The following is a 69,344-nucleotide window of genomic DNA, read 5'->3' as shown; positions in this document are numbered from 1 at the left end:
AAAGGCAATTATTATTGTAAGGGATATGGACATTATAAGAGAGAGAACTTAACGCTGCTAAATTCAAGGGGAAATCCTCAAATTACTCGGACTTTCAAAAATGCGTCTGCCCAAATGACCTGATGGTGCTTAATTATAGGACTTAATTGATCAACTTTCTTAAAAGATACTGGTAGTGTCTGTTTCTATCTTAGATTCCCTTAGTTCCTCCAACTTGTAAAAGAGTTGATAAAATGATCTATTTTACATATATGAAAAAATTTTGAGCAAGCCAATTGGTACAGTTTATTCACTTCTAGAAGAAGTTACTAGATCCGATTACGGTGTAAGATCTTTTAAAATCTAATGGAGTAAGCACCTATTCCAAATGTCTTATTTCTAAAAGAAATATTACCATATCAAGCACTCACATAAATGTGAAGAATCCATAGATTTCTAAAATATTTTTCTACTTTCATGCTTTAAAGCTGTTGACTTTTTGAGAATTTTTTTTCTTTGCTAAAACTATAATTTAGGGATAAAGAGGGGGGAAAAAAACCCATAGTTTAGTTAACGACCTTTTTTACTAGGTTATAAAATAAGCAAAAGCATTACTGTTAAAACATCTTAAAAGTTATAATATATTCTATAATTGTGTAAGCAGAAAATTTGTATAATATTCTAATCAAGATGATTCTTTGGAAAAATTAAACCGATTTAATCATTTTGGTTCATAAACAGCTCTATGCTTTCTCCCTGATTCTACCACCATCATAAAACCAATGTGAGGGGCGCCTGGGTGGCTCAGTCGGTTGAGCGTCCAACTTCAGCTCAGGTCATGATCTCATGGTTTGTGGGTTCGAGCCCCGTGTCGGGGTCTATGCTGACAGCCAGCTCAGAGCATGGAGACTGTTTCAGATTCTGTATCTCCCTCTCTCTCTGATCCTCCCCTGCTCACGCTGTCTCTCTCTCAGAAATAAGTAAAACATTAAAACAAATTTAAAAAATAAAAAATAAAAAATAAATGAAACCAATGTAAATGCAATATTCTAGTCTGTACAACGTGGTTTTATTTACTTGTGTAAAGTGCAACTATTTTTAATTGACTAACTTTTCTCTACCATTTTTCCTGGTCATAAACTAAATCAATTTATTTAAGATTATAAAATTGCATAGTAAAGAGTTCAGCTAAATTAATAATAAAGAGTAGTATCTTTATAGAAAGAGATTATATTGTATAATGCTAAAAGAACACAGTGTTAATGTGTCAAATTATAACTTCTAGAGCCTTAGTTAACTTTAACTAATAACTTTAACTTTAACTTTAAACTAATATTTTTTAAAAAATTTTTAATGTTTATTTATTTTTGAGAGAGACAGAGCATAAGGCGGGGAGGGGCAGAGAAAGAGGGAGACACAGAATCCAGAACAGGCTCCAGGCTCTGAGCTGTTGGCGCAGAGCCTGACACGGGGCTCGAACCCACCAACCATAAGATCATGACCTGAGCCAAAGCCGGATGCTTAACTGACTGAGCCACCCAGGCACCCCATGACCTTAAACTAATATTAATTTGAGTTAATAATAAATAATATTTGGATACTCGAACAGCATAATTTTAAAATACCCCTGCTGTTATTTAATACGGCATTGCATAGCCAGCAGTAACAGGTTGAAAGCTTGTGTAAATGCCTTTGGGTTATGTTAATGTACATACAGATTTTTTTTAAAGGTTTAAAAACTATTTTTTATAATAAGATGTGTATGCAAGATAACAGATATGTTTTTATCAAGAGAGAAAAAAAGAAAAACTTTATTATAAACTAAAAATGTCCTTGTGCCAAAACATGAAAGAAGATAGTAAGAGACAAATTTGAAGTTGTACAAGCTTAGATGGTCCAAGGGGGAAGTAAAATCCATTTTCTTGTGTATAAAATAGCTATAAATAATGAGTTTAAAAGGAGAAATGATGTGTTGTTTTAATGGGTTGGCTTGATGTTAATTAAATTACTCACCAGTATTGTATTCTTTACTGTAAATTGTTACACTCATGATTTATGCAAAGGACACACCTAGAATTGAAATTAGCTGCCGTTTTTCTAACTAATATAAGCTACTTCCCAACAATGCAAGTCCCTTTTTGTAAACACATTCTGTTAATTCTCTGTTCTTTTGGTATATTTTTTTTACATTTTAACATAAAGTCCTTCTTTTTTAAAACCTTAATGTTCCTAAATTATTACTACCTATTTCTGTGATTTTTTTTTTTTAAATATTGTTGGGGCACCTGGGTGGCTCAGTCGGTTAAGTGTTCAACTCTTGGTTTCTGCTCAGGTCATGATCTCACGGTTTGTGAGTTTGAGCCCCACATCATGCTCTGTGCTGATGGCACAGAGCCTGCTTGGGATTGTCTCTCTTTCTCTCTCTCTGCCCCTCCCCCGCTCACTCTCTCTGTCTCTCCCTCAGAATAAAGAAACTTACAAAAAAATTAAAAATATATTGTTAAAACATTTTTTATAATTAGCTTTTGCCTTCAAATACTTAAGTTCATATCTCGTACTTAAGTTCATAACTCTTTCAAATTTGACCTTGCCCAAATTCAGGCCCCTCTTGCCCAGGCAGAATAGTGAAACTGTGAAGACATCTTTCACACCAAACTATTGATAGATTTTTTTAGACGGCCACATGGACTTATTTTTTTCACTTTATGAAATGGGATATATGAAACACAATGAGTTCTGTTTGCCATTCTCCAGATGGTTGATTAGCTGGACACCATTGTCAGAGCCATCCTATTTATTCCTGCTTATCAAAAAGAAACATTCAACTTTACTAAGTGTTTATAAGTAAAACACATTGATTTAAACATTTTCATAGTTCTATTGAAAACAATCATGCTCTCATTTCATTTTGAAAAGAAACATTCTGATATTCATGTACAGAAACTGACACAATAATTGTCAACACATTCATTCACTTTAAATTTCATCCCTTGGTTTAATTATCCCTGTCAATTGCTAACATTCTTACTTTATGGAATAAAATAAAGGCTCTAGAGATTTTCTAATGCCCTCAGTCTCACAAATTGATTGCATATTGTATCTTAATAAAAGACTCCAATTCCTCCATTCTTGTTGATTAACTAGAACCATTTAATCCCATTATTACAGATGATAATTAATTAATCTTGTAATTACAGATATTTCCTTTTTTCCTGCATCTAATAAAGGCCCCTGCTACAAACTCAAGATCAGGACTTGAATCTTTTTGAAGAAATAATAGAAAAATGTCAATAAAGAACTGAATGCTTGACTTTTAATATCACAGGACATATACCCATAGGTACAGGTTTCCCTGTGTAAGCTGACATCTTTCCCATGGGCCTGTTAGACTAAACTAACTGATCAAGTCAGAATCTGTAGAATGGTTTTGGCCTAAATTCAAACATGGGTCAGCAATCTATGGCCCTCAGTACAAACCCAGCTAGTTGTCTCTTTTTGTAAATAAAGTTTTATTGGAACACCGTCATGCTCATTGGGTTATTATCATCTCTGGCTGCTTTCTCACTACAACAGTGGAGCTGAATGGTTACATATGTAATCAATTTAAAAGCATAAAACTTTGTAGATGTAGACTACCTAACCCAAGAGCAGCAAAACAAATATTAGTTACCTAGGACGACATGAACTGACTTCATTATGATTAATATTTACATGAACTGACATAAGGGAATTCTAGAGGGAATCGATACTTACGATCATGTAGGTTATTTCCATAGGTTCCTTAGGAATCTGTGCTTTTTCTAGCCAGAATATAATTGGGATATTGACTAGGCCAAAAATTCCACTTGATTAGGTGTGACAAACCCATAATTAAAGAACAAACACTACGATTTGCATGTGGGAATGACATCTATGAAGTCCTTCTAGGGAAACTGCTCTTGGACAATCCTTATGACTCAAGAAATTCCAGCCTACGGGTAGTAATAATGTTCACTTCCTGGCAGTCCAGAAATATTAACAAATATGGGAGTTTTAGAGAAAATCATGGTAAAAATCCTTCTGACATGTGAAAGTAATTTATAGCCCTAGGAGCTTTACAAAGCTTCCAGACAGAAGTTCACCATAAAGCATCCATATCACACGGCTCGAGTTTTGTTAGCCATTCAAAAAGAAAGTTTATTCATTAATCAATGCCTCTTGGTATGCCTATGAGAATAAATTTTCATCAGGTAAAATAAAATATTATTTTAATGACGTTGAGTTAATCAACTTAAAATTTACTCAACGGCAAAGACTTGCCCACAAGGAAACAAAAACTGTAGAAGCAAAAACTGACCCTGCTCCATTTATGACTGAAGACCGCTGGGGGAGGGGTTTGGGGTGGTGGTGAGGACACTACGCATCTGGAGATAAACCAAAAACAATAATTTATCCTGACTGGTTCAGGGCTCCAAAATAATAAGCCTTGACTTGTTTTCATAAGTATGGATGCTCTGACAAAAACAATTTTATCCCTAATTTTGATGAGGCTAAGTGAAGATATGCTGCAAATATGATGAACTTATAAGAAAGCAGCTCATTTCCACCATGAATATGGTGGCCTTGGTCATCTTTTTTTCCCTTTAAATACTTGTGTTTTGTACTTGACAGACCAATCTTTCTTTCTGAAGCCTGACTCCTTTTTCCACTTTCCCAAGTAATTGTTTTCCTGTCTAAATGTTTCTGAATCTTTGGTAGCATATGCTACGTGCCAACAGCACCACAGAGCTGGAGCTGAGGTTTTGGAAACGAATTTGAACTCCTACCTGGCAGAAGTTCCTATCTGGAGGGAAAAGAGAACTCTGCCAAAAGAGAACTTTCCCTTCAAATATTTGGTGGGAAGTTCACACCACATCTGTTTGCTCTGAAACCGTATGCAAAAGGAAAGGATGCTCAAAACAGCTATGCCCAAGAGGCCACCCAAGGGGTCCAGGAACTTGTCTTCAGAGAGGTAGTTCTGTCCACACTCGGGGTCCTGACCCAGCCTCATCTGTGCCTCCCTCATTCCCTTCTCTGCCTCAACTACTCGTGTTCTTCTAGTTCATGGAACACGGCCACCTCTTCCTACATTGGCTTTTTCTGCTTCTTCTGCCTCACATGCTCTTTAGGCAAGCCAGCACCTACCTTTCTCTCCTACCCCAGTTTACATATCACTTCCTACAGAAGCTTTCCCTGACCACCCATATCACCACCTCAACCCCATTATTAAGTCTCCCAACCCTCCAAATTGTTTTGGTAAACTTCTCGCAACTGTAATAAATTTCTTATGTGATTCTTTGTTTAATGTCCATCTTCTTTGCCAGACCGTATACTTCAAGAGGATGGGGACTGACTGTGTTTTTACTCATCTTTCTGTCTTTGCCACCTCCCACAGTGCAGCTAAAGTGCTCAATAAGCATTGGTTGAATGAATAAATGGTAACCAGTGTAGCATGAGGGCCTATTCAGAGTGACAAGAGCTATTGCGTGAGATGAAATTTTACAAACGTCAGTTCCCAACTCAAAATAGAAGAGTTTGGACTTATTTACCATCTTGAGATCACTCATTCATTCGTTTATCCAGTCATTTGGTGAGTACTTTACTAAGCATCTACTATGTATGAAGCACTGCAGACAGATACAATGGTGAATAAAATTGACCCAATCCTGGCTAATACTCAAAATATATAAAAAAAACTTAGACAATTCAACATCAAAAAAAAAAACAACCCCAAATAACACAAATAAAAATGGGCAGACGACATCAACAGACATTACTCCAAAGAAGACATACAGATGGCCAACAGACACATGAAAAAATGCTCAACATCACTCCTCATCACGGAAACGCAAATCAGAACTACAGTGAGATGTCACTGCATCCCTGTCAGAATAGTTTAAAGTCAAAAATCCAAGAAATAACAAGGGTTGGTGAGGATGTTGAGAAAAAGGACAGCACTGTTGGCGGGAAGGCAAACTGGGTGCAGCCACTGTGGAAAACAGTATGGAGGTTCCTCAAAAAATCCAAAATAGAATTACCCTATGACCTAATAATTCCTAGTAATGTGTATTTACTGAAAGAAAACAAAATCACTAATTTGAAAAGATACATGTACCCCTATGTTTATTGCAGCATTATTTACAATAGCCAAGATATGGAAGCAACCCAAGTGTCCATCCATAGATGAATGGATAAAATGGATACATATATAATACATACATACACGACGGAATATTACTCAGCCATAAAGAAGGAAGAAATCTTGCCATTTGCAACAATCTGGATGAATCTAGAGGGTATAATGCTAAGTGAAATAAGTCAGAGAAAGACAAATACCACTTGACTTTCACATATATGTGGTATATAAGAAGCAAAACAAAGGAAAAAAAGAGAATCAAAAAACAGACTCTTAAATACAGAGAACAAACTGATGGTTACCAGAAAGAAGTGGGCCGGGGGATGTGTGAAACAGGTGAGGGTGATAAAGAGTACATTGACCGTGATGAGCACTAAGTAATGTAGAGAGTTGTTAATATAACACTGTATGTTAATTGTACTTCAACTAAAAAATAATAATAAAAATAAAATGTAAAAATAATTGGTCTGGTCCTTGCCTTTACTGAATTTGTTGCCTAGTGAGGGAGGCAGACATTAATAAGGCATCACATCCACACACAAGACGTAAACTTACAACTAAGTCAGGTACTAGGAAAAGGGGTACAAAGTACTCTGATAGCCCCCATAGGTCAGTCTCCCTCCCCAGGGCATCTCCCTTCTCTGAAGGTGCTTGCGGAGACTCAATCTGAAGGATGAGTAGGAGTAATCTGGTCACAGAAGGGCTGTGTTGGGAGACAACTCGCCCCAGGACTCTTGCACTTTTGCACATCCTGTAAACAGAGAACAGGCCTTCTTTGTTCCAGGCTACCTTTTGGATCCTGTTTATATAGCAAACAGCCTCCGAAGATAGAAGCAGTGTTTTCCCCTGGAGCAAAAGGCAGCTTTGCTTACTGGCCAGTGTAATAAAGATAATGTCTCCCCCTCAGAGCCAAGGAGAGTCAGGCTTACTGCTCACTGTAAAATATTCGGGTCTTCCAAGCTCAGTTCCTCTGCTGTGACACAAGATGTTGCACACACAGGATCCACCTGAGCTGTTGTGATGTCACCGCTGGAACTTGGGGTCAAGGGAAGGGTATTGGGGGCCCCAGAGCTGGTGTGTTATATTAAAAATATGCATATTGGGGCACCTGTGTGGCTCAGTCAGTTAAGCATCCAACTCTCGATTTCAGCTCAGGGCATGATCTCATGGTTTGAGATCAAGCCCCATATTGGGCTCTGTGCTGGGCATGGAACCTGCTTGAGATTCAATCTCTCTCTCTCTCTCTCTCTCTCTCTCAAAAATGAATAAATAAACATTTTTTAAAAAACAATATGCAGATTATATGTAAGTAATGAATCACTGAATCCTACTCTTGAAACCAGCACTGCACTGTATGTTAACTAAATAAAATTCAAATTAACAAAAAGGAATATGTGGGGGCGGCCTGGACGGCTCAGTCCACTAAGCATCCAACTTGTGATTTCGGCTCAAGTCATGATCTTGCAGTTCATAGGATTGAGCCCTGTGCTAACAGCTCAGAGCCTACTTAGGATTCTCTCCCTCTCTCTCTACCCCTCCCCAGCTTACACGTGTGCATGTGCGGGCTCTCTCTCTCTCTCTCTCTCTCACACACACACACACACAAAATAAATAAATAAATTTAGAAAAAATTAAAAAATTAAAAATTAAAAATAAAGAGAATTAAAAAGAATATGCAGATTATGACCTGCTGAATGAAGAGGCACAGGCCATCCACACGGGTAGTGCCCTCGGTATCAGAGCTCCCCCTTGGGGAAGTGAGTACCCGGGCCTTTTTTTTTTTTTTTTGAAACTCAGTAAATATTTATTTTTTATTTTTTTAATATAATTTATTGTCAAATTGGCTAACATACAGTGTGGTTTTGGGGGGTAGATTCCCATGGTTCATCATTTACACACAACACCCAGTGCTCATCCCAACAAGTGCCCTCCTCAGTGCCCATCATCCATTTCCCCTCTCCCCCAATCCCTATCAACCCTCAGTTTGTTCTCTGAATTTAAGAGTCTTTATGGTTCGCCTCCCTCCTTCTCTGTAATTATTTTTCCCCTCCCCCTCCCCCATGGTCTTCTGTGAAGTTTCTCAATACCCATATATGAGTGAAAACATATGATATCTGTCTTTCTTCGACTGACTTATTTCGCTCAGCATAATACCCTCCAGCTCCATTCACGTCATTGCAAATGGCAGGATTTCATTCTTTCTCATCGCCAAGTAGTTGTCCATTGTAGAGATAAACCACATCTTCTTTATCCATTTGTTGGTTGATGGACAGTTAGGCTCTTTCCATAATTTGGCTATTTTTGAAAGCACCGCTCTGAACACTGGGGTACATGTGCCCCTAGGCATCAGCACTCCTGTATCCTTTGGATAAATTCCTAGCAGTGCGATTGCTGGGTCGTAGGGGAGGTCTATTTTTATTTTTTTGAGGAACCTCCACACAGTTTCAATATGGTCACACAAGAGAAGTAAAGCCACAAGATTTCTCACTTATAATTCTCAGAAATGAGGATAAATGGCAATCAGCAAGGAGAAGGATGGTCCTCTGTCTCAGGTCACGAGCAGGCAAGAGATAAAGAGCAAGCACCTATTGACTGTAAGGTGCTTGGGGGCAGAGGTCAGTAACTTTTCACTGGTTCAGCTCTAAGCGGTTATTTTAAAAGGTGTATCAAGAAAAACGAAGCAGGGACTCATGACAGGAATTCTAAGCTTGGGCCTCTATCTGAATGTTCAGACTCTGCGGGTGAGCAGAGTTATACTATAAAATGCAGAGGCAGCAATTCAAAATAGCTGTTTTCTCATCACAGGAAATGACACACAAGCATGAACTCCATGCTTCTTGCCCTGCCATGAATAATAAGTCTTTTGCCTCTGACCTAGGATTCTCATGTTTTCTGCAGGGATCCTCGAAACTGTGGCTGTCTGGGGCACCCGGGTGGCTTAGTCGGTTAAGCGTCCGACTTTCGCTCAGGTCATGATCTCGTGGTTCGTGGGTTCGAGCCCCCCGTCGAGCTCTGTGCTGACTGCCAGCGCAGAGCCTGGAGCCTGTTTCGGAGTCTGTGTCTCCCTCTCTCTCTGACCCTCCCCTGCTCACGCTGTCTCTCTCTCTCTCTCCTAGAAATAAATAAAACATTTAAAAAAGAAAAGAAAAGAAAAGAAACTGTGGCTGTCTATCTCATTAGCTGGCAAGCAGCATGAAACCTCAGACCCTTCAGTTACTGACAGGCTAGTAGATGGCATGTGCAAAAGCCCTGTGGTGGGAGAGAGTAGAGCAAATATACGGATACAAAAGGAGGGTGGAGCGTAGGGATGCAGGGGGCAGGGGATGAGATGAGGCTGGGAGGCGCTGAGCCAGGGAACACTTAGCAACTGCTGCTGAGGCGGGCCGGCACCGGCCATCTGTTGTGACCCTGCCACACTCATGCAGAACATGTAGAATTAATAAACTGGTTTGGAGAAGGGCACAGGACCACAGGGCTTAGGCAAATCTGAGCCTATGAGATAACTCTTAGCAAAGGAAGAGTGAAAATTGGAAGTGTTTTCTTAACGTACTGCACCGGGTAATGAAACTTTCTCTTGCGTGCTACTTTGTAGTAGTTCTGCTAAGGATTGGAAGTTCACTTCTCAAGGCCCAAATGAATGAGGAAAAGTTATCACTGACTGGCGTTACCGTTTTCATCCAGGGTCTGAAAGGAGGCAGTGGCCTTAAAAGGGAGAAGCAGTGACGCTTTTAGTATGCACAGAGGGACTCTGGACAAATTCCTTTTTGTCCACTCCTCATACAATAGAGGGGACTTGTTCCAGTTTTACGAAGGAGAGGAAGGGTGGGGAGGGGGGAAAGGGAGAGAGGGAGAGACCTCACTCACCGAGAGAGGGCTGTAAAACATAGTGGCTAACAGTGGACTATTACCTAATTTTGTGGTAAAAATAAAAGGACTTTGTTAAGAAGCCCTCTGACCTGCTCTGGTTCTTGGAATTTGGAACTTTTCACTCACTGCCTGTTAATTAATTTACAGTCTGCAAAGAATGGACTTGCCCTGGATCTTTGGCCAAAAGAAAAAAAGTATCCCCACAAAGCGGGCAAACCATGCAGAGTCTCCTTAAGAAGTTTTGTTCTGGGGCGCCTGGGAGGCTCAGTCAGTTAAGAATTGAACTTCAGCTCAGGTCGTGATCTCACAGTTCGTGAGTTCAGGGCCCGCATTAGGCTCTGAGCCTGGAGTCTGCTTCCAATTCTGTCTCCTTCTCCCTCTCTGCCCTGCTTGTGCTCTGTCTCTTTCTCAAAAGTAAATAAACTTAAAAATAATTTTTTTAAAGCTTTGTTCTTACCCTGAGAATAATAAGGAATCATTGGAGGACTTGCGGGTGACATGGTGAGGTGTGGGTTTCAGAAGCATCACTGAGAGAGATTATGGAGGTTATCAGTCTTCTGGAATGATCTGCTCCTGGGGGAAATCTGGAGCTGAGGGACTTAACTCCTTGGCACTTCCCTGCAGCCCCAGGCTTGCAACAAATCCTACTGACTGGAATTTCAAAAAGAAGCAAACCATCAGCAGACCTGAGAGCAGTCTGGGGAATTGCCCACTCCTCTCCAGCTTTCCCTTAGAAAGTAATCAGCACATTGTCGGGCTCCATGCTGCGAATCCCCTCTGCGTCTCTCCCTTGCTCGCCAACTTTCTCTTTCTCTTCTAAAATTAAAATGAAAATAGCACATCAATCGCTAAAAGGCTGTCTGACCCTCCTGTGGGAACCAGGCTTGGGAAGAGAAAGCCTGAGTGGGGAGCAGGTCAGGCAGGATGCGGCTGGCCTGAGGAGAAAAGAAGTAACAGCCTTGTTCGGGGAGCTGCAGATCCCAGAACCCACTGTACCCAGTTTCCACCTGGCCAGGGGCCTGGACGGGGCGATGCAAAGGGAGAGGCTGCCAGAAGAGCAGGGAAGCTGCAGGCAGGAACGTGGGGGCGGGGGTGGGGTGCGCAGCAGGCCAGGGCGGAAGGTCTCTGGGAATCAGGCTGGGTCACTCCCCCAGGAGCCACCAGATCATCACCCCGGTGGGTGGCCCGGGCCTCCTGAAGACCTGGCTCAAGTTTTCAAAACTCTCCAAGGTTTCTCAATCTTCCTCTGGAGGCCCGCAGTGCTCCTCCCCTGCGTGTCCCAGCCCGGGAGTTCCTTCCTCTCCGCAGCTCGGTTCCCATAAATGCGATGTTTTTGGAGCTCGTGGGAGTGGAGTGGGACAGGTATAAAAAGGAAGAGTGGGGCGTGGGGACGAAGCCCTATCTAGGCAGCTGGACACCAGGAGCCGAGGGCACCGCAACTGGCCACACCGTGCCCCCCTCTGCCGCAGCCAGGATGGTCCTGAGGGCGGCTCAGACAGGTCTCTGGGCTGGTCAGGGCTGCTCCGGGAGTGGGTTTTCAGGCTGAGAGGTCCAGACAGCACACAGAGACGCTGCACAGGAGGCTGGCCTCCTACCTGCTGGGGGTGGGGGGCAAGGAAGGGACGGAGGAAGAGGGGGAGGAGGGGGAGGAGGAGCAGGTGGAAGGGGAGGAGCAGGTGGAAGGGGAGGAGGAGGAAGGGGAGGGGGAGGACGAGGAGGAGCAGGTGGAAGGGGAGGAGGAGGAGGTGGAGGAGGGGCAGGAGGAGGAGGGGGAGGGGGAGGAGGAGGTGAGGGGAAAAAGGAGGTGGAGGGGGAGGAGGAGCAGGTGGAAGGGGAGGAGGAGCAGGTGGAAGGGGAGGAGGGGCAGGAGGAGGGGGAGGAGGAGGCAGGGTAAATGGTGTTAACCCCTAGATGGCCTGGGAGGGGGCTGAGCAGAAAGCAAGGGCAGGATGTGCTCACAGGGGTCTGACTCTGGATCTCCCTTCAGGCCTTGTGGTCCTGGTGCTGCTCCAGAGCTGTAAGTACCCCTCTTTCAAGTCACGGGAGACGGGGGTGTGATGAGGGTGATGCAGATGAAGTCTTGGCAGAGGGGAGTCCTTTCTAGTTTCTTCCACGATTCAGATGGCTCAGAAATAGGATTTGTTAACCCAAGGTGATAAGCATAGGGATGTTTATTTTACTTTTCTCTATTTTCCTGTATATTTGAAAATTTTCAAAATAAAAACCCTTCAAAGGCTCAGATCTGGTGAAGGCCTGGACTCACAGTCCAAGTGCTGCCTGCAGTTCTTCCTCCATAACCAGGAGGGCGGAAAAGGTTACTCTGCAGCAGGACTTAGAATGAGGAGAACTTCAGAACTTCCTGGCCCATTGTGATTGGGTCCCAGCTTGGGGGATGGGCTGAGGGGAGTCTGGGGACCACCATGGTGGGGGGGGGTTACAAGTTAGGGACACTCCCAAAGGAGGGCAGAGAAGAAACGTGGAGCCGCCCAGATCAAAGCCCCTGTAGCATCTGCAAGGTTCCACCCTGAGGGCCAGAGTCTTGAGCTGGGTCCCTCCTCTTCTTCAAAGCCACTGCCTCCAGGAAGCCTTCTTTATTTGCACCAGGTCCCATTTTACCTTTATTCACCAGCCCCTACCCTCAGGGCACACAGCGCCAGGCCCTAAGTCTACAAGATATTCATCCACTGCATTTAATCTGTTCCAAGCATTGTCAGGATCGCCCTGATTTTCATCAGAGGCAGAGGGAACTGAGGCAGCCCCTCGCATTTAGAATTCTAAGTTTGCTCACATCTCAGCCCGGGTGCCCAGTACCCCATCGGCACTCAGCACGGGGCTCAATCAGAGCCCCCCACCCCCAGCTCAGTCCTGGCGCCTCACCCCGGACTTCATCTTCAGGTTCTGCATACAAACTGGTCTGCTACTATACCAGCTGGTCCCAGTACCGGGAGGGTGAGGGGAGCTGCCTCCCAGATGCCATCGACCCCTTCCTCTGCACCCACATCATCTACAGCTTTGCCAACATAAGCAACGATGAGATTGACACCTGGGAGTGGAACGATGTCACACTCTACGATACGCTCAACACGCTCAAGAACAGGTTGGGCCACAGGCTGCCGGGACAGAAGGGAGACGGAGGGCTAGGCTGGCTGGTCCCAGGGCAGGGTGCCTCCGCTCCGGAGGCTGGGTGAGGGCCCCCAGAACCCAGGGTGGGGGGTGGGAGGGCTTCGGCTTCAGCGGGAGGAAGCAATGAGGGCACGTGTTGGGCCAGACGACACGTCTGGGTGACGACAGAGGCAGCCTCTAGAAGGCCAGCTGAGCTCTCCCTCAGGCAGAGGAGCCCTCCCCCTCCCCCCACCCACTGGGGGTGCTTCTCCAGGAAGCATGGAAAATACTCATGACTCTGTTTTGCTAGATCCTGGCTTCCCCACTCAGGGGAGCAAAAACGGGCAGAGTTACTCAGAGTAACTGCCGCGAAGTCTATGTGTCTTAGAATCCTGACTCTCAGGATTGGGAGGACATCCCGCCTAAGCTAGAAGCCTGGGACAGCCTCCCAAACAGGGGCCAGCCTGTGTCACGGTAGCCTCACTCCAGCCCGGCCCTCCTGCCTCCCTGCTCCCCACAGGAACCCCAACCTGAAGACCCTTCTGTCCGTGGGAGGATGGAGCTTTGGGTCTCAAAGGTAAGACCCATTCCCCAAAGGATGATGGAATGGGGATGAGGAGGCATAGGTCTCCCCCTGCCCCTACTCTATGGGGTCAATGGGGACCCCAGACTGGTTAGGCCTAAATGGTTGTCAGGTGCCCACCCCGCATACAGCCAAGAAACCAGAGCCCAGAGAGGGAGAGGGCCTTGCAGAGAGAGTCACACAGCACGTTGCCAGTGGATCTTAGGACTCCCTGGCTGCGCTCCACTTACTGGCCCTCAGACCTGAAAGCACAGAGCTTCTGGGAGATACCACCCTAAGGGCTGGAAGGAGAGGGATAGAAAGAATGGAAGATTTCAAACTGTCAAGAGCCTGGGAGGACTTCCTGGAGTGGGTAGGATTGGATCAGAGCTTAGAAAGGGGGCGAGACGTGGCCCTAATAGCTCGCACTTAGCGAGTGGTCACTACGTGTCAGGTACCCCATCCAGCCACAATCACAGGTGATCCCCACAGCAACACTGTGAAACACGGTCATTATCCCCACTTCACAGACGAAACGGAGATGCAGGTTATGACCTTTCCAAAGTAGCTTGGTTCGTTTTGACAATTTTTTCGAGAATGAAACCACAAAAGCTCTCTCTGAGATGCCTGGACCTGGGTCCTGTCCCAGCCCTGCCCTTCTAGAGCTGTGGGGCTCGGGCCCCCGGCTGCACGTGCCTCAGAAATCCCACCAGACAGCCAAGTCTCCCAGCATGTCAGCACTGAGCCCTCTGCCGGGGTGATTTGGGTCCTAGATTTTCCAAAATAGCCTCCAAGACCCAGAGTCGTAGGACTTTCATCAAGTCGGTGCCGCCATTTCTGCGAACCCATGGCTTTGATGGGCTGGACCTGGCCTGGATCCACCCTGGGAGGAGAGACAAGCGCTACTTCACCACCCTGGTCAAGGTGCTGGGGGGTCGGGGAGAGCGGTGGAGACGGTGGGGACGTGATCCGGCACCAGGGAGCCGGGTGGGCAGGAGCGGTCTTCAGCTGCTGGCCTCCCAGGGGTGGGCAGAGAGGGCCTGAGACCTCCTGGCTGCGGGGTCCTGGGCCCTGGGCGGAGGAGAGACGAGCCGGCCTGTGCCCTAAGGTCTCACACAACAAGGAAGACATATTACCACGGTGGGAGGTGGGGTGGGGGGTCTCCGAGGCAGAAGGTCACTAACCGGGGCTCCCACTCATCCCTGTCCATTCAATGGGGCGGCATCATCATCCACTGTTTGGTCCCAAACTGATGCTGCCCACTCCCCACCGGTGCTGGGGACACTCGGCCACATCTGACAGCAGCCCAAGCATCTCCATGACCCCAGGGACAGAGAGATTCCCTAAATAAGTTGCCCACAGTACCGATACAACGTTAATTTTAAAGAGTGCTAAATGTAAATTTAAAGACCACTTTAATTTCGTTGTCTCACGTACTGGCTTGAACAAAACAGACCGCAAAGCAGATTTCTCCAACACGATGTGAGCCAACTAGGATCACCGCCTGTCCTCCTGTCCCTCTGGGACAGGGAGCAACTGTCGATGGGTGTGTGTGGGGGTGGGGACGTGATTGGTCCAAACAGGCTTTTTAGGAGAAGGATGGGGGAGCCCACCAGTCAGTTGCTTTATCATTCCCACCAAAGCCCTGTCAGGTTGGGGATCCCAGCAGATGGGGAAGGTCAATGACACGCCCAGGGACCTCAGCCTCTCTCACAAGTCTCTCTGTCACACAGCCAGGGCCCCATTCACTCCCCTGCATCTCTCCCAACCAGGAAATGAAGGCTGAGTTTGCAAGGGAAGCCCAGACGGGAACAGAGCAGCTCCTGCTAAGCGCGGCCGTGTCTGCAGGGAAGGTAGCCATCGACAATGGCTATGATATCGCCCAGATATCCCAGTGAGTCCCCCGCCCCACCCTGCCCCAGTGCTCCATGTAAAGTTGCAAGACTGGATTTCTAGTCCCTGTTCTTCCAAAAACTTGACAGTGTGTTCTTGAGCAAGTCACTTCCACATGCTGTGCCTCAGTCTTCCCATCTGTCGAATGGGACATAGCAATCCCTGCCCTTCCTTTTTCACACGGGGGGATTGTGCTAACCAGTCGAGAGAGTTTCTATGAATGTATTTGTGGAAAAGGAAGTAGGAAATGATATACAAACTGGCCAGTCACTGAGGGGCACTGTCCACACCAGGCTTTTCTCCGCACACAGACTGCTAGTGACTAGAGAGAGGCAGGCCAGTGGCAATAAAACTGTGCATTTCTACGCCGCCTCCAGGCGCTTGCACACACACAGGCGGCCCCCTCTCTGTGCATCCCTCATCCTCCCCCGCCCCCTGATGCATGTGAGAATGAGCAGTTCATTCCCCAGAGGGGCTGGTGCCTCCATGAAATAAAGATGCAGGTCTTAGGAAACCTAGGAATAAAGAACAAAGGTTCTTTACTCTTGACTTTTTTTTTTCTAGGAGAGAGAGAGACAGTGTGAGCAGGGGAGGGTCAGAGAGAGAGGGAGACACAGACTCCGAAATAGGCTCCAGGCTCTGAGCTGGCAGTCAACACAGAGCCCGACGGGGGGCTCGAACCCACGAACCGCGAGATCATGACCTAAGCGAAAGTTGGACGCTTAACCGACTAAGCCACCCAGCCACCCCTACTCTGACTTTTTAGAATCTCTACAATTTGGGGAGGTGTAGATTCAGTGTTTAAGTTGATGGTTTAGGAGGTAGGAACTAGGTGGCTCTCAACCATTTGCCCCCGACATCTGAAGCTCACAGTCACGCAGCCTATCTGTGGTCCCTCTCCCCCACGTGTGTGTAAACCTCCCTCCCCAGCCCAGTGAGTCCTAGGTACAGGCCTTCCTTCAGTCCAGCTCCATCCCCACCAGGCTGCCTGTTGATGCCACTTTTAATCTGCTGTCACTAAGATGAACATGGCAGATGTGGAGGGCGGAAGGCAAGATAGAGCCAGTTCCCAAACGTGTGCCGGAGTCATCACAGAAGAGTTCCATTCTTGCCTTAAATGCACCGGTGGAGTTCTGAGCCCACTCCTGGGTGCGGCGCAGGGGAAGTGGTGGGGTGGCCCGGATAGCGGATCACAGGTTTCGGATGGGCCTTTGGGTTAATGGCCTGTCTCCTGACTACGCTGTTCACCACATGCTGGGCTGATGGATGTGAGACGTTTCTAATCTCCTGCCTCGCCCTCTGACCTCCCTTCCCCAGACACCTGGACTTCATCAACGTTATGAGCTATGACTTTCACGGAGCCTGGCGTCAGACCACAGGGCATCACAGCCCCCTGTTCCGAGGCCAGGAGGACGCAAGCGCTGACAGATTCAACAATGCCGTGAGTGCCTGGAAGGAGGGTGGCCAAGGAACGGGCCACAGGGACCTGTCACCTGCCGGTGCTCACACACCAACCCCATGCACCCCAGGAATTCTTGCAAGGGAGGGGTTATGGCCCCCATCCTGCAGATGAGGACACTAAGGTGCAGTCTGTGAGTTCCCCATGGCTCCAGAACAGAGGAGGCAGGAGTCTAGTCTAGACCAGCCTTTCACTTGCTCTGTGATTGGCTGCCAATAGTATTGACTGCCAAATAGTAATAATCCCTTCCTATACCCAAGACAATATTTTTGAGAATGAAACCACAGAATGCATTTTTTAATGTTTATTTATATATAGTGTGTGTGTGTGTGTGTGAGAGAGAGAGAGAGAGAATGAGCAGGGGAGAGGAAGAGAGAGTGAGAGAGAGTCCCAAGGAGGCTCCATGATGTCAGCGCAGAGCTGACACAGGACTTCCAGGAGCCATGAGATCATGACCTAAGCCGAAACCAAGAATTGGGTGCTCAGCCGACTGAGCTACCCAGGGGTCCCTACAAAATGCATTTGAGACTGATATTATCAGTTCCCGGAAGGAAGGGGCTCCCAGATGCACGGCAGACCTAGAGCTCAGCCCATCGAGGCAGCACTGGCAATTGTACAGTCTTGCTCATCCTGCACCGCCAGCCCCGCTAGCTGCTCATGCCCTCCCCTCCTTCCCTCTGCCAGGACTACGCCGTGGGCTACATGCTGAGACTGAGGGCCCCAGCCAATAAGCTGGTGATGGGCATCCCCACCTTTGGGAGGACTTTCACTCTGGCCTCCTCCAAGACGGGTGTGGGTGCCCCCATCTCCGGGCCCGGATTACCAGGCCGGTTCACCAAGGAGGAGGGGATCCTGGCCTACTATGAGGTATGAACGAGGGAGGGGGTAAGATCCTCACACTCCCAGAGGCCCTGGGGAAGGTGAGCTGCCCACCTCACCCCCATGTGCTCCCTTGGGAATAAAAAAATGTTCTAGTGAACATAGCACCCTGAGGAGGAAGAAGGGGGAGGTCAGGCCTCTTGCTACAAAGTCGACGAAGCCTCCTGCAGGCCCCCCAGGTCTGCTCTGCTAAGCTCCCAAATACTCCTCTGGCCACCGAGTTGAAGTTTCCCTTCCAGCCCAAAAAAGAGCAATGGCTAAAAGGCAGGCTCTTTGTTCTGCCCCCGCCTCTGCTGCTCTGTACAGCCGCAGGCCAGTCCTTAGTGTCAAGCCATCATCTCCCACATCCCTGTTCAAAATACCGGAAGCAAGTTCCACATAGGAGTGAAAACATACGATATCTGTCTTTCTCTGCCTGACTTACTTCACTCAGCTTAATACCCTCCAGCTCCATCCACGTTGCTGCAAATGGCAGGATTTCATTCTTTCTCATTGCCAAGAAGTATTCCATTGTATATATAAACCACATCTTCTTTATCCACTCGTCAGTTGATGGACATTTGGCCTCTTTCCATAATTTGGTTATTGTTGAAAGCGCCGCTATAAACATTGGGGTACATGTGCCCCTATGCATCAGCACTCCTGTATTTATCCTGAATTTATTCTTTGGATAAAATAGTAGCAGTGCTATTGCTGGGTCGTAGGGTAGTTCTGTTTTTAATTTTTTGAGGAACCTCCACACTGTTTTCCAGAGCGGCTGGCTGCGCCAGTTTGAATTCCTTGGGAGAAGGAAAAGGGGGAAAAATAGTTACAAACAGAGAGGGAGGGAAAATAGTTACAAACCATAAGAGACTCTTAAATACAGAGAACAAACTAAGGGTTGATGGGGGTGTGGGGGAGAGGGGGAAATGGGTGATGGGCAGGGAGGAGGGCCCTTGTTGGGATGAGCACTGGGTGTATGTAGGTAAGCGATGAATCCTGGGAATCTACCCCCAAAACCACGAGCACACTATACACACTGTATGTTAGCCAATTTGACAATAAATTATATTTTTAAAAAATACCAGAAGCGAACCAGAGTCCCTCTAATGCCCTCAGGCCACAGCACCCAGAGAACCCTGGGGTATTTGCATCTGCTTTACACAAATTTGCATGAAGACTGCAGGCTGGGGACAAATGTAGTCAGCAGGATGAAGCAAGGGGCTGAAAGAGATTGGGAGAGTGGCATCTCCTTGGTGACCAGTGAAGTCTCACACAGCTCCCCATGCCACCCATGCCCTGTTCTCTGCCAGATCTGTGACTTCCTCAACGGAGCCACGGTCCAGAGACTCTCCGGCCAGAAGGTCCCCTATGCCACCAAGGGCAACCAGTGGGTGGGGTACGATGACCAGGAGAGCGTCAAAAACAAGGTAGGTCCTCAAGGCCGTGCCCCGGGATGAAGAGGGAGAGGGAGCCCCTTCTTTAAGCAGTCAGATTCCGGTCACCTGCACGGAGGGCAGAGCGCAGTTACTGAGGTGGGGGGCAGTCAGATCTGAGGCATCTGTTTCCTTCCCCGGGGAGGGGTCTAGGTGGCACATCCCTCCCCACCCCACCCCCACACATGCTGGCCCAGGGAACCCAGCTCTGCCCGCCCTGGCTCTTCCCTTCCAGGTGCAGTACCTGAGGAGCAGGCAGCTGGCTGGTGCCATGGTGTGGGCTGTGGATCTGGATGACTTCCGGGGAAGCTTCTGTGGCAAGGGTCTGCACTTCCCTCTCACCACTGCCATCAGGGATGCACTTGCTGCGGCTTAGCCCTTGCCCTGCACATGCTGGGCAGGGGGGCCCCTCCCCCTTACTCCAGCTGGCCAGGAGCCTGCTCGCCCACCCTGCTGAGTCCCCAACTAAGCCTCAGTCTCCCTCCCTTGAACCCCATGCAGAGGGCCACCGTAGAGCCATCTGGGCTCAGCTTTAGTGGACAAGCAGGTAGAGGCAGGGCCGTGGGCAGGTAAGGCCTGGGGGCCACACGTGGGGCAGCACACACCTGCTGACTTATGAAAATGCTCAACGACCCCAGCCCCATACAAGGGGATTTCTTCAACTCCCTTACCCCCAGGCCTCCTCACCAAAGGACCCCATTTTGGCCCACTCTCCAACTGAGGAGCCAAACATCACTCTCAGAGCAGCGGCCACACTGATTACACCCTCTGTGAAGCCCAACTTGAACCCTGCACCCAGGAATGTTACCACGTCTCCCCTCCTACTTCCCTTTCCCAATTGCCCAGCAGCTGCTCAATAAAGCACCAGAGGTTAGCAGTATGTTGAGACTCCTTCAGTCTCTCCTTGTGGCCCCACGGGACCCCCTGGGCTCCCCTCCCCCACCTCTTCTGGATTCCTTTCTTTCAGACTTGGGGCTCTGAGCTTACAGAAGGTGAGGCTACGGTGGCCTCCACTGGACCCCAGAGGGTCGCAAAAGGAGGCCAGCCTCCTCAGATCTATCTGCTGGGGACTTAACCCAAGAGAGCTGATGGCCATCCAGGTATCGTCTTCCCTTCTTGGGACACACTCGGCCCCCAACCCAAGGCTCCTCTGCTCAGGCTGGCCAGGGACAGGACGTGGCAGGCAGATGAGATGTGATGGGCTCCGAAGACAAGCCCGTCTTCCGGCCTTTATGAGGTAGAAATGCTCGCATCAGCATTCCCAGGGCCCCAGGCACGACTTCTACCCAAGAGTCCAGATGCACCATCCGAAGTCAAAGAGAATTGTGTGTGGATTCCCCCGGGTTCGGATTGTTTGTGACTTGACCTAGTGGTTTGTGACACTGGTTAGAGGTGTAGGAAGGAAGTACCTATTGGCTACCCTGAAATCTGAACCAGCTGGAGCTGGGCAGATGCAACTGATCCCAAGGTCACAGGCCTGCTAACGGCAAAGAAAACGAGAACTTGGCCGGAGCTGGGAGGTGGGGGAGTTACCTGGCATTTCATTGCAGGAGAGTGGGGCCAGGCACCCTCAATCCCTGCTCCTCGCCACCCCCTCCCATACACACAAGGGTCTTTGAAACCCCTCCAGGGCAGCCAACCCCCCTCCTTCTCCCGGGAGCCACCCTTCCCCCAGCCTCGGACAAGCTCGGCAGGGCTGACTCAGGGGCTTGCAGGGTTAGTCACATTCACTTATAGCTGCGGAGTCAGAGGCCAGGGATGGGGATCGGGTCTCCAGGGCCCGCCCCCTGCCTGGCAGGACACTGAGTCACCTGGCAGAGGACACAGGCACCCAGGCAGGGCCGGACCCCAAGGCTCCTCAGGCCCTCCACGGCCACTTCCCAGAGAGGACAGCCAGCTGCAAAAGGCGGCCCCACTCCTGTGTGGCCAGCCCTGGGGAAAGGGGAGAGCGTGCGTGTGGCCGAGGGCCCTAAATAAATGACATGCATTTTTATTTTTAAGTTACAGTATATATTGTACATGCTAAAGAGTGCATAAAGGGGCACCTGGGTGGCTCGGTCAGTTAAGTCTGACTTCATCTCAGATCATGATCTCATAGTCTGTGAGTTCGGGTCCTGCGTCAGGCTCTGTGCCGACACCTCAGAGCCTGGAGCCTGCTTCAGATTCTGTGTCTCCCTCTCTCTGCCCCTCCCCTGCTCACGTTCTGCCTCGCTTTCTCTCTCTCTCTCTCTCAAAAATAAACATTAAAAAAGATTTTTTTAAAGAGTGCATAAAATGTATTTGTTTAATTTAAAGAATCACTAACTAGTGAAAACCTGTGTAAACACCACCCAGGACAGGAAGTGAGGCCTTAGTAGTGCTTCTGAAACTCCGCCATCACCTGCATCCGTGGCCCTCTGTCTCCAGGCAGCCCCTGTCCTGACCGCCCCTGTTTTCCTTTGCGGTCTCACCATGTACAGAAGCCCCTGGAAGAAGAGAGCAGGGGGTTGCCTGCGTTTGAACTGAACGTGGATGGGATCTCCCTGTTCTATGAATCTGCCTTCTTTCGTTCACCATTATGTCTGTGAGATCGTCCATGTAGCTGAGCTTTGTTCATTTCACTCCGTGTTTTGGATTCGAGGTTTATACCTGCGCCACAGTGAGCCCTGCATTCCGCCATCGAGGGACAGCTGTTTTCGTCCGGCTCTTAAAAATAAGATTGCTGTGAATGTTTTCGCGTGTGTCTCTGGGGTACATGCGTGAGGGTTTCTAGGGGTGTCACTACTGGGCCCCAGATATGCCCACTTTCTACTTTTACTAGATACTGTCTCACTTTTTCCGAAGGGATTTCTTTGATATCTGCTCCCACAACCAGTGACAGCTCCTGTTGCTTCCCCTCCTCCCTGACACGTGGTTTTTGCAGGCTTTTTCAATGATTAACGATCTTAGTGTTTTATTGGATGAATGAATCAACGACTAGACGTTTGATTGCACCTGCCTCATTGCCCCCACTGTAGATGCCTGTGCCCATGCCCTGCTGCAAAGAGTCTAGAAGTTTCCGAGTGCTGTCCTCCTCCAGAGTCTCTTCCAGCTCTGCTTCATGACTTTATCTCATTTCCAAGGGCTAAGGGACTGTCACAGGGCTCTCTGTAATACATGGAGAAAGTGAGGCCCAAGCAGGGAATGGGGAGACTGGCTCCTCTCCAGCCTCCCTAGCAGAAGCAGTAACCAGGGGCCTTCAACCCCCTTCCCAGGGTCCCATTTCTGGAAGACTTTCCTCCAGCTAGCCACACCTTGGGCATCTCAGTTCTTTCCCTCTCTAGAACCTCAACCTCACACAGCACAACTGAGAACGCCCAGGGAATGTGAATCCACGAGGAGTGTGGAATCCCAGAGCAAAGCTGGCAGTGCTCCCCAGGGAACGCCGTTCCGGGCTGTCTGGGTCCCAGCACCCAACCTGACAAGCCCTGGGTACAAGTGGCTCCACAGAGGCCAAACACAGAGGCTGATCCGGGTCCCTTCTCCAGATGGAAGCTCTTGTTCCCACTGCCCTGATCCCTGGCACAGGCTCCCGGCAGTGTCCCATCTCACCCATCTGTGCCTTTCTGCCATCCAGGCACCAGCACCCTGGCCCCTGAGGTCCAATTGGAGTGATGGACGACGTGGTGCGCTCCTCAGGGGACCCTGCCGTTCCTCCCCCAGAGCTATTCCTGGCCTAAGCGTCTCCCCACCCCCCAGCCCTCCCGCCTGACCTGACCCCACAGCTGGGAATCATCATTTGGCTGGGGGTGGGGCAGCCCCTGACTATATAAGCCTGGGCCTAGGTGTCCCAGGCACCCTGGAGGCCCAGACCTACCCCTGCTGACCCCTGCGCACTCCAGCCTGAACCCCCCCCCCCAGCCCCCAGCCAGCCCAGCAATGACCGACAAAGCCACCTCGGAGGTCCCCACCTGTGGTCCGGAGGAGATCGCCTCTGAGTCCTCCAAGGCACCCAGCACAGAACCCTCTGGAGAAGTGGCAGCAGTGGAGAGTCCTGGGGAAGCGCAGGCTCCCACACCACAGGAGCCTGCCCCTCAGGCACCTGTCCCCGCAGCCCCTGCAGCCTCTAAACCTGCACCTCCAAGTGAAGGTGACAAAAGATGGGGCAGGTGGAAGAGGGAAGCCGGGATGGCAGGGAATGGGGGAAGGGGTGGGGAGAGCTCTCCACCATGGACCCCTGCATCTCCCCCTACTTCTCTCCCAGATGTCCCCAGTGCCCCGCTGCTGCTGACCGTGGAGGATGTGAGTGACAGCTCGGTGACCGTGAGCTGGGAGCCCCCAGAGAGGCTAGGGCGGCTGGGGCTCCAGGGCTATGTGCTGGAGCTCTGCCGCGAGGGAGGTGAGCTCTGGGCTAAGCCCTGTGTAGACCCGGGGGTGGTGGGCTGGGGGGAGGGTAGCACGGACCAGCGCCCAGGCCCTGCAGCATCCCAGGCCTGTCTCGGGGGTAGATACGGAAGGATGAAGTGTGAGTGGTCCCCTCCACCCACTCACCTACCACTTCTTGCTACTCCGTGTACCTCTGAGGCAGGGGGATGTCCAAATGACCTCCCTGCCCTCCAGGTCCAAGGAGCGTCTGAGTGAGTAACAGAGATAGAAGGGTCGGGGCCACTGGGGTGCAGCTCTGCTGAGAAATGAAGGAGACGCCGAGTCCTGCTGGGGGAGGGCAAGCGGGAGGTGGAGACCGGAGGAGCTGGGAGGTGACAGTAGGAGGCAGTGAGGAGAAACAGGGGACCAGGGCCCAATTCCTGCTGCCACTGTGCCGTCCACTCCACGGTGGCCAAGCCCAGCCTGGCTTCTGCCTTTGCCCCTCCATTGCTGTGTGACTTGGCAAATGTGTCCAACCCTCTCTGGGCTTTAGTGACACCTTTTCTGGCCACCATTCCAGGGCTTTAATACCAGGTGTCTTTGATGCCATTTGACAAGAAGTCAAGGAAGGAGAGCAAGGAAAAAATAAGGCTCAGAGAGGGAGGTCCGCCTCCCCAGATCACCAGGGTGAAGGAAGGCCCCTCTGAGAAGGATGCCTGTGGCCATGAAGCTGGGGCCTTGCATGCTCTCCATTTTCCACAGCCTCAGAGTGGGTACCCGTGAATGCCCGGCCCATGATGGTGACGCAGCAGACTGTGCGGAACCTGGCTCTGGGAGACAAATTCTTCCTGCGTGTGGCTGCGGTGAGCTCTGCGGGGGCCGGCCCGCCAGCTGTGCTAGAGCAGCCCATCCACATCCAGGAGGTCATCGGTAAGGTCTGCCCTCTCATCTCCTGCTCCCCAGTCCTTCCCAGGCACCTTCTCCGATGGGTAGGGAAACTGAGGCCATTGGGCCGGGGAAATGGGACCATCATTTCCCCACATCCCACCCTCTCATGCACAAGCCACATGCTATCACCAGCTTGCCTTAAGAAAGTTCCAGGTTCCTCAGCAGCAAGTCTCTGGAGGTCAAGAAGGTTCCCCAGCATTGGGGGAGGGGCTCCCTGACCCTCAGAAATGAAAGCTCAGGTTCTCCAAGTCACCTGCCTCTGGGTCCCAAAGCTAAGAGCCATCCTGTTCTTCCTCCTGTCTAATCTGAACCCCTCCAGTGGCCATGCAAGCTCATTTTCTGCCCATTTTCTGTTCTTGTCACACGGCCTGGGTTCCAGATCTTCCCAAAGGTTTTGTAACGGAGAGAAGTCTTTGCTTGCCTCTTATCCCACCACAGCCCTAGTGGGAGGAAGACGAGAGCCTGCAGAAGACCTGAGAAGTTTTCTCCATCCCCAGAGGGCAGCGGTGTCCTGGGGACCCAGGAGGCCAGCTGCTGTCCCCTTGCTAACGACGATTTCTATTTGCAGGGCTCATTAGCCTCAAGCCTGCCCTTGCTCCCCTCCCAGAGCTGATCAAGTTTCAGTCTGTTAATGGCAGTGAGTCATTTGGTCTGATCTGAGGTCTCTGGGGACAGCCCAGGGCCCAGGGTGAAGAGAGACACAGGCCAGCAGGTGGCCTGAGGCCTTCTCTACCTTCCTTCTTGTTCCGCCACAGCCACAGGGACCTTTAGTTCTGGACAAGGCCTCCAAAAAAGAGTAGGCTTCATGGCCACAGGAGGGGTCAAGTTTGGATTCAAGGAGATACTTCTCAACTTCAAGGCCCAAGAGATGTTGGGACCATGGGGCTAGGGAGATTTGAATCATAGACTGTCACGGCTGGTCCATCCAAGCCAAGCAGGTCCCAAGGAGCCCAGCGACTCCCTCGAGGTCACCCAGCCTAATAGCGGCAATCCCAGAACCTGACTCCCACACAAGACCATTCACCTGCCACCAAGCGTCAGGGAGCCTTCTCTGGGACCTTCCCACCCTCTGAGTGTGGGTAAGACATGGCCCCACCTGGCAGCCATGGTATGGATGTGTTGACTCTAACCCGGAGGCGCCAGGAAGCCCTCCTGGCTGGGGGGGTCCTGGACCTGCCCCAGGGAGCTCAGACTCAGAAAGGGTGCAAGGGCCAGGGCCCTCTACTCCAAGGCACAACTGAAGGAGCCAGCCACACTCAGCACCCGCGACTCCATTAAAATTCCTCTGGCAGGAGAGGAGGGGATTTCCTGGAGAGAAGGGGGGGAGGGGGAGCAAATGGAGCAGCCAGGCCCTCCTCCTGGGCAGGACAGGGTGGGGACCTTGTCCAGAATCCTCGGCTGCTCAGCTGTCCCTTCTTAGCCACCTGGGGCTGCCGAGCATTCTTGGCCCCCTGCAGCTGCCTCTAGAGCATTCCGCTCCTTATGCTCCCAGAGCCAAGTGCCTGCACAGCTAATCCTCGGAGACACAGTGTTCCTTCTCACCGTCTCCTCCCCCTCCAGCCTGTGTGCCACCCACCAACTGCTGCCACCTGTTTGCTGCCGAGGAGCCCCAGCCACCACTGCTGCTGCCCTGCCTGGGATGGGGGATGGGGTGGGGACCGACAATGGCAGGGGCCTGCTGCAGGCGCCCTTGGAATGCCCAGTAGCTTTAGCGGTTGCACCTGATGAGGTGACGGCCAGGAAGGTGGCTCCCTGCCCTGGCATGGGACTGAAGTAAGATTTCATGAAGGATTTCCCAACTGTAAGACTGAAAGGCAGTGGGAGGGGTGACGGAGAAAGAAGGGGGTATGTCTGCTCTGGCTCGTTTAAGAAAGGAAAGCTCCTAATCCTCCCATGTGGCCTCGAGACAGAGAAATGGGCAACTTGATTTCAGAGGGGCTCCTATGGAGGCTGGTGGCTGGTGTGGAATGGAGGGTGTGGAATGGATGGCATCGCCACCTTTCCTGGGGATGAAGGCCAACAGGTGCCACACCTGATCGCCACTAGGGGGAACCAAGGAGCCCACTAGGACCCATCTGGAGCCCAGGAATGCCTGGGCTGCAGGGCAAATCCCAGCCTGGCAAGGTCAGGGCGCGAAGGGAGTGCCCGAGATGCCTACCACTTCACACCATGGAGGCCCTCCCCTCCTGGAACCTCCCGGCTCTCCACTCCCCAAGCGCCTTAGGGGATACGGGCCCCTGGATCTCCAGGGTGAGCTTAGTCTTTCCCACAAGGAGGCAGCCCCAGAACACATCTGGGAGCCCTCCTGCCCAGCCAGCGACACTCACCAGTTATTTCCTGCCCCAGCCACAGTAGCCTCCAACCAGCAACCCCATCACTGTGCTAAGCCTAAACTCTCGCTTTGATGCAGAGGCCCCCAAGATCCGTGTCCCCCGCCATCTTCGTCAGACCTACATCCGCCAGGTGGGAGAGACAGTCAATCTGCAAATCCCCTTCCAGGTGGGTACGGCTCCTGCCCAGGATGACCACCTGGATGGAAGTCAGGGCCCCCATCTGAGGTGTGTTGGAGGAGCCCAGGGGACGTCAGGGTTCCCAGGGGGTCGGCCTAAGACCCACCACAATAGCTTCACCCTCCCTTCACAACGACTCAGTTGTGATTCTCTAGCCTGGTGACAGGGCAGGTGGTGCCAGGGCTGGCTGCACGCCTGGAGAACGGAGCTGTGAGCAGCACGTGTGTCTCCAGCTTCTGCTGTTCGTCCCGGGAAGGGCTGGTGAGGCCGGCTCCCCTGGGCACGGCTCCAGGGACCCCCTAGAGTTAAGTGGGTATGGGGGTGCTGGAGCTTCCTGCACTCACCATGAAAGCTCCTCCCTCCCAGGGGAGTCCCAAGCCTCAGGCCTCTTGGACCCACAACGGCCACGCCCTGGACAGCCAGCGAGTGAACGTGCGCACTGGGGACCAGGACTCCATCCTCTTCATCCGCTCGGCCCAGCGCTCCGACTCGGGCTGCTATGAGCTCACTGTGCGTCTGGAAGGCTTGGAGGCCAAGGCAGCCATCGACATCCTGGTGATTGGTACGGGGCCAGGGGAGGCACGGTTGACTTGCCGGGGGCCCAGAGACCCCCCACCTCCTACCCCAGAGCTGACAGCTGAAGAGGTCAGGCCAGAGACTGTGACAGGAGCCAGATCCTGGGTATGGGGATTATGTGGCAAGCTCAGGCCTACCCCTCACTGTCCCCTCACACTCTGTCCTGCAGAGAAACCTGGGCCCCCCAGCAGCATCCGGCTACTGGACGTCTGGGGCTGTAATGCTGCCCTTGAGTGGACGCCACCCCAGGACACAGGCAACACAGAGCTCCTGGGCTACACAGTGCAGAAGGCAGACAAAAAGACAGGGGTAAGGCCTGCTGGAGCAGAGCGGGGCCAGAGGAAGTGGCTAAGGTGGCCAGGAAGGCCCTGCCCTCCAAGAGTCCAGGGACCAAGTTCTAGTCTAACTGCTGTTAACTTGACTCCTCATGTAGCTTTTAGAAAGATCCCTGTCCTCTCTGGGCCTGTTCCCTCCTGAAGACCGGGGCGGGGGGGGTGGGGGGGGTTGCTCTCTGAGGCCCTTCAAGGTCTAGAGCAGTGCTTCTGGAAATGTACTTATGCCTACGAATCACCTGGGAATCTTGCTAAAATGTAGATTTTAATTCAGTGGCTCTGGGGTGGGGACTGAGATCCCGCACTTCCAAGAAGTTCCCAGGTGATTCTGAGTTTGCAGGTCCTCAGGCCACCCTTTGAGTAGTAAAAATCTAGAATTCTCTGAGGAGCCCAGAGAGGTCATCTGAGCGACCCAGGGACCCCCTTCTCCCAAAGCTGGATGGTTCAGCCAGCCCCCCAGGGATAGGGCCTGGAATGAGCCCCTCCGAAGAAGGGGTCGCAGGGCGAACCGGGTGGGCAAGGGCAGGGGTCAGAGGTGAGGACGACAGGGCTGGGGTTCCCGCAGCAATGGTTCACGGTGCTGGAGCGCTACCACCCGACCACCTGCACCATCTCTGACCTCATCGTGGGAAACGCCTACTCCTTTCGCGTCTTCTCCGAGAACCTGTGCGGACTTAGCACCTCCGCCGCTGTCACCAAGGAACTAGCCCGCATCCAGAAAGCAGGTGCGTCCGGGCCTGGGGACCAGACACCAAGCCAGTCCTGGCTCCCAGGCTCGGCCTTCCCTGGGCGTGTCAGCGCCCCTCCCCGCTGGCTTCTCGTGGGTGCTGCGAGCAGAGGCGTTTGCTGCCCCCTCCGCACCCCCACCACAGCTCCGCACGCACTCGCGCATTCTCTCAAGCGGCTGTAAAGAAATGGATGCAGTTGACTGATTTTAACAAACACATCAGAGCAAACCCATGTAGAGGAGATGCGCCGCCCTTGGGAGGCCGTGCACTTATTTTATGTTGCTGGTGGCTGCCAGCATCGTAGCAGTCACTGGGGCTAATGTGCAGTGTCCCCAGAGAACTGCTCTGAAGGGCAGTGTGCGTGGGCAGGTATTGGCCGGTGAGTTTGCTGACACACCAGCCTCCCAACCCTAATACCACACAGCGTAGATGGACAGGAGAGATAGGGGTATTTACTGACTCCACACAGGCACATGACCTACTTGCGTCAAATGTGAAATGCCAAGCCCTTTCTCCCTGTCGCCCTGTGATCTCCAGCTCCCCCCACCCCACCCCACCCACGCCGGAGTCTGTGTGGGCTTGGGAAGGGCACATTCTTTTTAACACCAGCCCGAGCTACACAGAATTAGGAAGACATTTTTGTTTAAAAAAGGAAAGCCAGTCAGGTCTCCAAAGACAAACAGAAATGAAATATGGTGTCTCTTGGTTGCAAGCTCTCAGCCTCAGCCAAGAGCATCTCCTTTTTCCAGTTTTCTTGCCCATTCCCTCTCTCGGTCCCCTCCCTGGCCCACCCGGTCATGGTCACAGCTTTCCTCTGCCTCCTTGAGACTTTCTGTCTCTAAGTTCCCACACATCGGCCACTCCTGGCTTCGAAGACCACAGGAGCCTGGAATCCTGCCCCAGGGCCCCTTCGGCCTGCGGCAGCCATGAAATGGCTTGTCTCCTGCGCGAGTGATGCTAGGATCCTTCTCCAAATCAGTAGCTCTCTGCCCAGAGAGCCATGGTCCTCGTGTAATTTTCTACCTTTTACGCCCCAAACTCACTAAGTGATATTGGGCAAGTCACTCATCCATGAAGGGCTTTCGTTTCCCATCTGTCAAATGGGATAACACACTCACGCTTGCAGAGGAACATGACGTAGATTAAATGAGCCACCGAAGTGTAAACTATAGTGATTATTCTAGGAAAATGGATGAGGTCAGTTCTGAGAGGTCTACTCCTATAACCTCAAATGTGCCCCCCTCTCTCCCAAACCCAGGTATCGTTGCCAAACCCAAAGGGTTTGTCGAGCGAGACTTCTCAGAAGCCCCCTCGTTTACTCAGCCCCTGGCTGACCACACCTCCACCCCGGGCTACAGCACTCAGCTCTTCTGCAGTGTCCGTGCATCGCCCAAGGTAAAGGGGTGAAGCCCTGCTGTGTGCGGGTGTCGGTGGGGCGGGTGGGCCAGTGGTTTGGAGAATTTTCACAGGCAGCTCCTTCAAAGCCCAGCCCCACCCACAACCTCCTCAGCTCTCCTCTGCTCTTGATGCTCCCCTAGCCCAAGATAATCTGGATGAAAAACAAGATGGACATCCAGGGTGACCCCAAATACCGCGCCCTCTCTGAGCAAGGCGTCTGCACCCTGGAGATCCGGAAGCCCAGCCCCTTCGATTCTGGGGTCTACACCTGCAAGGCCATCAATGTGCTAGGAGAGGCATCTGTGGACTGCCGGCTGGAGGTCAAAGGTAAGGTTATGAGGAGGGTCTTCCCGAGGACAGGAGAACAGGAGAAGCCACCGCTTCTCCTGCTGGACCAGATGAGGCCGCGTGCTGGGAATCAAGGCAAGGCAGAGGGGGCAGTGGAGATGGAGAGGTCTGTCAGAGGATTTTCCATGTGGAGGTTGGCCCCGGGTAGGGAGAGGAGGTAGTCAAGTCTGCCACTCAGATTGATCGATTGACTGGGGTGGGGGTGGGGGGTAGCCCTCAGCCCCGCTGGTGCTGCTACCCCCAACTCGGGGTCCCTGCAGACGCCCCCCTCCCCACTCTAACTGTGGCATCTCTTCCAGCCTCAGCCACGCACTGAAGAGCGACCCGAGGCTGTGATGAGAACGGTAAATGGCTGGGCCCGTTGTGTCTGGGGGCAGAGGCCAGAGCAAGGGGTGGGGGTGAGAGGGAAGGTGGGGGTCAGCTCTGGGTACAAACCTGCCATCTCAGACAACGTGCACATGAGACAGGGGGCTTGGCTCAGCTCTGCATGCCCTTAGCCCGGGGCATTCCCTCGTCAGCAAAGTGGGGGCAACAACCTGTGTCCCACCTTCCCTCTCCAGGTGGTTCTGAGGCTCTGGACAAGCAGGGAAGTATCCCCGAGCCGCAGCGGCCGAGCCCAGAGCTGGACATGGGGCCCCTGGACCAGGAGGCCTGGGAAGGAAAGAGGCGGCTGTGTCCCTCTGTCCTGTGTCGCCTCCTCAGCAGGACTCGTGAAGCATGTTCTCTGCCAGGTGCTGTAGACCTGGGGGCTTGGGGCCGCCAGACTCAGAATCAAGCTCCACGGATGCCCTAGACCCCCATTTCCATGATGGCAGCTGATGGCTTTGCTCCCTGGTACCTGCCTGGCCTCCTCCCCCAGAGGCTGGAGCCCAGTAGCCAGGAGTAGGCCTGGCAGGCCCCAGGCCAGGCTTCCTGGGCACCAGGGGGCCTGGAAAGTGCAGAGATTGGAGTGTCCCTACAGAGAGCTGCCCTCTGGGTGAGAAGCCCTCAAATAAAGGTGTGTGGTGTTCTTGTGCAGGGGCCTCTGTGACAGCATCGTTGTGATGGGGGAGGCGCTGTGGCACAGCGAGGGAGGTTGAATGTGTCACCATGAGGGGGTCTCCACATATGACATCATGAGGAAGGTTCCAGTGGGAGAGGATTCAGGATGTCACGGGAGGGTGGGGAATTCCAGACATGAGGTATATTTGGGATTTCACTTTCACATTCAGGGTTTGCTATGCCTAGAGCCATGACTACAGGAACAGACACACTCTGGAAACCTCCTTGCTCTGAATGCCTCCGTATCTCCCCTCTCCCTTCTTCCTCCCCATCTCTGCGCCCCCGCCCCCATCGCTCATCTCTGCTGAGGTTGTCTGTTTCCCTTAGATGGTGGGGGTGGGGGGTGTTTAGGTAGCCAGGGGTGTGCTCTCCATCAAGGTTCACAGTCTTTTATTAGTCAGATGGCCCTCCTTGGGAGCCAGGAAACACCCTACCTCTGAGGAAGGGGAGGGCCTGGAATCAAGGCTGGAGTTGATATTCGTGCTCAGAACCCTGCCCCCATCCCTCTGTACACGGGGGCCCCAAGTTTAGCAGAGGGTAGACCCTTCCCCAGATGTTCTAGAGCCTAGACTGTTCAACAGAGCCCCAGGCCCCTGAAAACTGTGCTAGATGCCAAGGAGATGAGGGTATCTAAACACCAGCAAGGCTTCCCCGCCCTTACTATCAGGACTGTGGTCTCCTCTGGCCTGTTCCAGCCTGCTCCATGGCATCCCAGGAGTGCCCAACCCCAGCACTTTCCCTTGGCCACCCCCTCCAAAGGCAGGCAGAACGCGCCCTCATGGTGGCACGTCTGGGGCTCTCCTCTCCATCTGGCCCAGAAACAGCAGAGATGGATGTCACTTAGGAGAGTCCAGGCCATCATCAGGGGGTAGGGGAGCTGGTTGGCCCAGATGACAGGTAGTTACACTCCAGGCTCCAACTTAGGATACTCAGGGCGAGAACAATGGCTCAGTGCTGCCACCTGGTGGTTATGGAAGGCCTGCACATCAATTCCATACCAGCTCCAGGGGGCTTGGAGCGCCACCCCCCTCCCTCACCCCTCCTCTGCCCCGGGTCCGAGGGCTGGTGGAGAATAAAGCAAAGGTTGGGGATGACTTCTGGACCCACTCTTTCTGCTTCTCCCAAGTATAAACCTGGGCTCCCCAGGGCAAGGAGGGCAGGCACCCTGGCGCCCAGCATAGCTGGGAGCTCAGGGTCCTGGGAGGCTGGGACTGAGGCTCCTTGATTCCTGCCCCTCAGTGGTTCTGCCACCTTCTCCTACAGAACAGGAGAGAAAGCAAGGCCATGAAGTCCCGTTTCTTTCCCTCCAGCCATGTTGGAGGGGATCCTCTCCTTTCCTTAGGCTTGGTCCCAGGGCTGCATGACCACCACCAGAGATATGCATGCTCCCCTGACTCCCTTGGGAGCCCACGCTTGCTCTCCCAGCCCACAGGGCCCCTTTGCAGCCTCGTTCTCCCCAGGTCGGTCCAGCCTGAAGCACCGGGCTGCCTGTGGGATGGTTACACATGTGGGGAGGCTCAAGCCACTTTCCTCCTCCCCTTGGGTTACCTGGCTCCTCCCCTCACAGAGCGCACCCCCAACCTCCTCCAGGACCCAAGGTGTAGGGCACCCACACCCCACAGCTCAGCCAGGAAGGCTCAGGGAGTGGGACCGGTGGGGGGGTGGGACTGGGCTGAGATGCCCCCGATGTGGGCATGCAGGCCCAGTAGGTGGAATCTAGTCATGGGGACCCTCTTCTGGGGGGTCCTCGTCAACGGGGGGCGTGGGCTGGCAGCGGAAATAGTCATTCCAAATCTTAAGGAAGGTGACCCGGAACTTCTGGATGCGGAAGGCATAGACGATGGGGTTCATGGCCGAGTTGCCATGCGTGAGGAAGATGGCGATGTAGATGAGGATGTTGGGCTTCTGGCAGGAAGGGCAGAAGAGGGTGATGCAGTTAAGGATGTGCAGAGGCAGCCAGCTGAGGGCAAAGAGGAAGAGGATGAGGGCCAGTGACTTGGCGATCTTCAGCTCCTTCCCATAGTACTTCTGCGGGTCGCCAGAGGAGGCCGACACCTTCTTGTTGAGCTGCTTGCGGATCAGGTAGAAGACCTCCAAGTAGATGAGGACCATGAGCAGCAGCGGGGGCAGCACCCAGACAAAGAAGTTGAAGTAGACCATGTACTCCATGCTGATGACCTTCTCAAACTCGCACTTGATCACGGGCTCACCCTCGCTGCCATTGGCTACCCAGGCCTGCTGCACCTCCCCCAGCCTGTTCCAGCCGAACAGGGGTGTCAGGCCCACGATGAAGGAGAGAATCCAGCAGCCAGCGATGGCCACCACTGCCCTCCGGGGAGTCACCACTGTCTTGTACCTGGGAGAGGGGAGGGCAGAGTGTGAGTCCCCCCCCACCTAGGCTCAACCAGCCCCTATGGGGCCCCTTTTAAAAGGAGGCTCCCTCCCCAGCCAGGACCCAGTGAGTGGGGAGGTGCCGGTCTTTGGCTAGAGGTCCCAGTCTTCAGGATCCAAGATTTGGGCCAATGTTTACAATATGCTGGTTCATCTCACCTGCAGAGGGTGGGAAACCTGGTTAACATAAGACTCATAACAAACTAAAAATCAAGATAAAAATCATAACAGAACATGACAAAGGACCTCCCAGAGGAGTCTTAACAAAATCACCAAAGTGAAAATTCAATCACGTGTGCTCGGCACATCCCCATTGGACATCGCTCATCATTGCTTCATGGCGGCCCTTGTGGCATAGGAAAGCACTAGAAGAATGAATGCCCATTTGACAGATGAGGAAACTGGGGTTCTGAGCAATCATGTGATCTGCCCAAGGCCACATGGAAGCGCTTTTCTGTGCTTCCTAACACATGGCTACACCGACCCCAAACAGCCAGATGATTAAAGAGCCACTCTTCCCCTTGGGCCAGCTGACTCAACTGTCAATAAAAGCCTTCCACGCCTCCCTCCTGTACCTCCCTACCGGTGCCCCCATCTCCCCCTACATACTTACCTTTCCCTTCCCCTTCCAATCCAGTGTTTATATCCTGAGGGCTTGAGCTCAAGCACCACCTCTTCACCCCAAGCTAATGGAGAATTATTCTCAGGAAAGATAACTGATGTTCACTGAGCATTTGCTGCAAACGACGCACTTGAATGTATGCATGCATGCATGGGTGCATTTGCTCAGCAAACATTTGGGATCCTTTCTGTGCCAAGCATTGGTCTCTGTGCTTGGAATTAGATAAAGGATCCTGGCCCCTCTGCAGCTCACATTTTGGGCAAAGAGACAGACAACGTGGAAATAAATACACAAGACAATTACAGGTTATTATATGTCCTTTGGAGGAAATGAACAGATCATGTCGAGGGATAGAGTTTTCCAGGCTTTTCTGTGTCACGACACACAGAAAATTAAGACACCTGACATGGAAAAGGGACAAGGCTGCCCACCGGCGGTGACTGCACCCTTACCAAGGGCAGAGAGTTTCAATGTCCCGGAAGCTCCCCACTTCCCTTTAAACCAACCCAGCCAGCAGCCAGCTCATCCTCTGCCCACACACTGCCCTGGAGCGAGTGCCAGGGGCTGAAGCCCGCCCAGCTTTGGGCTGAGGAGCTAGCTCAGAGCAACAACTTGCTCAGTTGTTATTTTCCAATGCAGCTTCTGAGATGGAGGGAGTGTCCTCCTGAGCATGTAAATGGCTACTGAACCCACGGGGGTGAACGGGGAGGCCGCCCCAGGACTCCATTTGCTTCGGTCCTGTGCCTGGGGAATCCGTGGCTGTCTTCTTCATGGTGCTGATACGTAAGGTTCTTCTCACCCTGGACACCTCTCCATGCACCAAAGCCCACTGCTCTGTGAAGGCTTTACAGGGATGGGAAGGGAAATGATTTGGGGGGAGGGAGAAACCAGACCCCCCCACCCCATCTAGAGAGCAGGTACTAGAAGGGACCTTGAGAGCCTCATTTCTGATCTCCTTATCATTCCAATGGGGGAAATGAGGACCCGGGATGACTCTGACCCCTTCAGTGTGGCACCCCCTCCCCTACTCTGATCATAGTGTCCTTGTGTCCCCAAAGCACCAAGATGCCTTGACGGCACCCAGTTCATTTGTGCCTCCTCAAGTTTGCTTACACAGAGTCCTTGTCATCTTTCTGTCACTGAAACCCGTTCCCACCTCTTGGACGGCCATCAGCACGTCCAGCCTCATGCACACACCGCAAGTCAGAGACTGGAATTTGCAGCCTACTAGATCAGCCCTTTCTCTGTAAAACGAGACAGTGGACCTCACTTCAGAGGGTAAGGACAGGCAAAACAACATGAGTGAAGTAGTCTGTGAGCACCCCATCGACGTTCCCGTGCCTGAGCTCCTACCCCTCCAAGGCCCTAAAAACACGCACACTTGGAAAGCCTCCAGTGTCTCTAGATGCTCAGCAAAACACAGCCTAATGGCTCTGCAGAGATCTGGCTCAGGGCTTGTTACCAGCGACTGAAAGTGCTCCCCACGCATCCCATGGTGAAAAAGAGCTGTGGAGGAGTCCATGGGGCAAGACCAGAGGAGCACAGAGCATTCTGTCGGGAGAGAAAGCTGACATGGCCACCACTGTCCCATTGGCTGGGGAGGCAGGTTTCCATGGTGAGCCTCAACAGGACCAAATGCGGCTGCAACTGTGGAAGAAAGGAGGCTAGGCACCCGCCCCCCCCAACCCCACACCGTCGCGGCCCATCGCAGATCAGATTTATATCTCATTTATCATTTACAAAGCCCTTTACATTCATGTCTCAGATAATCCCCATAACCATCCTGAGAACACAGCACATAATGGGATCACTATTTCACAGATGAGGGACTCCAGGCCCAGAAACGGCCAATAACTTACCGGGTCTCCTGACTCTGATACCAGCTCTCCTTCGGGACACCAGGCTCCCTACAGCTCACTTAGATACAGGATGATTGGCAGATTGGCAATGTCCCTTTCCTGTGAGCTTTAAAATGGAAACATCTGGACCCTGTTCAAAGAGGGTACGCCCAGTGATAGGGGGATGGACAAGGTGGCCCCATGTGTGCTATCGTCTAGCCTGAGGACCGGGGGGGGGGGGCGCGGGAGGGGAAGGTGCCCAGGCCCCACACCTGAGCAATGATGACCCACTGAGGGAGGAGGCAGGAACTGACAGTAACCCAGGTGCGAGAGAAGGAGGAGGCAACTTCTCACTAGAGAGGCGCCCACCCCCTCCTCCCCTCGCCCTCCCTGACTGCCTGGAGCCCCCGGGGTTAAAGCTTTCCTGGGGCTCCTCCAGGGCCAGGTCCCAGCAGACCTGCAGCTTCGGGTATCAGTTCTCATCTGTTTTTCTTGCTATTTTCTCCATGGTGGGAAAGGGCTGGACCCAGGACCTTCGCTGAGGTGGGGCAGGCTCTCACAGGAAGGGCTGTGTCCCAGGGCCAGGGAGAAACTCACCTCTCCCCACACGTGGGAAAGAGAAGCAGAGGCTGCAAATCCTGGGGCGCACGTGGGCAAGTTGAATGTTCTCCAATGCTTGGGGCTATCGCTCCCAAGTTGGGGTCCAAGGCCTCACCACCCCAGGGGGCTGTGTTGGAAACTAGCCGGAGAGATGGCTGCCCTCAGAGTCAGATAGACATGGCCCAGGGAGCAAGACAATGGAGACACGGTGACACCAGTGGGGCCTTGTCCGCAGCCTTCAGGCCATCGTTGAAGGAACCAGCCCCACCATCTCCCGCACGGTGCTTAACATCCCACCATCAGTGAGATATGTCCCTTTGGATTAGGAATTGGCCCCTATGGGTATTATTTTTTAAAAGCCAAGACAGCACTGACTCCAGAGTATGAATTAGTTCTTGAGCCAGCACCCTCCTGGCAACAGTGAAAACATGGAAAGATTGTGTACCTGGAGCAGTGGGGTGGCAGGCTCCGAGAGGGAGAGGGAGAGAGAGGACTTCAGGAAGGAGGGGCAGGGGAGGTCCTGTCCCCGAGTGCTGGCCAGGCTGAATGGGGATGTATCTCCTATCACAGATGCTGCTGGAGCAAGCGTGGTGCAGAGGCAGACGTGCAGGAAGGTCTACAAATCTCCCTCCCAAGAGGGCAGGGCAGAAGATGCCTTTGCCACACCCCTACCCACACCCCTGCCCACTCTAGCAGGGTCCCACATGGGAAGAAGGAGGTTCCGGAGGCTGAGGGAGGGGGGCGTTGAAAAACTAACAGCTGGGGCGCCTGGGTGGCTCAGTCAGTCTGACTTCAGCTCAGGTCACGATCTCACAGTTTGTGGGTTCGAGCCCTGTGTCTGGCTCTGTGCTGGCAGCTCAGAGCCTGGAGCCTGCTTCAGATTCTGTGTCTCCCTCTCTCTCTGCCCCTCCCTGCCTCAAGCTCTGTCTCTTTCTGTCTCAAAAATAAATAAACGTTAAAAAAAAAGGAAAAAGAAATACTAACAGCTAAGAGATCAGTGAAGATGACAACAATAATGCTAATAGGAGCTAACATTTATTGCTATTTTTCGTGGGCCTGGCACTGACTAAAGACAGTCCTATGAGTTCGGTATTATTATGATTATTATTTCCCTTTTTTTCAACTACAGTAACCGAGGCTCCGATTATGAGACCCATTCAAGGTCCCTTAGCCAGACAGAGGCAGAGACAGAATTTCTAAGAGTCAGATCTTTCCAAGTCCAAAGCTCGGCAGAACCCAGCTCTGGCACTCCCATAAGATGGGATTGAGGTGGCTTGGGGGGTGGAGCCCCAGAGTGGAAGGGAGCCATGGCGAGTCTTGCCTGCTCCTTGGAGTCATGGCAAGCTCCTTGGATTGAGCATTCTAAAGATGCCATTAGACCTGCCTGGGAGCCTCCCTCCTCCCTCCTCCCTCCTCCCTCATCCCTGCGGGTCTGACCTTTTCATAGCCCCCAGACTGGTCTGGTCGTGAGCTGCCTAGATGTTTAGTGGCAGGTGCTGGCACAACCAGGCAGGCAGGGCACCTCCCTTTGATTCATTAAACAGATACTCACTGAGCATCTTTAGGGTTCAGAAATATTGAAGAGAATAGGCTCTCATCAAAGTAACTTTCTAGAAGCAAGGGGACAGGAAATGGATGAAAAACAAATAAACAGAGCATTTCAGACAGTGAAATCAACAGGACCCCCCGAGAGAGTGAGTAGCTGGTGGGCAGAGGGGACTTTCCGAGGAGGACACGCTGAACTGAGAGCTAAATGATCACCAAGAACCAAGCAGGCAAAGATCAGGGTGCTGGAGGCAAGGGGTGAGCAGAGCCTTCCAGCAGAAGGAATGGCAGGTCCTCTTGAAAAGTACAAAAATCTGAAAACATACTAGTAATGGGCCTCAAGTGTGGAGGGTGCCATAATAAATCGTTTTTGAAAATTCATTAAAAGCAAACAAGGAAAGGCAGGTGAAGGTGCTGAGGCTGGAGGTCAAGGCACAGAGAGCAGCCAAGTGAGGCCAGTGAGCACAAGGACCAAGGCGGGTCAGTCATATGGCCAAGGACAGCTACCTAGGGCCGGTGGGGGGGGCGGGTAGCGCACAGTAAAGGTTCTGGGGTGTATTCTAAGTGCAGGGAAGCTATTGCATGTAAAGGAGTAACATCATCCAATATCTGTTTTTAAAAGCTCCCTTGGAGAGCACCTGGGTGGCTCAATCGGTTGAGCATCTGACTTCGACTCAGGTCATGATCTCACCACTTGTGGGTTCGAGCCCTGCATCGGGCTCTGTGCTGACAGCTCAGAACCTGGAGCCTGCTTCGGATTCTGTGTCTCTCCCTGTCTCTGTCCTTCCCATGCTCATGCTCTCTCTCTCTCTGTTTCTCAATAATAAATAAATGTTTCTAAAAAAATTTTTTAAGATAAATAAATAAAAGCTCCCTTGGACAGCCATGTGGAGAAAGCGCTGTGGCAGGGAAAGCAGGCTATTTTAGCCATCCAGGTAGGAGATGAGGCGGTGTGCCCTCGTAGGCGCAGGGGCAGGGGACAATGGACGGCCTTAAGATGCACTTGGGAACGGGACTAGCGGGACCCGCTGCTGAGTCTGGCTGTCCAGGTGAGAGGAAGATTCATCAAGATGATGCTCATGTGTCACTGAGCAGAGGGAGATGCCATTTCCTAAGTCTCCCTGACCCCTGGCTTTTCTGGAGGCCCTTCCCCTTACTCCGAACCCCACTCCCCTTGCCCGTGAGGTCCACACCACATTGCTGGGCCCTCGCTTGTGTCCAGCTGAAGACCTTTGCACTTTCGGTTCATCTCCCCTCATTCAGATCTCAGCCTGGATGTCACCTCCTCAGAGAAGCTTCCCTGAGCTTCCTCCGTAACAGCCCCTACCACCGTGTGCCTCTTGGCATGTTTGATTCTTTCTTTTCTTTTTTCATTTTTTAAAAATATTTTAGGGGCGCCTGGGTGGCTTAGTCGGTTAAGCGTCCGACTTTCGCTTAGGTCATGATCTCGCGGTTCGTGGGTTCGAGCCCCGCGTCGGGCTCTGTGCTGACTGCCAGCTCAGAGCCTGGAGCCTGTTTCAGTCTGTGACTCCCTCTCTCTCTGACCCTCCCCTGCTCACGCTGTCTCTCTCTCCTAGAAATAAATAAAACATTAAAAAAAATATTTTAATGTTTATTTCTTTTTGAGAGAGAGAGAGACAGAACGTGAGAGCAGGGGAGGGGCAGAAAGAGAGGGAGACACAGAATCTGAAGTGGACTCCAGGCTCTGAGCCCTGCGGGGCTTGAACCCATGAACCATGAGATCAGGACCTGAGCAGAAGTTGGATGCTGAACCGACTGAGCCACCCAGGTGCCCCTTTCCTTCTTTCTTTCTTTCTTTCTTTCTTTCTTTCTTTCTTTCTTTCTTTCTTTCTTTCTTTCTTTCTAGAAAGTGAGAGAGAGTGCAAGATTAGGGGAGAGGGGCAGAGAGAGAGAGAGAATCCCAAGCAGGCTCCCTGCTCAAGGCAGTGTTTGAACCCATCACCTTGGGATGATGAGCTGAGCCAAAATCAGTCAGACACTCAGCCAATGGAGCCACCCAGGCACCCCTGATTTTCTTGATAGAGCTTATCTCTTCCTCTCTCTCTCTCATTCTCTCTTCATAATATATACATATATACACATAAATGCATTTATCATCTGTTTCTCTCCAGCCGAATGTGAGCTCCATTCAGGACAGGGCTCTTATTTTGCCGGGCTCACCACTGTAACCCCAGTAACTCGAAGAGTGTTCAACCATTATTTGCTGAATAAATGAATAAATACATGTAGAAATGGGTAAGTGAATCCATACGGCCATTTGTTCAATCACTTATGATTTATTTGATGATAAATAAAATTTATTCAGTGAGAAATAAAAATGAGTCATTCAATCATTTATGATTGGTTGAAGACCTATCACATGAGTACATCTCAGCAAACCAGAAATAAAGATTAAATGAATCTCATTTAGAGAAGAGAAAGGCATAGCCATAGCCCTGGAAGTAATTGCAGTGCCCTAGATGAGAAAACTCATTCCTTGGTTCACTCCCCGCTGCCCTGGGAGGTGTGGGAGCCCACTGATGAACTGGGTACCTACTGGTCCCCTGCTTAGGTCCTGGACGTAAGGCTGCTCTGACCTCTGACGAGGGCCTCTTATGAGAGGTGTGAGAATGTGCCACCAGGTCACCAGCCAGACCCCAACCCCAGCGCTGCCCCTGCGTACGGTGGCCACAACTAACTTCCCCAGAGTCTCCCAGCCTGAAGCCATGTCTCCATCTCAGATCCTAGCAGGAGCCATGCCCCTCCTCATTGGTCCTGTGCCTCATGAATAGTCCCCTTTCACAGATAAGATTACTTCCATCCAAGGCCCTGGCTGTGCACAGAGAGGCGGCCTCTCCCTGCCCAAAGCCTCAGAGGGAGGATCTTCCTGGACACGACCAGGCGCCAACTTCTCGGCTGACTCTGAGAACATGAGCAAAAAGCATCCTTAGAGGAGGCAAAAAGCTCAGACTTTCATCTGGTGATGAGCAGACCGAGTACAGAGAAGGGGAGAGGCCCGAAAGAATTCTCTTTGGTGGATGGAGAGCTGCCAAACACAGGAAGTGTTCGGGGCAGCCGCTTGGTCACTGCGCAAACAAGACCTGGTCCTGAAGCTGGCTGTCCTCAGCCTCCCTCCTCGTTCTGGCCTGCTCGGTATCACCAGGCGCTGAGCCCTGCAGGCTGCGTTTCCCAAGCTCCCGAGTCGGAGGGGCCTATGGGGGGCCCTGGGACACAGAGGGAGGAGAGGAAAGCCAGGATATTTCTACCCCTCTCTCTGTGCCTTAGGCAGCCGTTACATCTCCTCCTTGGCTTTACCTCCCAGAGACAGGCCCACAGCGGCCCCAGCTCCCGCCAGCCCCTGGGCTCCAGGACCCACCCCCTCCCTTTGTCCTACAGCCCAGGGCTAACTTCCTGTGGCTGCTAATCTCTGGGTTACCTCACTATCCCATTTGGCTTCTCAGATGCTTCAGCACCTGCGTAACCAATTCCTGGCATTAAAGGCCCTCAGCCGTAGACACTTCAATGATCTCTGAGTTCCCGCTTAGACCCCAACGGCTCAGAAGTGAAGCCAGAACAGGAAGAACTGAATACAGTCATCACAGAGAACTCCCTGCCAGGGGCATGAGAGAACTGACCAGACTCTTCACAAATATATGTGTTGACTCAGAAGAGAGAGAGAGAAAGAGAGAGAGAGAGAAGTCACATGGCCATTTTGGAAAAGGCTGAATGTGGCCTTGTTGGAAGACAGGGGTGATGAAGTGTCCTGTCAACTGTTGAGGCCAGGGAAGGTCCTCAGGTCTGGCTGTCCCCGTTTCCCAGTCACGTCGTCGCCAGAGCACTGGGCCCGAGGGTTGGGGGGGGCGGGGGGAGGGAAGGAGCTGTCAGCGTGTTCCTGCAGCCCTGCAGTTTGGAGAGTCGGGAACTGAGTCCTCTATCCCTCCTTCCGTCTTCCTCTGTGATGGAGAAGGAGCAATGCTCCATACTCTGCTCGCCTCCTTCCTGCCTCCCTTCTTATCAAGGATCTTGGCCACTGACTATTGGAAACTTGGATCTCAAGACCAGGGAAATAAGGCTTTCAGACTATTAAACTACTTCCTTCAGAGAAATTCTTCCTCCCAAAGGAGAACAGGAAACCAGATACAATCAAAGGTGCTGGGCACACTCCAGGGACCAAATATTTAATAGTAACATTGCCCAGGGGAGTCTGGATCAGGGGCCATGGGGAGGGGCCGGGATGTCTGGGTCCTAATAATCCTGCCTTGAATTTTGCTCACTTCAGGACCTGTGACATCAGCTACGGTGTCTGATGTGAGTGTCACCAGTCCCCAAGAGGGAAATCAGTCTGATACCTCCGGGGCCAGCCCAAAGGCTATGGAGAGAAGGGGCGGATGCTCTGAGCAACTTGAAAGAAAAGAGCTGGATAAACTGATTAGGTCATTAGTGTAAATGGGCCTTGGAAACAGCTCCTGGTCACTTGCTGAGGACAGACCACTCCACAGCCTGGTGGGAAGATCATCAAGTGCGCTTATGTGATTCTGAAACCAACTGCCTCCCCTCCCCTCCGGCTTGGGATTCAGAGCCTCTCCCTTGGATCTGGGAGTGAGCAGAAAAAAAACATAGCTCCTGCCCTAAAGGATCTCTAACAGGTAGTCACAGCCCCTGCCCAAAGGAAGCGGCCAGTGTGACGAGAGAGCGGCCTTGCTGAAACACAAGGCCAACGTTTCTGGCATGAAGCCGGGCTCACGGGCTCGCGGATAGCCGGCATCACCAGTTCTGCCACAGGCCTGCATACTGCCTCCCCACGAAGCACCTCTTCTCTGTGGGTGTGTTCTCCAATCCTTACAGGGAGGGATTTGGATCTGTCAGAGCTGCAAAGGCAGCTGCAGGGGCTGGGGCGTAGGGAGTGGGTTCTTGGATTCAAAGGAGGCACAATTTCCAAGTACATTTGCCTGACTTCTTCAGTCCTTTCCCCCCAGTCCAGTGTGAGTCAGAATGTCCCTGAACAGACGATGCCCTGGGTGCCACCTCCTTCCCACCCACCACTGGAAGCAGCTCTCTGACTCCCAAGGCCAGGTGTGGCCCCACATCCCAGTGACCTGGTGGTCCCGGAGGAGAAGGGGGTCTGACCTGATCAGTCAGCTGGGGAAACGGGACCTAGTCCTTGGCATTCCTGGCCATTTCCTGCTCTGAGACTTAATTCTCTCCTGCTCTCAGGTAAGGCCAGGATGGCAAAAAGAACAAGGCCAAGTGGCTGCACCTGCTGTGGGTGACTTTCTGACTCATCCAGTGGGTGGGACGGAAAAACCCATCCTGTCTGCATACAGATTTAATGGCCTGTGAGTGGCTGGTGCAGCGAGGCCTTTGCTGTGACGACTGTGGTGGTAAAGGGGCCAGATTCCTTTTCCAGTGAAGTGGAAAGACCTGCCTCTGGGGAAAAGGAGCCGATGGGATCATTTCCACAGGCCTCTCTGGCCTCTGCAGACAGTGGCCACTTACAAGAGGTAGCCGAGAATCTTCCAGTGTGACAGGCACATCAGCGGGGCCACGGCAGGAGGGGCCTGGCAACGTGCGTACCTCCCTGGGCTCGAGGGCACAGAGGGGCCCAGGCTGCCAATTCAGGGGCACCTGCCCGCATGGCAGCAATATCAGGACCCCCAAAGAGACAGAGTCCTCCCTTGGGGCCCTTTCCTGTGGTGTGGGTCAGGAGACCCAGGTTCTGGTCCAGGCACTGCTGGGAGTGAGCTGGTCTGGGTGAGACCCCCTCCCTTTGGGGCATCTGTGTGGGACTAAACCAGATGTCTCCCAAGCCCCCCTCTTCTGGAATGCGTCCGATCGTCCTATATGGCAACCCTATAGGCCTATAGCCTATAGCGCTTATATTGGCACTAACAGAAAGGAGCAGGGAGCCCTGAAAACCAAACTCCTCTCCCAGTTTGGGGAGAGGGGCCCACAGGCTGTGGTCATGAGCCACACACAGTCCCCCAGAAGGGAGTTCTTCCCCTCAGCTTTCATGTTCTCACTGTGTGCCCACAGACAGGAAGACGGGTAGTGACAAAGGACAGAAAGAAAAAGAAGTGTGTGTGTGCGTGCGTGCAGTGAGTGAATGAGTAAGTGAATGAATGAAGTGTGCTGCGGAGTTCAGGCTGCGGCTCCACCAGTTAACAGCCCATGGCCTTGAGCAAGTAACGATTCCTTGAGCCTCTGCTCTGTCCGCGGCACAATGGCCTTGAAAGACGTCCTTTGCTGCCTCACCATGACTGTGGGGCTGGTGCACTAACTCGTCCAGGCCCTGGCTAAATAGTAGCAACTGGTGCCCAGCATTATCACCTCACCACCCGGGGGACATCCCTGACTCCACTGGGAAATACGGTCAGCTCCTAAAGAGATACAAAACAGGTGCAGGGACACAGATTAAAAAGTCACTGATCTTAGGACCTGGAAGAAGATGTGTGTTCCCCCAGGTCTCAGCCTTTCTCCCCACAGACACTTAGGCCAGTGGGGTTTGGAACCCAAAAAAAAGCAGTGGCGAGGACTCCAGCCCTTTCCCACGGTTGCTCGCTGGCATCTCCTGATGCTTTGTTTGCCGTGTGTCTCACTGCATGTGTGCATTTTCACCAAGCCCCACACGGCCAAGTCCTGGGCCGGCCCAGCCCAGACTCCAGTCCTTCCCATTCAGCAGCACATGGGAGAACAGAGCAGCAGCTGCTGGCCCTGAGCCCCGCCAGCTCCCCCATGCATTGGCTCAAGTGGCCCCCTCTATTCTGCCCCAGCCACGGAAATGAGCTGGAGGGCGGTGGGGTCCTGATGCAGTGGAAGGCGGGGGGCGCCTGCACCCGGTTCCCCAGGTGGATTCAGGGAGGGCATAGATCTCCTTTTCCAGGACAGCACGTGGCAGGAGGAAGGATGTTGGATCTCCTGGGTCACAGTTGGAGGCTGGCGCCCTCCTCCTCCCCACGTGGGACAAGAAGTTGAATTCTTTGTTTTCCTCATGAGTATAAAACTGCAAATGCCCCGAGTGCAGCAACCAGGTCTCCTTCAGTGTCGTATCCTAGCCGCTGCCACAGTGCCTGGCACAGAGTAGGCACCCAATAATATTTGGGGAAGGAAAATGGCTTCATATAAAATGCTCAATTTAAACCAGAGAAGGCGGGGGGCAGGTGGAAGAAATAAGGAACAAAGCCAATGACATAGAAAGCAATTACAGACACAGTAGATATTAATCCAACCGTGTCAATAATCACTTTTAATGTGGATAAAGTCAGGGGCACGTGGGTGGCTCAGTTGGTTAAGTATCTGACTCTTGATTTCGGCTCAGGTCGTGATCTCACAGCTCATGAGTTCTAGCCTCGCTTTGGTCTCTGCGCCAGTAGCGCGGGGCCCGCTTGGGATTCTCTGTCTCCCTCTCTCTCTGCCTCTCTCTCAAAATAAATAAACATTAAAAAAAAAAAAAAAAAAAAGAAAAGAAATGTGGATAAAGTCGGAGGNTAAACATTAAAAAAAAAAAAAAAAAAAAGAAAAGAAATGTGGATAAAGTCGGAGGGAGGGTCAGAGGAGCCCTGCTCCTCCCCACACCATGCCTCCAAGCAAGTAGAAGACCCTGCACCCAGCACGCACAGATCATCCCGTGCTACGGGATCCTCAGGGTTTCACGCTCGGGTCCCGCCTCCACCTCCAGCCCGGTACATGTAAGTCACTTATTTCGGTAGTTGTAGCGAGAGTCTAACCACACTCCCTTCTGCTGCAAGGCCAGCCCTGCTCCTCACTGTCAGCCCTGGGTGGAGGTGGGGCCCAGCCTGTTCTCTGCCCTGCAGGGAGCTGGCCTGCACCTCTGTCCTTCCCACAGAGCAGGCAGAGCACTGGCTACGTCCCAGCGCAGGGGCCTGGCCAGGCAGCTTCTCCGCGGGCTGATCAATAAACTCATTTTCAGTCACTCCCGCTTCTGCAAAGCCCTATAAATCATTCACATCTGCCGCGACCCTGGACGGCAGAATCTCACATTATGATGTGTGGGGGGGAGGAGGAATCTTATTAAATCAAAGCCCTTTTTTTTTTTTTCCATCTACCATTCAAGAAAATTTCAAAGCGTCGTGCTCAGAGCTGGAAAAAAAAGGAACACAGAAAGCTGGCAGTAATGGGCCTTGGGGACTCAAGCAGGTGGGAATCAAGCAGGACACGGACTACAGCCACAAGGGTGAGGGAGGCGGGGCTGGGGGTACTGAAGTGGCTTTCCTGATACCAATGCCGACAGTCTGGGCTACTTGGAAGGTCCACCTTCGGGGACCCCCAACATTTAAATCTTGCAGAGACCTGACCATGCACCGCTCTCCCTCCTCCGACCTCCGCAGCTGGTATTCACATCCCTGACGGCCACACTGGTTGGCCAGGCAGCAAGAAGCTCCAGGTTAACCCAGCACCAGCAGGCTCTTAAACAGCCATTAGAGGGCCTGGCTTTGAATCAGATTCAAACTTGCTGCATCAGCAAGTTGTATCACCTCACAGAATCCTGTTGTCTGCATCTGTAAAATGGAGCTGAGATCTGCCCGGCCCAGCTCCCCGTGCGTCCCTGGTCACCACCTCGCATTGAATTTTGCACACGGTCTCTCCTTCCCTCTTTTCTCAGTCATCCCAGGAGTGATTTGCCCAAGGTCATGTAGCTGCTGGCCGGAACTACAGTCGCAGCTCAGGCTGCCTCCTAACGTGGTGCTGACGTGGTGCTTCATGTATCACACATCCGTGTACCCGTGAGGCTGTGCGGGAAGGGAGGACAGGGACCATAGCCTTTTGTCCGTCGGTGTCCATTGTTGTCTGAGCCTCTCAGACTACAATACGTGTGGGTGGCAGGACCTAGTGGCACTCAGCACAATATCTGGCACGAGTGTAGCCCCCCACGCCCTTGTTTGGGGAGAGGCCGACTGAGGAGACCAGAAAAAGGAAAGGCATTGTCTTGGATCCTACAGGAAACAGGAACACAAGTCTCTGCCAGGTTCATCGCAAATCCACCCGTGTGACCTGTTCCTCTTAATGGACAGCTCCCCCCACGAGGCAGACAGAATAGAGCCAGCACGGAAGAAGGGAGAGGGGAAAGGGGCTCCCCACCTTGGCACCAGGAGAATGACACAGCCCAGCACCGCTCACAAAATGCTTTCCAGCCAGAGAACCTATTCGCTGTAAACATCAGCTTGCCAGGTTAAGAAAAAACATATTATTGCCATTTTACAGATTGGAAAGCTGAGGCCCAGGAAGGTTCAGTGAGTGCCCAAGGCCACAGTTGGGCTGAAACTGAACGTAGGCTCCTCGGACTCAGGCCCAGTGCTCTTTGCAGGATGCACTCTACCTGGGGGTGGCACAGAGGGTCCCCCTGAGCCCCTCACGGCACCCAGCCCAGGACCCGGCTCAGGGCCTGCTGGCCCACCTCTCTAGCCCGTCTCCACCCCTCTCACCTCCGCAGACCTCGTGGGATCGTTTCTGCTGCCGTGATGCTAACGACACCTACAGATTTAGCTTCCCTGCACTTGTGATTGAAGCAGCCGCACAAATAAGCCACATGCAGGCCCCGGGGCCTGAGAGAAGGCAGACAGGGCCTCAAGGAAACCAGGCGGCAGGCCAGGCCTGTGCCCGCTGGCAATTTCTGCCCCAGAAGTCTCAGGCATCTTAGCCCAGCCTGTGCTGATGTATCTCGCTATCTGCAAACTCTTGCGTTCTGTGCCCATCTCCACCCAGAAGCTCGGTGAGGAGAGGGGCTGTGGCTCCTGGTCTGGGAATCCCTGAGCACAGTGGCAGTGGGGAGTGGGCATTTCACAAATGGCATCCACTTAGGTACCTGGCAGGCACCAAGCTCCAATCCAGGTTTTGCTCCCTGGGCGCTGGGTAACAATGTTCAAGTGACTCTACCTCCCTGGTTCCTTATCTCTTCATGGGGGAAAGGAGGCTGATCGCAGCCTCGCGCCACTACGTAAAATCAAATACGCTGTCAAAGGCGGCACTCAGCGCTGCTCCGGACACTGAGGAGACACTCCACGTGCAAGCACTCGCTTCCCACCAGCCCGCACCTCTCCTTCCTGGGGACCCCCTCGTCCCTGGACTCAAGGAAGAGCCTGGAGCAGGAAGGGAGGTGCCCAAACACGATCCAGAGCAGTGACGGAATGCGCCGCCTGTGCGCAGGGCTTCCTGAGTCTCCCAGGCCTGCCACGCAGCCACTTCCCCAAGGCTGAGCTCACCGGCCCGCATGGAAAGGACCCCCTCGAGCACCCTGGTGGGCAGGCGCGTCCGCTGTCCACGCCACCCGCACCAGAGAAGGAAGACACACACACACCATTACCCATCCCTTCCCCTCCTCCCACCAAACAGCAGGGAAAGGGAAGAACAAGACCCCTCCCTTGATCCTGGAAGGAACTGTTGCCTTTACACGTTCATTTTCATGTATAACCCTCGCACGAGGCACGTGAGGTAAATATTATTACTTCCATGTTCATATGTAGCGCCTGAGGCTCAGAGAGTTGGGCCGAGGTCAGGACACGTAAGTAGCAGAGCCCGGGCTGGGAGAGCAGCGTGGCCAGCCGGACTCCAGACGCGCTCGGGACTCTGTGGCCCCTCGGCTCCCCCTCCTTCGTCAGACTCAGCACAGACACAGACACGGCTCAGCGGATCCTTACAGCACCCCTGAGTGAAGGCATGGGGCGAGGTGAGGGGGCCTGTCCAAGCGGCAGACCCGGCCTCCTGGTTCCCAGCCCCCAGTCTCCCTCTGGAGCAGCCAGACTGGGAAATCACTTCTCCCCTCCCCCACCCCCCCACCCCACCTCTGGTTCAGGAGAAGGCTTCCTTTTCCTGGTTCCCCTCACAGGAGTTTTGCTTGAGCATTTTTTTTCTTCAAGTCTTGCCCGCACACAGAGCTCAGACCCGGGACACGTTCTGACAGGCCTTTTCTAGGCCCTTCCTTGCCTAAGTGGCTCCAGCAGTGGGAGGAGACACCGGCTCCTGTGCGGACCCCTTGAGGGCCTGGGGCTGCCCCATCCCTGAGGAGGTGAAGCCCCGGGCCAGGCTGCACATTCAGTCACTGCTAGTTCCCTCCTCGCCAACCTCAAGGCACGCCTCCCGCCTCGTGTGGCCGGGGGTCTCGTGGACGCGCCACTGCCCACGGAGACGGCCCAGCTCGCAGCGGCCGGCCGGGAGTTGTCTTCAGCTCCAGCAGGTGGTAGACACCCCAGAGGGGAGCCGCTTTCTCTTGAAACACCAGCTCCAAAGACAAACTTGGATCCTCTGCCAAGCGCGGGCTGGCACCCACTTCCTGACCCTCCTCATCCCCTAGCGGCTCCATCTGGCCCCCAGGTCTCTGCTTCCCTCATGCACCTACAGCCCTGCAGGAAACATCAGCTCCTTCTGCTACCTCAGTGCCGGGCAGTCAGGCCAGCCCTTGGCCAGAGAGCAGATTTGGGGTGCGGGTGAGCGTGCGGGTGCAGGTAACCCTCCCTCCCCAACAGACATCCCCATGCCAACATACCCCTGAACAATGAAGCCATTCTCCCCTCCCATTGCAAGAACACTGTCTCATAGATGACTCTTTGTGGCAGGGATTGGGCTTCGGCCCATTTTATAGATGTGAAAACTGAGACCCAAAGAAGGAAGTGATTTATCCCGAATCACCTAGAATAAGTGTTGGAGTCAAGGCTCAAATATAGATCTTTTCATCCATCTTTTCATTCATCCAACGGTTCATTCAACAATTCTGCTCACACTCACCTATGTGGCTGATAGTGTGTTGTTCAGGCTCTCTGAGCCTCAGTTTCTCAGAAAAGGTGGACATTAGGGACATGGTGCACCACAAATGTCAAATACAGTTAGTGCCTCTTCATAACGTTTTGCAAGATTTAAACAAGGGAGTCCACATAAAGTGCTCAGCAGAGGGCCTACCTAGCACATGTTAGGCGCTCAAGAATCACTTGCTATTGTTAACCATTCATTCGTTGATTCATTAGGCCAGTCATGGGAATAAAAAATGGGCAGAAAGCATGTTGGGCACTGTGGAGACAGGGATGCACAGACTTGGATCCCCACCTGGCAAACAGCTCCCAGGCAAGTGACGGAGATGACCTCCTCCGTGCAATTTGGCAAGGGCTGTGTTTAAAGTCCTTGAAGAAGAACTGTGGGAACATGAAGGCAGAGCAAGGAAGGCTTCCTGGAGGAGGCCTCATCTGAGCTGAGTGTTAAAGAATGAGGAGGAATGAGACAAGAGAAGAAAAGAAAATCGCTTTCTGGGGTGTATGGGTGTGTGTTTAAGATACGGACTTAGATGTTAAATCCCCTTCTTTTATCCTTCTTCTCAACTCCAACGACGCACAGGTTAGGAAATAACTGGTCCAGAAGGGAAAAGTGGGGTAGGGAAAGTGAGTTTGAAGCACAGGTACATGGAGGTGTGGGGCTGAGGATCCCAGGCTAGCGGAGTGACCTTGGCTCTGTGTGCCTGGGTGCAGGCCAGGCCTACTCGGGCTGCTTGCTGAGTGGCAGCTGGCAAACCGCGTCTCACCCACCAGACTATAGGTCTGTGTCCTTGAGGACAGGACCTGTGTTGTCAGAAAACACTTGTTGACTTGAATGCGCAAACTGTTCCTGTGTCAGGGAGGATTAATGGTGGTGGGCGGAGTGTGAGGACCTTGGGGAGCACAAACAGGAAGGAAGCTTGGCCAGGACTCTTGTCTGGGCCTCAGAGAGTGAGAGCTGGGGGGCGAGGGCAGAGGGGAGCACACAGGGCTGAATGAAAGGTTTGGAAGGCCAGGGTATTATTTCTTTATTTGTAAAGATAAAAATAAAAAGCTACAACCCCCTACACACACGCGCGCGCGCACGCACACACACACACAGGTGTGCATATAGGAATACACACATCCCACTAAGAGCCTGAAACCACAGTGGCCTCCTGTTGGGATTGCAGGTGGTGGCAGCAGAGGCGTCATGCTTTCACACCCCTAGCTGGCTTGCTGGCTCGCTCCCAGACCGTCAGTCCCTGGGGCCTGACACGGCCACTCTGAATGGTGTCTGTGTCTCTCCCCCGGCCCTTGCTGGGCCACTGTCATCAAGGCAGCCCTAAGGGCCCCATGACGTGGAGGTTGGGGAATGTTGTGTTTACTCTGCAGAGGACAAGCCACCTTGGCAGGTGTGTCTGCTAAGCACCGCGAGTCCCCAAACACACTGACTGTTTTCCTCCCCAGAGAGCATTTACAGAGCCACCGGTCCCCAGGGCAGCCCTTGCTGCAGCTCCCTCAGATGTCAGCCCCTCCGGAGGACCAGGAGGGCTTGGGAGGGGCTGCTCACACCCTCCCCTCATAGAAACAGGAGCGTCTAGACCAAAGGGAGCCAGACTGGGGGCCAGAGGCCAGGATCCTCTCCCCAACTTGCTTGGTAAGACCTTTCACCTCTCTGCACCCCAGCCCCCCAGCCTCTGATCTCTCGGGAATGTCTTAATGAAATAACCCTTCATGCTCCAGTACCTCTGTGAGTGAATACAAAAGATCCAATCAACTTCTTCCCAAGGCAGCCACTCCATCTGCCCCACAAAGCCTTCCTTCCTCCAGGCAAGCATTCTCTCACTCCTTCCCCCCCCCCCGACAGACACTGACTCGGCCACCTACTAGGCGCCAGCCAGACATGCGTTAGGTACCAGGATACAACAAGCAAGACAGACAGAGAGAACCTCACCCTGTCCTCACAGCGCACACAACCCATCTGACACAGACCTGAGCCCAGTGGGGACCCCAGTGGTCACATAACGTAAAGTGAAACGAAAAATGAGTTAGGATTATTTGATCACAGTAACAGCCTCTACTTCCTGGGTGCCTACTGTGTGCCAGTCCCTTAACATATCTCATCTCTAGGCCTCCTGACAACCTTGGAAGGAAGTATTAAGCAGCCTCTTTTGCAGAACAGGAAATGGAAGGTCAGAAAGGTTAAGTAACCACTCCAAAATGGCACAGCTCTAAGTGCCTGAACCGTCTGCCTGGGGAGACCGCTCTTACCCTTCATTACACTGATGTAGCTCTGTAAGGCAGGGGAAGAGAGAAGCCTCCCTGAAAAGGGGATCATTACAAATATCTAGAGTAGAGGGACTTTTTTCAAACGGGCTTTCCCCTCTTGTGCCCTGACGAGACTCATTGCCTGGTGAGATCCGTTCCAGCTGGGTGGGTGAGCATCAGAGATCCTGGTCCGTTGAGACAGAAAGAAAACCTGAGAATCAGCACTTGCTGTGCCATAGTCTGGGCCCCCAGTCAGGGTGGAGAGGGGAGAAGCGGAAACCAGTGGCCTCCGATATCAGGGTGCATCACGGCTGCTTTCTTGGGGGAAAGACAGACAGAGCTTCTCTGAGCAGGCCAGGGTAACAGAGACCCAGATGGGGCTCCCCAACTCCACCCGCTCTGCCCATTGTGCGTGGGTGGGGGGGGGCGGTCAGAGCTGATACTTGATAACTGCTTAGTGACTGACCGTCCTCTCTGTGGCCATAGCTGAAACTGCACTGCTCAGGGCCCTACAGTGGCCGTCAGAGGACCGGGAGGTGTTGGGGGGGAATAACCACCCTACGGGGGATCAGCACAGCCCACGGTGCCAGGCTTGCTGGATTCCAGCAATACGGGGGGAACACAAGGCTCTGGGACACACAGACCCCAGGAATTGTGCCACCTGAGAGAGACTGAGCATAGACAGACACTTGGTGGCCTTAGCAATCCCAGAAGCCACTGTGTCTCATTCTGAATGGAGCCTGGCAGGAAGGAGGAACCCCCAAGTCTGCTGTCTCCTTCTGGAAGCCTCAGGGGGCCCAAAGGCATACATCTTTATTGCTGTAGTTCCAGCCTGAGAAAGCCAATAGCCTCCTAAGAGGTGAGGTGAGATGATGGAGCACCTGGAGGCACCCAGGGAGCCTGCTGGATATTTGAGGGGCCCCTCCTTCAAGGCTCTGTGCCAGGCCACGTGAAAGGGTGGAAGCTGGGGAATGAGTGAGAGAGAAGACCACCAGAGGACCTGCTTGAGTGTCACCTCCACTTGAGTATCTACTAGGGTCTCAATCTCCCCCCAGCTTCTTCCTTCCCCACCCTCTCTCTGGACACAGCACCGCCTTCTACCCAATGGCTTCAACCATAAACCTGAGAGTCATACTTGACCCCTTCTCCATTTTGCACACCTGATCCATTACCAGTTGGTTCTAACTCTGACATACCCTAAATCTTTCCATTCTCTCCATCTCCACTGCCTCCTGGACTCTTTCCCTGCTCCCACCCTTCCCCATAGCCATGACCTCCTATGGTCTTCTCTTGCCCCCTCCAGCCCACCCTCCACACACCAGGGTGAACTTTTTCTGTTAATGTGATGAATACACTGAGTTTTTTCAATGTTAAACCACCCTTGCACGCATGGAATAAATCCTATTTGGTTTTGATGTATTATCCTTTTTACCTATCACTGGATTTGATTTGCTAATATTTCATTGACTAATTCTGACCCATTAAAAATGTAATTTAGATTATGTCATTCCCTGCTTAAAGCACTCAGAGGCTTCACAGTGCACTTAGAATAAAATCCAAACTCTTGACCATGAACCACAGGCTTACAAGGCCCCACCTAAATCCTCGAACACCTGTGGGTCCCTTTGGACACACTCAAGGTTTGGAGAAGCCAGAGGCAGACACAAAGAAGAGAAAGATGGCTTCCTTCCTTGAATTCTCCCAAAGCTATAAATGTAATTACTCCCTAGCTTATCTGTGGACTAGCTCTCACCCTACACCAGTTCCTAAGCTCTAGGGACCAGGGCCAACTTCTCAACCATGATTAGGCACCTAATGCCTGGCCCACAGTCTGGCACTTCTGGATGAATGAAGGCAGGGACTCTCCATCCACTCTGTGCCTGCACATGGCTAGTGATAAGCACACGGCCACACTGCCAGGGTCTCACTTCAAATTCATCACCATGAACTTCGGGTGGGCCCTTAATGTTGTCTGCAGTTATACTAGACTTCTCGAGTCTAGTCCCTCCCCCACTTCCAAAGAATTATTTCACGCTTGCTACTCTCTCCACTACCTCGTCCTGCGTCCTCCCTTTCAGCTGATGACCTTGCTTCCCACTTCACCGAGAAAGCTGAAACAGTAGAAGAGTACTTCACCTAGCAGCATCTGCACCCTCACATCCTGACTTCCTGCTGCCTGATAGACCATCTCCAAGTGCCTCTAAGCCAGTCCATCGGTGTTCGTCCCCACTCTGAAGCCTGCACTCCAGAAAGTCTCTCCTTGGCTCCAACAATAGTTTTACACTCTCTCCTGGATCATGAGATATGGGTACACAGTGTGCCAATGTCCCTCCAATCTTAGAAAACAACACAGAGCGAAATACCTTGTTCCCACTTCTCCTGACAGCTTCTGCCCCATTACTTTGTTCCCTTTGTGACAAAAGAGTGTACATTCTACATTCTTTAAAAGATTACTCTTTTGAGTAATCTACACCAACTGCCTTCAATTCATTCTTCATGTCTCTTGAGCTTTCTCCAATCAATTTTGCTCCCACCCCTCCGCTGACTTTGTTCTTGCCAAATCCAATGGTAATTCTCAGTCCTCACCTCATTTGATCCACCAGCAGCATCTGAAACAGCCAATCCCTCGCTTCTCCTTGACACACTTTCTAAGCTTTGCTTCCAAGACACCACACCCGGGGCTCTAGGAGCTCTGAGTTTTCCTCCTACATCTGAGCCTTCTCTTCTCCCCAGCCTCTCAGTGCTCGGTTCTTAGCTCCCACCTCTTCTTTATTGGCACTTCCACTCTTGGAGACCTCATGGAGGCTCCTGGGAGATTTATACACCATCCACATGGCAATGGCTCTCACATTTATATCCCCAATCCAGACCTCTCTCCTGAACCCCATCCTTGCATATCCATCCAACCACCCACTCAATAGTCCATACTCACAAAACTTGGACCCTCTGCAGCCTTTCCCACCTCAGATAATGCCAACTCCATCTTTCCAGTAGCTTTGGACTAAAAGTTTAGTCATGCTGGACACTTCTTTCTCTCATAGCCCACAACCAATCCATAAACAAATTCATTGGCTCTTTCTTCAAAATACATCCAGAATTTTAAAAAGTCATCACACATTCATGCAATGGAATTCTTGCAATGAGAAAACAACGGAAACAAAAACCAACCAACCCACAAAAAAATTCTGTTTCCCTCAATAACAAGGATGAATCTCAGACATAATTTTAAGCTTCAGAAGCCAGACACAAATCACTACGTGGTTCCCTTTATAAAAGTTCAAGAGCAGGGAAAATCGGTCTATGAGGATAAAGGTCAGAATAGTGGTGACCTTTCAGAGGGCTTGGGAGGGACACAAGGGAAGCTTCTGGGGTGTCGAAAATGTTCCAAATACTGATCTGAGTGGTGGTTCCACAGGTATATCAACATGCAAAAATGTATTGAGCTATGGGGCACCTGGGTGGCTCAGTCAGTTAAGCGTCCAACTTTGGCCCAGGTCATGATCTTGTGGTTTGTGGGTTCAAGTCCCGCATCAGGTTCTGTGCTGACAACTCAGAGCCTGGAGCCTATTTCAGATTCTGTATCTTCATCTCTCTCTGCCCCTCCCTTGCTCATGCTGTCTCTCTCTGTCTCAAAAATAAACATTAGAAATTTTAAATATATTGAGCTATATGCCTAAGACATATGCACTTCACTATATAAACATTTTGCCTTAATAAAAAAATAAACTTTGAACATGCACATCCAGAACCAACCACTTCTCCCTGCCCCTTCTGTGTCATTCTGATTCAGGCCACCTCCCTCTGCTCTCCTGTGATTGACTCCTTACCAGTCCCCTGCTTGCCCCTACAGTACGGTCTCCGTAGAGCAGTAGAGTGAACCTTTAAAATCTAAGTCAAATCATGCTGCTCCTTTGTTCTAAGCCCTGCAGTGGCTCCCCATTTCCAAAAGCCAGCGTCGTTCCAGCAGCCTCCAAGTTTCCAGCAGCCTCCAAGCCGGTAGCTTGTCATCTTTCCAGCCCTCTCTCTGACCACTCTCCAGCTTTATCACCCCACCCCCGCTGCACAGACCTCCTTGCCAGGCCCCAAACATGTCAGGTACATTCCTTCCCTAAGACCCTCACTCCAAGTATTTCCTCCATGTGAAATGTTCTCCCAGTATCTGCCCGGCATCGTCCCTTACCTCTAAGGTTTTGCTCAAACGGCACTTTCTCAAGGGAGCTTCAGTGATCCCTGCCCATTTAAAACTGCAAACCTTTCTCTCCACCCCCACCCTGGCATCCCCAATCCCATTTAGACTGCCCTTTCCTTTTACCCATTGGCACATTCTGCCTCCTAACACTTCGCATATTAGGCATTGTGTTTATTACTTAGCATCTGTCCTCTGACCCATTAGAATGCAGACTCTAGGGAGATCCTTGTTTTGTTAATGAATGTATCCCATATCTAGAATATCTAGAACAATGCCTGACACATAGGAGGCACTCGGTATTTGTTGAATGAATGAATGAATGAATGAATGAATGAATGAATCAGGGCCCTGCGTGAGAACAAGAAAGAGGAATGTTGCCCTACTCTCTCAAAAGACAGAGAAGTTCTGGAGGCAGGTGGCAGGACAATACCCCTCAAGGGCCTCTCCCACATGACCTGGGCTGCAGACAGTGGATGTAGAGAAGGGTCCAGCGGCCACACCCAAGCACTCTAAGGTGTCATGTGCCAGCCTCCTGACTCCCCCACTTCCACCAGAGGCAGGTTGGGAGTTTGCCCTCAGCCACCTTGGTTTGTAGGAATCCACAAGTTCAACAGTGGCTAAGAGCCCCCAGATGGAGTTAGAGACCAGCCCGGCCCACTCATCTTTGCATCTACAGGTACAAGCCCTGCAAAGTGCCTGGGGCATAGCAGGTGCTCTGAGTTAGTTTATGAAAGAGATCTATGGACATCACCATCTCCCTAGCATTACATCTCTCATCCCACTGGGAACGAAACTCCCAAGGGGAAGAACAGTGCAGGAAGAGGTGCCTCATCTCCTCTTCTTAGCAGTCAGGGAAGGCCCTTTCTCCACTTCCTTGCCCACCCCCAAGCCAGTATTTGGGGACAAGAACACTGAGGCCCCCTCACCCACCTGCGTCCTCTTCCTGACCCATCCCATGGCTACCCACCAGCCTTTCCTTCATCCTGCAGCAGCCTCCTCTGGGCTTGAGTTAAGGAGGCTGAGGCTGACAGGGTCATTTGCGCAGCCCAAGGAGCCATCTGTCCTCCTTCCTCTCTGCTTTGTGCCCACGGTGCCAAGTGGGGCCAACTAGAAAGTGCCACACTCCAAGCCTCTCCCTCCACTCCTCCTCCCCCCACCCCCGGGAAAGCTTTCCTCACCAAGAGTCAAAGAAACAGGATGTCCAGGCTGGGAACAGAGACAAAGCAATGAGGACTAGGCCCAGGGCCCAGCCAGTCCTGCCCCGCCGAGCCCAGAAGGGCAACGGGCAGAGGAGAACCAGATGCACTTCTGGGATGGGCAGTTTCCACGAAACTGGGCGGGAGGAGTGGGGGGAGGTGGAGTAAAGGGAGATGGGCAATATTGAACCTCATTAAAAAGTCCTGAAAGCTGGCAACTGTGCTCACCCGGGGTTCTAGACTTGGCCTTGACCCTACCAACAACATGAACTGTGGGTATCACTGTAGTGTTGTTCGTACTAATAAAAAATCAGTAACAATCCAAATAGCCCAAAATATAAGAATGAATAAATAAAACCCATTTATTCAAAAAGTGCTTCCAGCATGCCTACTTTGTGCCAGGCACCAGGGATACATGGATATATACACTGGCCCTTTTGGTGTTTACCAAGCCCAGAAAAACCACGAGTGATAGGCAAGATGTGGATACAAGCTGAGTACCCAACAAAGCAAATTAGCCTGGTCCACGTGGAGAGGCGGTCAGCAAAGTCCTCTCAGAGGAGGGGCTGTTTTAGCGGAGACCTAAAAGATGGACGGAAAGACAATCCCATTTTTACCCTCCTAAAATTCTTACAAAACCATTTTTATTGACATGGGGAAATGTTCATAACACACGAAGTAAATGAAATGGGATGGGATATAAGACCATCCATGCACTCAACTGTGTAAAAAATTATATTTATATCTATCTATATTTAGAGGTTATAGATAAATATAGATCCACACGGAAAAATTTTCTGGAACACCAAAATGTTAACACTAGTTATGCGTAGGTGGTAAAATTACTGGTGACTTTATCATCTTTACTCTTCTCTATAGTTTGCAACATTTTAACAGGAAACATGGATGGCTTTCACGCTCAGAAATCAATATCAGATGTCGGGGCATGGCGTCTAAGTTTCTACCCCATGGCCCTTGGTAGAGTGCTTTTCGGGAGAGCATCGTGGCCATTCCCCTGCTGCCGAGAAGCACAAACACCTGAGCAGCTTACTCCTAGAGCACTCAGAGGCCTCCCGGAAGCCGTTCCGATGCCGGCTGGGAGAAGCTTTCCTGTCATCCTTGAAATGAATCCAGATTTCACTCAACCTAAAGCCTAGGCCCCCCTCACTCCACATGCTCTTTAGCATAAGCCACCTGAAGGCTAGCCCTCACTCAAACAAAGAAATGTCCTTTTTAATCTCAAACGACATCTCTCTTCCCTGCTCTAAACCCACCACTGATCTGGGGACTGACCCTCGGAAGGTTGCATTCTCTGTTCTGTCCCTGCGGGAGCGGTGATTACCAAGGGCTCCTCCTGCCCCAGCCTTTTACATCAGAGGCTGGGGATGAGAGGCAGGATTGGGGGAAGGAAAGAGCTGGTGGCTGACCGACCTTGAACACACGGGAGCCCCGGGCCTCTCTTTCCCCTTCTCCAAGTGTGAGGAAGTCAAGCTTCAGGGCTTGCTAGCTCTCCACGCCCCAGCCACTCTCAGCCTATGACCACTCAACCCCGCAGGGGAGCTGGAGACGTCCTACCACCACCAAAGCAGTGTCACCGGAGAGAACAATTGTTGGGGGCCTCTGGGGACACAGACGGTCGCCTGCTGGGGTACAAGCATAGGAGGCATGTCAGTTGTCAGGAAAGACCCAGGCCAGCTAACTTGATGCCTAACAGCAAGCATGTCCTAACCTAGCAGATTCCTCCCCGGCCCGACATGCCGCCTCCCACACTCCCTGCTGTGCCTCCCAGGGTCAGCAGCCCAGCTGGGCAGGCCTCCAGCTGTGCTCAGAGGCAGGGCTGCCGGGAGCTCAGCAGAGGCACTGGAGTGAAGGTGAGGAGGTCTGAAAGGGAGGCGGCCAGCACGGGCTGAGCAGAGTGCACAGGCCATTGGCAAAGATCAGGGGAGAAAAATCACCCCACTGACAGCCTTGAGGAAACGCCTTCATAAATCCCATAGTTTCTTGGGGCTGAGTCAAGATGCACATGGGCTCACTGGTTAAAGATGTCTGTGAGACAGGCCCAGATTCAGATCCTGTCTCTGCTCGCGACCAAGATTTTGGTCGGGGCAAATTACTGAACCTCCCTGACCCTCAGACCTGTTTATAGAAGTGTCTCTGGAATGGGGACAGCAATACCCTCTCTTCTGAGAGGCTACGAGCAGTAAAGGAGACGAAGCACGTAAAAAAACATAGCACTGCGCCTAGCTCATAACCATTAGGAACTAAAAAACACAACCTGGGGCGTCTGGGTGACTCAGTCGGTTAAGCACCAGACTTCAGCTCAGATCATGATCTCACGGTTTGTGAGTTCAAGCCCCACATCGGGCTCTGTGCTGACAGCTCAGAACCTGGAGCCTGCTTCAGATTCTGGGTTTCCCTCTTCTGTGCCCTTCCCTCACTCTCTCTCTCTCTCTCTCTCTCTCTCAAAAATAAACATTAAAAAATTAAAAACACACACACACAACTTTCCCAGGAGTCATGGTGAGGAGAGCCATAGAGTTAGAAGTAAAAGGAAGCTCAGAGACCTCAAATCTAGTCCCTTCATTTCACAGATGAGGTGGGGAGTGGGGCTCAGAGAGTTCGAACAATTTATCCAAAGATGCATGGCTAGGAAGTCACAGAACAAGGTTCAGACTCAAGTTTTTCTGACTCCCAAACACCCACCAGCCCTTCACCCCATCCCGGCCTATCTGGCCACAGATAGCCCTTGCTCAGGTCTCCTTCCCACAGAGAGGGCTTTGGTCAGGCAGCCCCTGTTGGCACTCCTCCCCGTAACCAGCCCCCTGCAGTAGGCCACAGAGGGCCACCAAGGAAACTCAGGGTGAGGGGGTAATGGATAAAGGCTGGAGATTCCCTAGAAGTACGAGCTCAGGAGAATAGGGTATGGATTACCAGGCCAGTGGAGGTACTATGCAAATAGTAGGCAAAACACATGTAAATGACCATAGGTTATTGACGAATCAACAAGTAGAGATCTTTCTTTCTTTTTTTCTTTTTCTTTTTCTTTTTTGTTGTAACTGGACCATACTATGTGATGTGAACCTTTTTTCTTTCTTGGCTTTCTGCCAAATGGAATGAACTAAAATTTGTGGCTGACTGACCAAACCGTGCTTTGCTTGGTGAGGGGCCCAAGCTCACTGTCACCCGGCTGCCCCATAGATGCCCCACCAATGCTTGCTCAGTATCAATCCCCGGTGTCCAAGGCATCTACCTCCGACTGGCTTATCAGGGCAGCAAGTCAAGTGCATGGGGACTTCCAGCTGAGAGATATTCCCTCAGACCCAGCAGCCCACTGACTCTAACTGCCCAGGGAGCATCATCCTCTTCCTCCTGCAGGGAGACCGGCAGTGACCGGCAAGGGCCTGGAGTGGCCCATCACGTTGGCCCAGCGTCCAGGATCCTGCCTTTAGGAGCTAGACCCCAGCGGCCTTCCTCTAACCAAGGAGACTCCTGTCCCTGTGTCAGGGTCCTCCCAAGCCACTGCTGGGGTACGACTCCGAAGGAAATGCCTGAGTTATAGGGGCAGCCATGCTCAGACCCCTGAGGCAGAATGCAGGGGCGATCTAGCCTCTCGCAAGAAGGTTAGAGGTTAGACATCTGGAATGCCTGCCTGAGGCTCAACCCTGGGAGCTTTGAAAACTTGTCCAATCCAATCGGCATTTACTGGGTATCTGCCATGTGCCAGACACTGGGCGAGACATTCTGGAGAATTTGCAGAAATGGACAAGATGCAATTGCTGTTGCTCAGGTCACTGCCCTGGACACAGTGACAATCCACTAAGGAAGAAAAAAAAAACATGTACAGATATAACTTAACAGTATTTTGAAACCTGCCTGGAAATGTGGTGTTTGTGCATGTGTGTGTGTGCACGTGTGTGGGGATATCTGTATTGCTGTCCAAAAGCACGAGTGTGTGTAGGGTAGGGCACCAGGGCTTGCTTATTCAGACCCACTTTGAGCCATATGTTAATAATGATAAAGCAACAAACATAAACATCCCACTTAATGGTTTGCAGGTAATCCTGAGTGCATTACATAGTACTAGGTGTTTTATATATAGGAGTTTATTATATTCTTCCAATCACTTTAGGAAGAAAGCACTATTATTAATGTCTTCTTTTATAGATGAGAAAATTGAAGCCTCACGAGGTTAACAAGTGACTTTCCCAAGGTCACACCGCTAGGAACTCATAGCAAGCATTCGAACCCAGCCTGTATTCTTAGCCTCAGTGCACACGCCTGCCTCAGCCCTCAGAACACAGCCCCTCAAGACCCCGGGGTCCCTGGATGCTGGAGCAGGGAACAACCCCAGCTGCCTCCGCCTCCAGGAAGAACAAGCCTGTGATTCCCGCTGGCACAGCCATCCCCCTCCCCACAGGGCAAGTAAGGCACCTCCCGCAGACCTGTGACCTCTGTCACAGCAGGATCAGACCTTTGGTTCACCTTGGCATCCACTCCACAGACAGAATTTCTTGGGCAGCCTTCCTACATCTGCGTATCTGTGTGAGTTTCGTTGTTATAATGGTCCTGCTCAGAGGCCCAGCCCATTCTAATGGGCTGCGACCAGCTTCCTCTGCACAGCCCAGCCACAACATGGGACTAATGGCCGCATGAAGGCCCCTCTTCCGCTGTGCCTGCCGGGGCTCCAGGGCCACCTCCTGTGCCTCCCCTTGTCCCCTGAGCAGCTGCCTTCACCCAGCTCCCCTGGAAAATTGTGAGGGAGGTAAGCAAGGTGCAGAGGCTGGAATGGCATGCTGAGATGGCTGGGGGGTGGGGGGAAGATCAGGAAGAAGGTGGGCAGTGGGATCTAGGCTGTGCTCCCAACCAGCTTTGGAAGACCCTCTGGACCTTTCTAAAGTTTCTCCTTTACCAGCTCCTACTCTACCTCCCTTAGAGGATCGTGGAGAAAATGGGAAAAGATGGTGCATGAAGAAAAGCTCTGAAAAGGTAAACATGCACACATGCAACACAAACGGGAGAAACGTGGGCGTCTAGGCCTTCCCCGGGCAAGTTGCCAAGTGAGGCCAGAGGCCCCATGTCCCAGATATGGAAGCGACTCTGGGGATGGCAGTTGCCAGAGATGGCCAGAGCTCCCTGGTAGAAAGGGGATCTACTGGTGATGGACTTAGAGAGGGGCAAGCCCGCCTCACAAGAGCGTCCCAGCAGGACCGGCCCTGGCAGTTCGCCCAGGCATTCGCTGGCACTCGGTGGCCCAGGCACTGCCTGGTGACGAGATTCTGGCCTGGCAGGCCCCGTCATGGACTGGACACCCGCATGAGGGCTGCCACTGTCAGGCCACCCACCCTGGTGCTGCCTGGATGCAGCATAAGTGCCTCTGCTGTGACTGGCAAAGGCACATGTGGTTTAGCGACAGAACAGGGACAGTAAGAGCAAGTGCCTGCGTTTCTCCCTCCTCCTCCCCTGCAACAGAGATCCCATAAGCGGGAGTTGGGCAGAAGTAATCAGGCTGCTTGGGTTCAAAGGGACAGCCCTGGAGGGCGGAGCTGGTCACAGACACCAGAGAACAGGAGAGCCGAAGAGTGCGTTCAGGAAGCCCACCTGGGGTCTGGCTAGAGATGTGTCACACCTGCCCCTGGTACGCCCCCCTCGGTACATCCTCACCCCCATGCTAGCAATCTGCTCTGGCCCTTCCACCTCCCTGGGATGGGTGGAGCTCGGTTTATTCCCAGCCAGAGCTCACTGCGGCTGTCTGGGTGGCCCCTGCAGAGTCCCCACCCCAGGCTGGACAGGCAGCCTTGATGTCCTGGCCATGTCAGGAGAACAGCAGCAGCTTCAGCTCTGGGAGTCCTGGGCACTGCCAGGTTCACATTCCTCCAGCAACCCAGCCCCCCACGGCTTCCACTGCAGCTCTGCCTCCCTCAGTAGAGCAGAGGACGGGAAGGCAGACGGACGGCTGGGACACAATGGCCCAGGGAATACCTGGCTTTCGTGGGATCTTATGTTCTACCTTTCATCCTCTCTAGATGGCCCTCGAGCCACCCAGCATGGGGTGCAGAGGGAACCTTCAGCTGCTTGGGACTCACCGGAGCGGGATCTTGACGCGGAGGTAGCGATCCACGGCAATTGCCAGCAGGGCAAGGATGGAGCTCTGGGTGAGGATGAGGACGGGGCAGGCGACCATGAGGCAGGTGTGGAAGTAGGTCTGTGGCCCAATGTTGATGAGGATGGCTAGTGGGATGACCAGCGCGCCCACCGCCACGTCAGCCACTGCCAGCGAGACGATGAAGCAGAAGGTGGCATCCCTCAGCGCCTGGTTCACCTTCACCGCCCAGATCACCAGCACGTTCCCGGGCACGGAGACCAGGGCGATGAGCACCTCGATGCCAATGTAGGCGGCCTGGAAGGCCGAGATGGAGGGCGGCATGACAGGCACAGGCGAGGCACATCAGCAGACAGGCACCAAGGGGCACGAGGCAGGCACCTGTGGTCACGGAAGCCTAGGGTGGGGAGGCCTGCCCGGAGATGCAGGGGGAGCCCAGGCAGCTCTGAAACTCCCGCTGCCCTTCGGAGCTGTGCCCCACTTGGCACAGCTAGTGCCTGCCCAGGCTGGCGGGATGCCCCCCGGCCCTTTCTCTGCCTGATCTTTGTCCCCTCCCCTTATCTTCCCCAGAGGTTCCATTCAACAACTTAAAATAGCAGCGCTCATTCCTCCACCGGCTCCTTTATCAGGTGTGAGGCAGCTCCCAGCGCACACGCGCACCCCACAGGGGTCCCTACGCCTGGCTCTGCCCACCCATGCCCACGGAACAGGCTGTCGGGAGCTCACCATCCTGCCCGCTGGCCACCAGGGGGTCCCGGAGGCGGTGCCCAAAGTTCCGGGCACCTGGGGCGGCGCGGAGCTGCGGGGCCGCGCCGGGCAGGGCTGGGCTGCTGGAACCGCGCGGCGCCTCATCGTCCTCGGGCTCCCGCCGCAGCTCTCCCAGCCCGGCCTTTCAAGCAATCACATGGTGCGGCAGAGGCTCGGCCCCAGGCGCTTTTAAAGAGGTAGCGCCCCGGTGTCGCACCTGGGACTGGGCTGGCAGGCGTGGGTCTCGGGGGCTGAGCCGAGCCGCGGACCCGGGCGCGGGGCCCCCCTTCGCCCAGCTGGCGCGCACACGTGCCCGGCGCCACCCATCCAAGCCACTGCTGGCGTCCGCCTCCCATCAGTGTCCCGGCCCCGCTCCAGGGACCCTCCCAGGCCACGGACCCTCGCCCACCCCTGCTCCCAAGGGACATCTAGTCACCCCTGCCAACCGTCTCCCGCATCCCCATTGGGAAGCCACAGGGGCGAGCGGAGGCACAGACTTACCCAAGGTCACCAAAGCTGGCAGAGCTCCTAAGCTACCTGAACGGTCGTGTCTAAAGCGCCCTCCCAGCTCGACGCCTTCGGCAGCCGCCGGCTGCGGGGATGCCCGGACGATCCAGGGCCAGCCTGGGAGGTCCAGGGGGGACGGTAGCTGGCTGGGACTCGACTCGGGCGCCGCTGCCTCCGTCGCCCCCGGCGCGGGAGCTGAGTGACAACCGGGCTCCGCACACCGGGAGGGGGCGGGGGCGGCGGCGGCACCCGCGGGCCCCTCCCTCCTCGCCCTCCGTCTCCTCCCCCACCCCCTCCTCTAAACAAAGGAAGTGATTCTGGGTGAGAAAAGCTGGGAAAATGTGAGATTTTCGCAGGGTCTGGTGTGTGAATCCAGTCTCGGGAGTGGACAGAGGGGCAGCCTTCCTGTGTTCACTGGTTCCCTTCTCAATGTGGGATGCCGGGAGCCCTGGTCTGGCCTCCTGCGGCACCCCTGCACCCGACAACGCACAACACGTCACTTGTGGGGCTCCAGGACGTCCCCCACCCCCCCCACCTCCCCCAACAGTCAGCTGAAGCTCTACACACTCCCCCACCCCTCCATCCTGAAACCCTTCTCTTCCACGCCACCAGCCCCTGCACAGTCTCAGGAACGAACATCCTTCCAGAGCACATTACTTTGCAGGCTCTACCCTGAGTCATTATATTTCTTTCGCCTCTTTCTTTCCGAACTGCCTGTTAGTCTATTAGCAATGTCCATTTTACAAATGAGGGCACTGGGGCTCAGATAAGTGACCTACTTCCCTACGATTATTTTGGCCTGTGGCACCCCCTCTTGTGTCCCGTTTCTTTCCTCCTTCTCCCACTTGATAGCACCTAAGTACCTAAACCATAAGGTATCCAGTCCAATCCCCTTATAGAGAAATTAAATCCCCTTATAGAAAAGCAGATCCCCTGATAGAGAAAGAAGGAGGGCACTCCCTCAAGATCACACAGCAAAATCCTAAGAGGACCAGAGTAAGAAACCAGGCTCCTGGCTCCTGACTCCTAACACAGTGCTCTCCACACATTGCCCCATCCTGCCACCTCCTGCTGCAGTTACAGTTTAGGCGGCTCACTCAGACCCACCAAGGACCCACCTGGGAGGCAGACCCTCACCCAGAACATGTGCCTTGCAGAGATCCTGACCTGAGGAATCCTGGCTCACGGATCCTAGAAATGGGCCTGGGAGGGCACAGAGAGGCCAGCAAGCAAAGAGAATCAGAGAGGCTGGTCCCTGAGGGCACTGCCCCCTGTTGGATCCCAGGATATCAAGAGAAAGGTTCTGCCCTGAGGAGCGTGTGAGCACACAGCTTCTGTGGGGTGTCTGCGCTGAGGCACAGTGGGGGTGGGCTGGGACCTGAAGCTGAGTCTCAGGGAGGAAGGAGGGGGGTAGGGGGAAGGGAGCTGTACCTTCCTTGGGGGAGCAGGAAGAAACCCACTTTGGGAAAGATCACTTCCATCTCTGCCTTCAGGGGGAGCAAGGGATCTGTGCCTCAGACAGCAAAATTGTAGTCCTTCCCTGGAGCCCAGCTACAGCAACTAGGAGGTGCCTGCTCTCCTTCCCCCTTTTCCCCCCGTGCTCCCCGCCCCAGACTTCCTCCACACTCCCAACAGGCATCCTGACGTTCCGAGCTCTGCCCACGCCACACGAGCACCCCAGCCTGCGCACGTCCATCCTGCTGCCTTGAACCCTTGCCTTGGCCCTGGTTGTTTGGGGATCAAGGCTTTCTTGTGATTTTCCCTCAACCCCGCCGATTTTCAGAAAAATCCAGGAAGACCCAGGCAGGAGGTGGGGTGGGTGATTGGATCACCTTATCTAACTTTCCAGCATCTTCAGCTCTGGAGGGCACCTGAGCCCACCCCAACTCTTACTGTGGGTGGTTGACATGTAGTAGATATGTTTGCATCATACCTGCAGATCATGTGTTTTTCCTCAGTTCTGGGTAAAATAAACCAAAACTCTCTTCCCTTCTTTTCCCCCTCCCTCCCTCCCTCCCTTCCTCCCTCAACCTTTGCCAGTTCCCAGGGCCAGGCCTCCTGGGGGATTAGACTGGCCTGTTTGAGAATAGAGCCGCCCAGTCAAGGTCCATCCCAGAGAGCTGCTCTGAAAAAAGCACACCATCTCCTCAGTCTCCCGGGCAGGAAGGAGTGGTAGTCTCTGGGTGTCCGTGGTGAACACAGTGTTCCTGGGCAGCAAAGCCATTTGGTGCAGTGAAGGGAGCACTTGATTAAGAGTCAGAAGAGCTGCAAGCTGGCTTCTAGGCCTTACATTGCTACTCACTGAGTGGGTGGTCCAGGCGAGTCACTTTTCCTTTCTTGGTGTCAGTTTACTCATCAGTCAACTTAGACAACTGACATCTTTCATCCTGTCCTGCTCCAACAGCTGGTAAGTTCATTCCAAGGTGGGAAAGATGTCCATGGGTGCCGGGCCCTTCCACCTAGAAACTTCTGAGTCCTGCCTACCCCATCTAGGGCAGATTCCAGGGCTGAGAGGAGGAGAGGTTTGTAGTGGGGGCAGGGGGGCCATCAGACGTCTGCAGTAGGAGGAAGATAATGTGGGAAGGTGTAGACAGAACAGGTGGAACAAGATACCCTGAATTTACACTAACCTCTCTGGCTTTTGAGGGATGTCTAGGACCCCCTGACTAGATGACCCTCCCCGTATCAGGGTCCACTCCTGCCCTGCAGACACATGACCCTCCCTGCTTGCCCCTGCCTTGAACGGCTGAGTCTTGGTTTCCTCATCCATAAAATGGGTGTAGAAACACCACCGCGCAGCAGAGTCGTGAGGGCTGAATGAGCTGACTTCCGGAGAGCAGAGCCGCTGGTACAGATAGTTTCTCAACAAGGCAAGTAGTGTCGGCAGGGGAAAGGAGAGGGGAGTGCAAGTTCTGGAGTCCGCCCTGTGCAGCCAACCATGCTACGTCCCACAGGTGTCCGATTTGAGGGCCCTTCCAGGTACACGACCAAACGCTTTAATCTGGCATGTGGCTCTGAGGGCAAGACCATGTCACAGTGAGTCTGAGTAAGCCCAGGGCCCAGCCCTCAGCCCTTCCCCCCTTGCCTGCTAGTCTTACTTCTCTCCTTCCAAGGCCCCTTCCTGGGTCTCTCCAGGTCGCTCACGCTTGAAGCCTCTGTGCTGCCGGCAGGGGTGGAGGGGGAAGAGGGAGGGCTGAAGTGGGAAAAGCCCTGAGGGGCAACCTTGCTGCCCTCCTTTCTGGAGTTCTCCACACAAGGCGGGGGCACGGGAAGGTGGGGGGCTGGCCCAGGAGGGAGGCCATCCCTGAGCACCCCTCCCTCAGGGTGCCAGCAGGGGGTGGGGGTTGCAAGGCCAGCTAGGCCCCCAGAGAGGCCTGGGGGAGTGGACGTGGTTTTAAGATTTGCCTCTTTCGCTTTCCAGCAGGCAGGAGGTTATTTTGGGCCCCGTGTTGTTTCTCAGCATTGTTCTGGGCAGTGTGTGTCTATGGAGAGGGCAGAGGAGGGCTGTGCGAGGGCAGGCAGGTTGGAAGGGAAGGACTTCTGGGTGGGCAGGACGCCCCTGGCCTTCCCCCCACCCCACCCCACCCCCGCCACCTGGGGAGCCCACTCCAAGACCCTGCAGTGATTTCCTAAGAGTTCCCTCCCTCTTTGGATTTGGAATCCAGGTCTCTCTGCCTCCTTCTCCCCTCTCCCAGGTCAGAGGTTCCCGGGGGAAGGGGAGCCGGAGCCGGGGAGAGACGCTGGGGAAGGAGCTAGGGAAGGAGCTTCAGCGCAGGCTGAGTATTCCCCTATGTGTGTGTGTGCTTGTGAGGGCAGGGGAGGCCTGGGATGGGTCGGGGCTAGCTAGTCCAAGCCCCTCCAGACAGCACAGAACTGTTCCTGAAGGAGAATGGCACTTCCTTCTGCTTCTCAGCCTCATTGATCCTTCCTTCCTTCCTTCTTTCCATCCATCCATCCATCCATCCTTCCTTCCTTCCTTCCTTCATTCTTTTATCCCTGGGGTGTCTGGGCGGCTCAGTGGGTTAAGCATCAGACTCTTGATCTCAGCTCAGGGCTTGATCTCAGGGTCTTGAGATCAAGCCCCACCTTGGG

At 52.9% G+C, this 69,344-nt stretch overlaps 3 protein-coding genes across 4 annotated transcripts; 2 read left to right on the top strand and 1 right to left on the bottom strand.

Annotated features, from left to right (window-relative positions):
* The first annotated feature begins 11,379 nt into the window (after positions 1-11,379).
* CHI3L1 (chitinase 3 like 1) lies at positions 11,380-20,190 on the top strand. Its single transcript, XM_039227414.1, has 10 exons — positions 11,380-11,499; positions 11,988-12,017; positions 12,896-13,097; positions 13,623-13,679; positions 14,438-14,588; positions 15,437-15,558; positions 16,875-16,998; positions 17,701-17,883; positions 19,188-19,304; positions 19,546-20,190. The coding sequence occupies exons 1-10, from the start codon at positions 11,475-11,477 to the stop codon at positions 19,684-19,686; spliced, it is 1,152 nt and encodes a 383-aa protein (XP_039083345.1). The 5' UTR covers positions 11,380-11,474; the 3' UTR covers positions 19,687-20,190.
* A 3,017-nt stretch (positions 20,191-23,207) lies between these two features.
* MYBPH (myosin binding protein H) lies at positions 23,208-31,359 on the top strand. The gene is made up of 11 exons (XM_039227550.1): positions 23,208-23,418; positions 23,533-23,667; positions 24,396-24,563; positions 26,992-27,080; positions 27,458-27,653; positions 27,837-27,976; positions 28,565-28,724; positions 29,986-30,122; positions 30,266-30,452; positions 31,034-31,183; positions 31,289-31,359. The coding sequence occupies exons 1-11, from the start codon at positions 23,208-23,210 to the stop codon at positions 31,357-31,359; spliced, it is 1,644 nt and encodes a 547-aa protein (XP_039083481.1).
* A 279-nt stretch (positions 31,360-31,638) lies between these two features.
* On the bottom strand, positions 31,639-65,429 carry ADORA1 (adenosine A1 receptor). Of its 2 annotated transcripts, none has more exons than XM_039227434.1 (3): positions 65,247-65,429; positions 63,982-64,379; positions 31,639-33,870 (listed from the first exon to the last, which is right to left on the bottom strand). In XM_039227434.1, exons 2-3 carry the CDS (start codon positions 64,320-64,322, stop codon positions 33,231-33,233), a joined length of 981 nt encoding a protein of 326 aa, XP_039083365.1. In that variant the 5' UTR covers positions 64,323-64,379; positions 65,247-65,429; the 3' UTR covers positions 31,639-33,230. The 2 variants fall into 2 exon arrangements, with proteins under 2 accessions (XP_039083365.1, XP_039083363.1); XM_039227432.1 differs by lacking the exon at positions 65,247-65,429 and adding an exon at positions 64,725-64,833.
* Between the last annotated feature and the right edge of the window lie 3,915 nt (positions 65,430-69,344).

The sequence above is a fragment of the Hyaena hyaena genome, unplaced genomic scaffold, assembly GCF_003009895.1.
Source record: "Hyaena hyaena isolate Hyena2069 unplaced genomic scaffold, ASM300989v1 scaffold_28, whole genome shotgun sequence".
Lineage (NCBI taxonomy): Eukaryota > Metazoa > Chordata > Mammalia > Carnivora > Hyaenidae > Hyaena > Hyaena hyaena.
Note: the sequence above shows the minus strand (reverse complement) of the source record. Positions and strands in the feature narration are given on the sequence as shown.

What these genes read in the sequence shown, in the direction of transcription:
- MYBPH (XM_039227550.1), top strand. Translation starts at nt 23,208, where the DNA reads ATGACCGACAAAGCCACCTCGGAGGTCCCCACCTGTGGTCCGGAGGAG. An exon ending in GGAGCTCTGCCGCGAGGGAG is followed by an intron (nt 23,668 to 24,395) that starts GTGAGCTCTGGG and finishes CATTTTCCACAG; the next exon opens with CCTCAGAGTGGGTACCCGTG. An exon ending in GTGTCCGTGCATCGCCCAAG is followed by an intron (nt 30,123 to 30,265) that starts GTAAAGGGGTGA and finishes ATGCTCCCCTAG; the next exon opens with CCCAAGATAATCTGGATGAA.
- ADORA1 (XM_039227434.1), bottom strand. Translation starts at nt 64,322, where the DNA reads ATGCCGCCCTCCATCTCGGCCTTCCAGGCCGCCTACATTGGCATCGAG. An exon ending in CGCGTCAAGATCCCGCTCCG is followed by an intron (nt 33,871 to 63,981) that starts GTGAGTCCCAAG and finishes CCCCTCTCCCAG; the next exon opens with GTACAAGACAGTGGTGACTC.
- CHI3L1 (XM_039227414.1), top strand. Translation starts at nt 11,475, where the DNA reads ATGGTCCTGAGGGCGGCTCAGACAG. An exon ending in TGGAGCTTTGGGTCTCAAAG is followed by an intron (nt 13,680 to 14,437) that starts GTAAGACCCATT and finishes TTTGGGTCCTAG; the next exon opens with ATTTTCCAAAATAGCCTCCA. An exon ending in GGATCCTGGCCTACTATGAG is followed by an intron (nt 17,884 to 19,187) that starts GTATGAACGAGG and finishes GTTCTCTGCCAG; the next exon opens with ATCTGTGACTTCCTCAACGG.